Source organism: Musca vetustissima, unplaced genomic scaffold, assembly GCF_032173495.1.
Source record: "Musca vetustissima isolate MV318-11 ecotype Yass unplaced genomic scaffold, APGP_CSIRO_Mvet_v1 utg7945, whole genome shotgun sequence".
NCBI classification, from domain to species: domain Eukaryota; kingdom Metazoa; phylum Arthropoda; class Insecta; order Diptera; family Muscidae; genus Musca; species Musca vetustissima.
The window spans coordinates 14,402-86,490 of NW_026874939.1; the positions used below are offsets into that span (position 1 = coordinate 14,402).

The window sequence follows — 72,089 nt, forward strand, 5'->3', positions numbered from 1 at the left end:
GCTACACAATTAACTTATACGAGTCCGAGTCCCTTGATTTCAATCATCCACTCTCACTAGGTGAGATGGAGATTTTTTAAAAAATAAAAAAAATGAGGTAGGTTGTCCACAGTAACTGTATATTACAATACGGTAGAATCATGATGCAATAATAAGGTGATGTATCACAACAAAAACCTTTGTTTTTGTCTCGACCATCTGTCAAATTTTTCCATATAATATTTCACAACATTGACAACATTGCACATCGAATTCAAGTAGAAATTACACACTTTGACAGTTAATCTAGACATCAGCTGCGCTAAATGGACTACCGGTAGAATCTATATACTATCCGAAGAGTTAACCACATGCTAAATGAACTAGTGTGTAAAGGAGATTAATAGGTTGCAGTATTGTGACATTCTGGGGGGATCTGTGAAATGCATGTGAGTGGAGCCACCACCAACTCAGCCAAATAATTTTTGAGCCTCCAAGGGTTGGTTCTTCGGTCATAATGCTGGAAAGATTACATGCTCATATACAGCTCAAACTGTAAACAGCATCCTTTTTAAAGGTGAGTGCCCAAAAGGTTTATAGAACTGGTCAAATGTAGGGGTTCATATTATTCATAGAAAAATTAACGGTAGTCTTCTTTACAAAATTGCTGAAGTTTTTCTAAAAATACCTACCAACTAATGGATGCCTTTATTATTATTACAAGTCTAATATGGTGACCATATAAAATGTATATTCTTCTTGTCGTACTATCCTCTATTTTTTAAAGATCAGCCTTAGGAACTATTTTCTTGATCCAGTTTGAAAAAGTATTCATTGAAGACAAGCTGGTGTAGATTAACTAAAGAGGAGATAAAAATAACAAGGAACAAATGCTCATTCTGAAATAAATATGTATTAGTAACAACTTAAGCCTATATCAGCTATTCAGCTGGACTAGTTAATTTCCCTTTTGGCGTGTTTCCGTACTGTAACAGAGCTATGTGTGGATCAGTTCCATCGCATTTCATTGTTTCATCGCATTTGTGAAACATCTTTTTAATGGTCCGTTTGGTCTTTCGGCAAAACCATTAGCCCTGGGAAGATAAGGACTTGAAGTTATATTTTGTATACCCCAATCCCTATAAAAATTTGAGAAATCTCGAGAGTGAAATGGTGGTCCATTGTCCGAAATCATAATTTGTGGTATACCATGCCGGGCAAATATGGCTTTTAATTTATTTATAATAATAGCGCTAGAACATCCATTAGCTAATAAGGCTATTTCAATATATTTGGAATAATAATCTACTACAAGAAGATAATGTTTTCTTTTATATTCAAATACGTCAAACTTGGCGATTAAATCTTCGTATTTGATTTCATCCAAATTTATGTCAAAGGAGTTAACGCATCAGGCTCCATGTGGTGCACCAATAGTGCCACTTTTCTTTTGTCATCTTTTTCTTCCAAACTTGTTGCTCTCAGATATATTTTAAACAGAGCCTTCCAATGTTTCCATTCGTCAGCCATATTAATGGCTTTGAAATCTATTTTACTTATAGTTGATGATTCCATTTCGTGTCTTTTTTTACTACCACTTTTACTTTCGCGGTTTATTATATTTCATGAAGTATACAGTAATCACAGCGAATATGATACATTGTGGTAAATAATATTAACTGGGTAATTCTAACTTATAACTATTGTACAACATTAACAATAGCATTTTACCTTTATTATTGATTATCAGCAAGAATTAAAGCTATTTGAAATCAATCTTATATGCCCTTCGAACTGAAAAGAACATTCAATTTTAGAATATCTGTAAGGACAAATCGTACCTTTATGAAACATTTAATTCCTAGAATTATAAGTTAAACCAGATTCCAATTAATTTTGACCTTTTTAAAATAATTTAACAGAAATCCTAAAGGATATTTAATATCATTAATTATTGCAAGGCATCACAAACAAAATCTGAAGACAGACAATGAAACGAATGCTACATATTACAGTATTAAGGAAAATCAGTTAAGCATTTACTATAATTTAATTGAAAACAAAAATTGAAAGCTATAAACAAAAAACAAAATCCAGAAAATTAATAACAGCCCAATGATTTTGTTATTTTTAACAATATAAAATGATTTTATAATATTAAAAATTGTCTATGATAACTCCAAAACTAAAACACCACACAGAATTGTTAAGTTTATAACACAAAATATATGTATGTACATTTTCTGTTTGCAATTTAATTAAGATTTAATATAATTTTAATTATAAATTAATTTTCCAATTGAATTTATTTAATTAATACTTATAAAATGCGAATGTAATAACAAAATTATATATAAATTAATTAAAAGGAAAATATTACATAATTTAATAATATAACTAAGTTTAAATATAAAGCTGAAATGTAATAAAAAAATACATTACAATTAATTATGATTTATAATAACAAATCAACAGAAAATAAATATTATTTCTTTTAAGGTTGGTATATGATCTGATAAACACAACAACCTATGTTAAATTATAAATTCGCAAAAGTTTTGGATTGAAATGGTTGAGAAAGGTGTACGCTGAACGTTCTTGTCATCATCAAAATGTCTTGTCAATGATGTACGCCTTTGCCATACCAAAACATCCATAATATAATAAAGATATAAAAGTTAAAAACTAAATATGTATGAGTAAAATTTTAGTTAAATGTTATCAAATACAAAATGTAAAAAACAAAACAAGAAAGAAAAATTATCTTTTGAAATAAAATAAAAGATGAAATTAATGTAAATGTTAGCAACAATTTAATAAAGATGATGAAAAACAATCAAATAATATATGAAATGAAAATACATGAGAAAAGTGAGTTTTATTCCAAGAGGTTTGCATTATGTAACATATAAAATCGATCAGACCCAGTTGGTACACCATAAATTTACATTAAATCGATTAGACCCATCATGTACGCGTTTATATGAAATATAAATATATGATTATTCTATGGACAATTCTAAGCAATTTTGGTGAAGAAACCATAGGTCTATCTCGATTTTCGAGTCTCCCACTTTTCAAAAAGTGATTTTAAATGACCGATATTATGTTTGTAGATCACCCAAATCTAAATTGTACAAAATATAGTATCATTTTCACTCCAACAGTAATCTTAATTCTAAATTTCAGGACTCCAACACTATCGGTCGGTTCCAAATTGTATCGAATTTAGTACACATTAATATAAATTTTCATAACTACCTACCACGAAAATTCCAACAGACATCGTATTTCTCAATCCCACATCCAAATTGCACGAAATTTAGTGTCATTTATCACGAATTTCCAAAACTTCCTACATAACATAATCCTATATTTCAACAGTAATGCTAATTTCAAATTTCAGGATTCCAGATCCATCGGTTTACCTATATCCAACTTGTATCAGATATAGTACCATTAAGAACAAATTTCCAAAACTACATCCATACCCCAATCCGACACTCCAACAGTAATTTTAATTATATATTGAGAATTCCATCTCTACCATATCACCTAAATACAAAATTGTATCAAATGTAGTACTGTTTAGTACCACTTCATTATGTCGACCATTGTACCAAATTTAATACATTTTAGAACTTTTCGTATACTTATAGTTAGAATTTCAAAAAAAAAAAAAAAAAAAAACATTTGGTATATCTATCCATCTGTGACCCTCATTCCAAATTTAATAATTTTAGCTATACCGGTTCCTCAAATTAAAATAGTACCATAGTTATTTATTGTACTTTTTGTGCCGTCCTAGTACGAATTTTAAATAACCCAGCCTTATCTGACACCTTTGAATTTCACCTCCAAGATTCTAGCTGACAAGAACTAAAATTTTACTATCTACACTCCAACAGCTTCAATTTGCCTCAGTAAACTTTAAAAATCATTGAGAAATACCAAGGTACCAGCGGAAGATGGGAACAAGTCAAGTTTAGGAGCTCCACTTGGATCGGATTTTTAACTTAAGTAGTTCTTGTTGAGATGATATATATTTTATGTGGGAAAAATGCATATTCCCGAGATATTGGCCTTAAAAATTTGGACATATTTTATAACAGCCGTTTTGCCGTTGCCACCAATTCAATTAAACCCCAATTAAAATTAAATTAAAAACCAATTAAAACTATTTAAACATGTCTGCGCCTCTTGGGCTGAGGAACTTCTTCATCTTCTTCGCTAAAATCCTCGGGACAACTTACTTCCAACTCTATTGGGGTCTCAGTCAAACCACCTTTAATTCCTCCGGTTCGCTGTTGACTAGTTGACTTAGTTGGATCTTACAGCTGAACAGCAAATCCAAGCAATTCAAGGCAAGAGTTTTTCTGATTCGCTCGGCACCATCTCAACCAACCAGCCGGCAGTTGGTATACTCACCCCCGTTTCCTTCATTATATCCGATAACGGACCTCTTCGGTCAACCTACAAGAAGGAAACACGATGATGTAGTAGATGGACAAGTGCAATTTTCAGAAGAGCGCTCCTTTTTGAAACAGGGATGCAAAAGTTGGTACAATTGTACTAATTTTAGCACTATTTGGAAGTCAAAAATACAATAGCACCCCAATGACGTATTTAGCACTATTTCTAAATTGTATCAAATTATTCTCCCTTAAAAGTATTATAAGTGCTTAAACATACAATATGGAATGAATCGCCATCCCCGCTGTCGTTACGAATGGATGAATTTGCCATAGTTTAAACGCAGTGTCTTATGCCGCTTCAAAATGCAGTATTCCCGATCAGATTGATAAATTCAGTGAAGATATTAATATTAATTATTTTTTTTTTGTAACTGTTCTATGAGAGACATGATTTTTCAATGTTTCAGGAATAATTCGGTACAGATATTCATGTTGTTTTTAAATACTCAACAACTCGATGGCTTTCACGTCAAGAAGTTGTTGAAGCAATTTTGGCGCAGTGGGAATCACTTTAATATTATTTTACACCAAATGATTTCGAAGCTGATTCCCAAAAGTTAAGATTCTAATCTATTATTTCAGAATTTTCAAACCCTTTTTATACCCTCCACGATAGTGTGGATATTATAATATAATATTATTATTATTTTGTCATTCAATTTGTAACTCATCAAAATTTTAAATAAGTATTGATCAGGGTAAAATTCTAAGACGATCTAGTCATGTCCGTCCGCCCGTCTGTAGTAATCACGCTATCTTCTGAGGGAATTGAGATAGATCGTCAAAATTTTGCAGGCAGGTCAAGTTCGAAGATGGGCTATATCGGTCCACGTTTAGGCATAGCCCCCATATAAGGGTGCAGTCCAATTTTCGATATTTTGTGGCTCTTGAGCGCGCTATTCAACCGAATTCGCCAAATGTCGCGACTAAAAATTATAAATATCGCTCCACTTTTTCGGGTAGCCCCCATATAAAGGCATCCCCAATTTTGGTATTTTGGGGTTTTTGAGCGCGTTTTTTAACCGAATTCGCTTAAATTTGGTACATTGGGTTCTTTATGGAAAGCGCGTTTTTAAACCGAATTCGCTGAAATTTGGTTTTTTGTAGTCGCATATGGTAACAAACCTCCCTCCCAAAAACTAATAATATTCGTCCCCTATTAGGGGTAGTCCTCATATAACCCTTTTTTATATTAAAATAGTTATCTGATTTGTTCCGCGTTTTGGGTCGGGTTCTAAGACTTTGTTGTAAATTGAAATTTGTATTTCATGTATGTCGGCAGGATTCAGGCATCTTCTCCATATAATGATAATTCCTGAAGGGAAGAATTGAGATACATAACTAAAATATTGAGTTCCAAATTTATATATATATCGGCCATTAATTAGGCATAGCCCTTAAATATTTGTATAACCCCAAATATTCGCTAATTCCTACACTATGTAATCTAAATTAAAAAGTATATAAAAAGTACAATCGGACTGAAAAAAGTACACTTTTTATTGAAAGCCAGTACAATTTGAATAATTTCATTTCGCATCCCTGTTTTGAAAGGAACGCTTGAAATTGGACTTGATATTCCGCCATCGAGAAAACGCTTCTCACTTCTACAAAAAATAATTTTATTTTTTTATTTCAAAATACCAGCCGGAGGTATCAGTCCCCCCTCCTGTTATTTAAAATTTTACCAATTCGAACATTTTTTCCACCATTTTGCACATTTAACGACACTTTTTGTCATACTCTTATAAGGAAAAATGCAAATCACCCTTATAGCCTAGACAGACGACAGCCTTAATTTGCATTAACAGCCTTAATTCAAATTAACTTGTACATTATCCTCATTTTTATGTGTTGTTAATGCACAAAATCAAACTTAATTTATAGCCTAGACAGACGACAGCCTTAATTTGCATTAACAGCCTTAATTCAAATTAACTTGAACATTATCCTCAATTTTATGTGTTGTAAATCCACAAAATGAAACTGAATCTATACTGAATTAAGCAATTTCAGTATGGCAATGCTGTAGAAAATAAATTGATTGTTGTCAAATTTGTTTACGTTTACGAAATTAAAAATAAAGGCAAAATTCAACATTACTTCAAATTTGGAGCTGTTTTATCCTCATTATAGCTGTTAGTTTTCCTTCCTGCCATGTATCAATTTCAAAAAGATGTAATCCTAAAAAATATTGTAAAGAAATGTCAATATTTTCTTCCTACACACAGACAAACAATAGTTTTGAAACAAAAAAACTGGTTCATAAATGCAGAAACTCTCGTCTGTCAGGGGTAAATTTTAATTCAAATTAAGAACTTTTTAATGCATATTAAGGCTGTCGTCTGTCTATGGTATTATACACATCAAATCGATAAACAGCCCAACGAGGACTACTTACGTTAAAAATTCGATCCGAGTGAAGCCCCTAAACTTGACTGAAGCCGGAAGAGGTTGCAGCTTATTAATAAAATAACCTGAACAACATGGAGATTTCGATTTTTAATTTCTGTTCTAAAGTCTACTTTATTTAAAAATATACGAATTTCTTTACCTACAATAAATTAGTCTTATCGATATAGTATGTAGTAATTACATCTCCGCCATACACCGAACACTTAGTATCTGTATTTCGTTGAATAATCTTTGGGAGATACAACCAGACCACGACCTTTTCTTGCTCCTCGATACACTGTCTCCACAATATCAATCATTTCTTGTTTATCTTCCAGTGGCCAATTGATTTTGTTATTATTACCCGTTCCCAAATCGATCATAATGTGTTTGTTGCGGAAGAAGAACATCACCGTGCATGGGTCGTACAATTCATACATTTTGTTGAAATCAGGAACCTCCGTAATATCGACCAAATAAATCACAGCGAAATTTTTCACTTTCTCCGCAATGCTATAGAGCACTTCATCCATTTTCATGCATGCAGGATCCCAATCATGGCCAAAACGAATTACCTGCATATAGAAGGGAAGAGTTTCGGTGAGTGGTTGGTATTGTGGCGGCAAAGAAAGATCGAGATAAATCTGGAACAATGGTATGCTACTTACCACAACTCTGTCTTCCTCCGAAAGTATGGCCTGGTCCACCTGCCAGCCATTGTGTAAATGTGGTAACATATAAGACATGGTGCAGCTTCGATTATTTTACCTTTTCCAAAAAATAATAAATGTGGACAGAATATACAGCAGCTCTATTGATGTTTTTTTTTATAGAAATGACGTCTATACAAAGCCCTCTAGAGAAACACAACGCCGTAACGAAGGGGAACTAGTGAAAATCACCGACGAACAGCAGGAATCAAAACAAAGGCGGTAACAGTTTGAATTTTGTATTTTATATATGAAATACAATAGGATGATTTAAATTTTCCTTAGAACAGGATCTCCTCCGTGAAAGGACGAATATTTTGCCGTTTTGTACTTATCCAACTGCTACGATGCAATAAATGTTTATAAACGTTTACTTCGTTTATAAACGTTTACTTATATTACTGCAACATAGAAAAACGTTCCACCTGTTACGAATGGAATGGGATAAGACAAAATTCCCGATAAAGAAGAAGTCAAAAAAGAAGACGGAAAGTTACGAATGAATGAGGTGGGATGGAGACTAAAAAGGAGTTGGTTTGTTTACGAATGAGGTGGGATGATAGGGATTTAAAAGTCGACTTCGATTTACTTACATATCGAAAAAAATCGAATATGGTCGCATACCGACAATGCTGCCAAGTTGTTGTAAATTAACTCTGCTAGATGTCGCTTAAACTGTTCTCATATTTGTATACTCTGTTCCCGAAACTGTTGAAAATATTTCAGATATTTTCCTCTAACATTTTAAGATTTGTGTATTTTCTGTAAGCGAGTTACACCAAATTTATGACATACATTTTCGATATTATCTTGAGTATTTCTACAACGAACGCGTATAGATGTATATAATTAATTGTATTAATTTTAGTAGCGATGAAATATTTCAGAAAGGATAGAAGTAGGACGGGGCCGCAACGCATTTAACTGTTTACTTACTTACGCGGGAATGTCATACGAGGTAACCAATTGACACTTCCGCGCTCACAATCGGAGTATTTGAGTATATTAGGTTGGGGAAAGAGGAATGCATCGAAAATGTCTATAAAATCGGAGAAATGATCGAAGTTGATCTGGGCTATGATACGACTTCTAATATGAGTTAGACCTTAAAACTGTTTAAACTTTTACTTTGCACAAAGCTGTATTCAAAAAGAAGCTCGATGTTTGGGTGCCACATAAATTAACTGAAAATCAGTAAGGAAAGTAGTAAAGTCGGACGGGCCGACTATATGAAATTTGATCCATAAACATGTCATTCCTCAACCTATACTAAATTTTTCATTTGGTCAGATATAGAGTTGCTTCTTACAATGGAACAAAAAATATGTAAATAAATTTAAAGAAAACATCAGTCGGACACCCGTTGATTATTTGGATAAATATCTGATAAATATGAGAAGTTTGGTGCACCATTTACTTAAAATCTGAAGAAAAAATATATAAAAGCTATATCGCAATCTAAACAGATTTCATCGAAACTTATCACAGGTTAGGTTATACTAATTTCAGTATGTTTTGTGCATATCGGCCACATTTTGAGTTCTTCGTGCATCATTTACATAAAATGGGGAGCTCTATCCAAATTTGAACCGATTTCAACAAAATTAACTTCAGTACCAAGTCTTCTCTTTCCGTCAACTTTTAAATCGCGAAATACAAAGCAGAACAGGATACAAATTCCAAATATCTTAAAAAAAGTGTATTGATTAAAATTATTTTTTGTTTATTTATTCTTCAAAAAATAAATTTGGCAGTCAATGAAGACTTTGAATTCGCCTCCTTGCTAACCATTGGTCTGTTCCCGTACTGCAAGAATCTACTAGATTTTACTATTTTCTTCGATATCATAAAGGACAATTCGTTATCGTAGTAAAAAGTAGTAGATTCTTGCAGTACGGGAACAGACCACATATGAATAAACCTTGTTCAGTACGTTGTGCATAATTTTGTGTCAATCGGCCTAACGTTGGGTCTTTGGTGTACCTTTTACTTAAAATCGGACGAAGCTATATATGGGAGCTATATCTAACTCGGAGTAGATTCCTACAAAACTTGTCAAACGTTAGGTAATATTAATTTCAGTACGTTGTGCAAAATTTTGTAGCAAACGTTGGGTCTTTTGTACATCTTTTACTTAAAATCGGACGAAACTATATATAGAAGCTATATCTATTTTGTTTCAATTTTGTGTAAAATCGGACGAAAATAGAATCTATACCTAAATATAAACCGATTTTAAAGAGCCTTGCCAGAGTAATTTATATTTACTACAGTTCATTGTACAAAACTGTGTGGCAATCGGACAAACTTTGGGTCTTTTGTGCACAATTTACATAAAATCGGAAGAAAATATACATAGGAGCTATATCTAAATCTGAACCGAAACTTAGCACACATCATTCTAGACTTAATTCAGTATGCTATGACGGACCATCGGACGAAAATATACATATATGAGAGCTATATCTAAATCTGAACTGATTTTCATGAAACTTAACACACATCATTATAGTCTGAATTCAGAACGCTGTGTCAAATTTCGTGGAAATCGAAAGATATATAGGGACTTTGGTGCATTTACATTATATCTAAATCTGAACCGATTTTTCCCAATTTCGTTTTTGGGCCAAATAAGTGACATATGCCAAATTTCATCCAATTCGGATCATAAATGCGACCTGCACGATCGTGGTTAAAGAGCCGTGAAGCACCTCAAACGGTGGCCAAGCCAGGACTAATGTTTGGGTTCTGGAAGGAAGGTTCTGCTATGCATTTGGTGGGAATGTAAGGGGATTATTTATTAAGAGTTGCTTCCGCCATACAGTCCGGACTTTGTACCAAGCAATTATCATATTTTTCTTGCTGTTCGGAGAGAATGTTTACATATTTTTTTCTTGTTATTTGAATAAAAAACTGATTTTGTCGCAAGTGACTTATTCTCGCTTACTATAAGTTTAAAAGGTAGTCGATTATTTCCGCTTGCATTACTATAGGGTCAAATTAGTAACTAGTACGTTTTATAACTAGTGCTGACACTAGTTACATACCATCAATTAGAATGTCCATTGCTACCTGTGGTACAGGTACAGGTTGTGAAGGAAGGTCTCCCAAAACTGTCAAAATTTTTGTTTACGTTTTCACACGATTTAGTCAAAATTGAAAGCATTTTGACAGCTCGAGTGAAATCATCTGGTTATATCGGACGACCTTACTATTGGGCCATGGTATCGTTTCCACGACAGAGGGGTCTACGATCCGAAATGACCCGAGTTATACTCGGCCTACGTCTATCACTTCAGCCCATCGTGTAAAAGCAATAGGGTAGCAGCCCTTTTGCAAGCAACAACAACAACAACAAAAACATGGTATTATGCATGTGTGCATATGTTTGTAACAGGCAAAAGGAAACGAGATAGACCCATGGTTTCTTTTTAGAATATGCATAGGATCACTTTCAGAGTCCGTCTGTCTATGTTAAATTGTTGTCCGTCCGTCTGTCTATTTTAAATTGATGTTAAATGTTAAATTGGGTGCTGACATTTTGCATAGGATTTTGTCTTTTGTCTGCAAGCAGGTCAAGCTCGAAAATGAGCTAAATCGGTCCACGTTTAGGGATAGCCCCCATATAAGGGACCACCCCCCATTTTTCTGTATGTTGGGGTTCTTAGGCGCGTTTTCAACTGAACTCGCTGAAATTCCGCCAATTAGGTTTTTATTGAGGGTTTTGAGCATGTTTTTCGACAGAATTCGCTGTAATTTCGTATTTTGTTGTTTGGTAACAAATTTACTTTCCAAAAATTATTTATATAATTATATATGGGGAGTAGTCGCCATTTATATAATATTTATCCCGCGTTTTGTGGTTGTATCCGTATAGCCACATTCCATCATAGTATGGGGGATATTCTAAACTCGAAATTGTAGGTTTATACACTACAAAGTATTGAACTCTAAGAAGATTTAGTCGATTTAGCCATCTGTAGTAATCATTCTACCTTCATAGGATATCGAAATAAAAATCCAGAACGTCAGGTTGGATAATAGCATATATAGCCCCACATTTAGGCCCATACCATATATAAAAATACCTACCGATTTAATAATTAGGGTGAAAGAAGGTATTGTGATACAAAATGAAAATGTCCTACATATAACGTTGCCCTGTAAATTTTAGTATTTTATACACATTCTTCACCCCAAAAATGCGATATGAATATCGGTTCATGTTTTGGGATTTTGAGATTTAATGAAAAATCATCATTAAAATTTGCTGAAATTTGTATTTGGTGTACATTATGCTTTACAAAAATCGATTGGTAGAATTGTCGTAATATGTCCACATTTTGATATGTTCCCTATATTTTCATTGCACGTAACTATCAGTATACCTATGGTGGAGGGTATCCAATGTTCGGCCCGACCGAACTTAACTCCCTTTTCACTTGTTTTGTTTTATTTTGGTGACATCATATAGCCACAGATTAATTGGGAGTAAAAATCAGTTACAAGATTGATGTATAACTCCCGGAAAATTAAAAAAAAAAAACATATTTTGTGAAATGTTTGCCGAAATCATCATATAAAAATTAAAAACCAAATCAAATAATTATTGTTGACTCAGTTTGTTTTTATCAATTTACAATTCATTCATAACTAATATCGTTAGAAAATTTTATTTCACTTTGCGGTCAATCAAGATCCATAACGATAAGGCTAATTAGGCCGACAATTAGTCTAGATTTTCAGAAAAGCGAAAGCGAGAATAAAAAACAAAGTCCAATGTTCATAACTGGTATACTGACCAAATTAATTATGTTTATTGAATATTTATCGTAGATAGTAAGCACGTGTATAATCGTTTTTGTGAAAGCAAATATGGTGATAGCGCGATATTCTTCATCAGGAGAAAATTCAAAGGCTATTTACGTTATTTCCTTCCGTTGTATTTATGCTAACTCCGGAACTTGAGATAAAAGCTAAATTTATAACCTAAAATATCGCATTTTTAGAACCCGGTTCAAAGATTTAGTAATCCGAAACTGCCTCTAGCAAATACATTTAATTAACGTGTTTGACACCTGGGTGAGTTTGTAAGTCTCCTGTCGGATTATCATACTAACCTATTACAGTCAGTCAATTCAGTAGGTAATGAGATAGTTTGATCACCCACCTCAAATTTCGAGTCTGAACACGAGGGTAAGACAAACATTACCGCTTTACAAGAGGAGTGATGTGGCCGATTATATGGCAAAGAAATTGAGTAAGGATATCGCTAAGTTCACAACCAGAAGAAACAATTATCTGGACACAGAGGCGAAAATGGCCAAATTGAATTGCGAACAGAAAACGAATGTTCAGAAGGATTATTCTGGCCTTTACGAAAAATGAGACTCATAATGAGGTGATGGATGCGGTCAACAATAAATATCGTTTCCATAAAAGAGACTAGTAAGCTCAAGCAGGTGAGGAAAATATACAAAAGGAAACGGATTTCGATAGAGTTTGGGCAGCAAGTTCATGACAAAACGCATGATCTGCAGAACAAACCCTTCCTAGTGAAGAAGTAGAAAGTTTTCCACATTTACCTAGCATTGGTTTACCTTCCGTTCGTAGCTGCAGCGATTGGTAAGGAAAACATAAGAATCAGTTGACGAAGTACTAATTGGTAGCGATACTAACTCACATCATATTGCGTGGGGCCGTACTAAACTAACAAAAGGGACCAGACCCTTCTAGACTATTTGAATACTAACGACCTAATAACCCTTAACAACTTTTTTTTTAAGAAAAAAATATATAACAATATTTTCTGTGAACGTAAATGATGGGTGCAAAATTGAAGAGCCTCAAAAGAGGATAAAGAGCTTCCAAAATAAGTCCAAGGCTAATTGGATAAAAATTGGGACACTGGTCAAAGAGAGGTTAGGGCAGTTAAACGATTAATGCCATTACACTGATGACAATGACAGGAATGTCAGCAAACATGCAGAAACAATGGTAAAGTCATTCGAGAAAAAAAGCTATCTTCGAAAGCCTGAATGACAGGGATATTCGGTACTACAGAAACAGCAACTTCACCTTGAGGCACATTCGACAAGAAAATGTTTACTCTAGCTGTCGACACTGAAACTCTTATTCAATCCTTAGACGCCTTTCGATTTGACCATGCAATCATAGACTGGGTCAGCTATATGCGGCTTACAGGATATAACCATCATGGACAAAGTAGGACGAAAACACTGCAGTAGAGTTGGGTAGTTCCGGAACGAACTAGTTCATTGGAACTATTCCGGGAATGGAACGATCGGAACTAGTTCCAGCTCTTTAATTAATATAGTTCCTTTTTCTAATCCCGCTCTTTTTTGATCTCGTTCTTTTTATACCCTTCACCACACTGTGGTACATGGTATTATGTCTTTGTGCATATGTTTGTAACAGGCAAAAGGAAACGAGATAGACCCATGGTTCCTTTTGAGAATATGCATAGAATCACTTTTTAAGTCGATTTATGCATGTCCGTCCGTCCGTCTGTCTGTCCATGTTAAATTGTGAGCAAAGTACAGGTCGTATTTATGATCCGAATTGGATGAAATTTGGCACAGCTCATTTGTTTGGCCCAAGGGCGAACCCTATTGAAAAATCGGTCCCGATTTAGATATAGCTCCCATATATATATTTAACCGATTTAATGTAAACGGTCCCTATATATCTTCCGATTTGAACGAAATTTGGTACAGACTAATCATTTAGGTCTAGAATGATGTCTGCCAAGTTTCGTGAAAATCGGTCCAGATTTAGATATAGCTCCCATATATAGTTTCGTCCGATTTCATGTAAATGGTGCACCAAAATTCCTATATATCTTTCGATTTGCACGAAATTTGGCACAGCGTACTGAATTGAGCCTAGAATGATGTGTGCTAAGTTTCGAGAAAATCGGTCCAGATTTAGATATAGCTCCCATATATAGCTTCGTCCGATTTTATGTAAATTGTGCAACAAAGTCCCTATATATCTTTCGATTTGCACGAAATTTGAAATAACGTACTGAATTGAGCATAGAGTGATGTCTGCCAAATTTCGTGAAAATCGGTCCAGATTTAGATATAGCTCCCATAAATAGTTTCGTCCGATTTAATGTAAATGGTGCACCAAAGTCCCTATATATCTTTCGATTTGCACGAAATTTGACATAACGTACTGAAATGAGCCTAGAGTGATGTCTGCCAAGTTTCGTGAAAATCGATTCAGATCTAGATATATATATTTTCGTCCGATTTAATCTAAATAATGTACCAAGTTTTTATGTTGCATAGCGCTTTGAATTTAATCCAGAATGATGTGTGCCAAGTTTAGTGAAAATCGGTTGAGATTTAGATATAGCTCCCTTATATTATAGATTGATTTTCAGTAATTGACGCACCAAGGAACCAATATATGGCAGATAGGAACAAAACGTATTGAAATCAGTATAACCTAAACTGTGACAAGTTTCGTTGAAATCGGTTCATATTTGGTTATAGCATCCATATATAAGTAAATTGTGCATCAAATTCCTCATATTTGTTAGATTGACATCAAATTTTGCACATCGTACAAAATTGAGCATAGAATAACATAGTTGGGTTTTCTAGAAGTACAGACCTAGCCCAACGGATGACCTATTGATATTTGTTTGAAGTCGATTTACATACCTTTGTTTCATTGTAACAAACGAATGACATGTTTATGGATAGATCTAGGTCCTTTCACATTTAGATAAATATCACATATTGTATTTCATACAATTTCATGATAATAGTCCTGTTTAATATACCCATAGTGGTGAAGGGTATCATATCGGCCCCGTCCGACTTTACTACTTTCCTTACTGGTTTATATTAAAATAGTTATATGATTTGTTCCGTGTTTGGGTTTGGTTCTGAGACTTTGTTGTAATCATTTCATCTGCGGAAGATACGAAAAAAACTAGAACATATGGTTCGATAATTAACCTTATATATGGAGTAAAGGAACTATATGGAGCAAAGCAACTATATGGGGCAGAGGAACCATATATGGAAAAACGAGAAAAGTAGAAAAACTATATGGAGCAAAAGAACTATATGGAGAAAAGGAACTATAAAGACGAAAAAAGAACGAGAGAGAGAGAGATGCAAAGGAACTATGTAGGAGTCGGAACTATATGGAGCAAAAGAACTATTTGGAGCAAAGGAACTATATGGAGTAAAGGAACTATATGGAGCAAAGGAACTACACTAAGGAACTATTTCCTTTTTAAAAAAGAAAGGAGAAAGATCGATCCGATAAGTGAACTAGATTGCCCAACTCTACACTGCAGGTAGGGATTCTGCAGACGACGTTGTAATAATTCTAAGGGGAAGAAATCCTAACTCCCTATGTAGCGGCGTTAAACATCGCTTTTAATATGGCGAGGCATAGCGGCCTTAACGTGAATCCCGAAAAGACGTACGGGAACAGATCAATAAATAGAACCGTTTGAGGAAACCTATTTTTCAAAACAAAGGGATATCCAATCTAATAATTTTAAATGTCTGGGAGACATGCTAGACAGAATATTTTCAATGGTAATACCATATACCGCAGAAGAGCCAAAGGCTCAAAAGATGATACACAAGATCTGCAAAAGCGTCATTATACCATTATATATACCGCCATTATACCAACAAACGTGTCTAAAGTCTTTTGGACAGCAATGGACAAAAAATGTAACAAATTGGAAAATATCAATTTGTTTCCTGATGTTGTTCAAAAATAACAGTTATTTTCAAATTTACGAATGTGTGTTACGAATGTTAGATTTTTATACCCTTTACCACACTGTGGTACAGGGCATTATGTCTTTGTACATGTATTTGTAACAGGCAAAAGGAAACGAGATAGACACATGGTTCCTTTTGAGAATATACATAGAATCATTTTCTGAGTCGATTTACGTCCGATCGACGTCCGTCCGTCTGTCCGTCCATGTATTTTTGTGAACAAAGTACAGGTCGCATTTACGATCCGATTTGGATGAAATTTGGCATAGGTCACTTATGTGGCTCAAGGACGAACCGTATTGAAATTGGGAAAAATCGGTTCAGATTTAGATATAGCTCCCATATATATTTTTGTCCGATTTAAGGTAAATGGTGCACCAAAGTCCATATATATCTCTCGATTTGCACGAAATTTGGCACAGCGTAATGAATTAGGTCTAAAATGATGTGTGTTAAGTTTCCTGCAAATCGGTTCAGATTTAGATATAGCTTCTATATCTGACCAAATGAGCAATTTAGTATCGGTTGCAGAATAACATGTTTAGGGATCCAATTTCATTTTACTGGTCCTTTAAAAATGCGACGTCTGTTAGGATTTATCTGTTGAATATACCCAAAGTGTTGAAGGGTATCATATAGTCGGCCCCGTCCGACATTACTACTTTCCTTACTAGTTTCTAGTATATTGGTGCCATATTGATACGATTGTGGAAATAAGAGGAAAATAGAAACAGGAACTCTTAGCTTTATATGTGAGGGGGTTTACATCTTTTATTTTTGCATATCTATTTCCTAGACATATCGTCTAACACCTTTTATGAACTTTCATCCTATCCTATATTTCGCCAATAAAAGAAAATAATTAGGTTATAACCAAAAACCAGACAGGTTTATCAGTTAATGACTATTATATAGTACCAATATATAGCATCTTTATAGTGTCCAGTTGATTTTTTTATATTGTTATCACAAACTAGATCCATTTTAATGATGACGACTAAGATCAAAGGCAAAGCGACTCATGACGTTTATGATGGACTTTTGTTTTTTTTTTTCTATTATATTTTCAAAATAAAAAACGAACTTACTGGTTGTTTACCTCAAAACTAGACAACATTTATCAGCTAATAATGTATACACACGCCCACAAATGTTGAGTGTTATCAGAAACAAATTTGAAGGGGATTTTTATTAGATTGGCATAATTTGCGGGATAGAAAACGTATCACAGTGGGAAAAGTACCGATCTAGCGCGCAGAAAATAAAAAAAAGAACTTGAAGGAAACTTTAAATCATGAATGCAGTTTTAAAGTAGAGTGTTGAGTTTACTTAAGTCTGTATAAAATAATCCGAATTAATAAGTTAGAACGGAATAACGGTACATTTAAAATAGAAATTTTTTCCAATGTTAAAAGTTGTATTTTTTAGTTTTAAATTTGCGATGGTCGTGTGCATTCTGTGAATTTATTATTATAAAATTTTGTCCACTTTTGATATATAGTATTGGTATTTAATTAAATGGTATAGTTATATAACCCATAAGTTATTTTAATTTAGGTGTTTCGGGCTAAATATATGTAAGGTCCGTTTTTGAAATTCCTACAATTAAAATAGGGGTTTAGTATGGAGTGCAGTCGAGTTCAGCGTTGATTTTTGTTTTATTTTTCTTGTGTGTCTGTCTAGAACATCATACTAAATTTTTTCCTGCGACTTCCTGCGACTCTCGGATTTATGGCAATTTTTTGAAAAAATGCCAATTTGGTGTAGGAAGCTTTTTTAAGGTTTTGTTCAAATAAAATTAAAAATTTGTGAATTTTTTTGATATAATTCATCAAATATGACTTGGAATAGATCACAGCATAGCAGATAAGAAAAAAAAACAAGTTCAAAATGTCCATCCTAAGGTTCCAGAGTACTGGGTGTGAGTATGAAAATGAGGGTATTTAAGTAAGCTGCTCCAAACGTTGATTTTAAACTCATGCACTGAATATACATTTATTCCAAATGTCTTTCTAAATAAAAATTGAAATTACAACGAAATCGGTTGTAAGAGTCTTCTAAAATACCGCAGGTAAAGGGTCTACTTTATGAACCCTGAAAAATATCATTGGTGTAACATTCATATATACACGGTTTTACCTAAATTTATGGTTTTCGCTATAAGCACATAACACCAATAGTAATGAATGATTACAACAAAATTTCGTCACTAACACCAAACATCAACTTATACGAATACGGCCTGTCTACCTTACATGCAAGGATTCGATGTTTAGAATGTATATTGCACATTTCATACCGACTGGTTTTGAAAAAGTGGAAAATTAATAGCTCCGATCATTAATGATTTGAAGGAAGAAATACACATTATTGTTGACACACCTAAGTCAGTATCCGGAACAACAAACGATGGCAATACTGCTAGGCGTTTTTACCCAACGATGAAAAATTAATTAAAAATTTTAGTATCATCCTTTCAACCATGGCCTGTGGATATGCTATTAACGCAGAGTCTTTTAAAAAACTTACTGAGGAAACATTTATTCTTTTCGTGGAATTATATTCTTGGTTCTATATGCCTTCAAGCATACACATAATATTAGTGCATGGAGGTGATATAATTAAATGTGCAGCTTTGCCCATAGGAATGTTGTCTGAAGAAGCCATGGAATCCAGAAATAAGGACTTTCGGAACTACAGGGAACTGTACACCAGAAAAATTAGTCGTGAGGAAACAATGAGGGATCTTTTCAATAGGTTGCTATTTTCTTCTGATCCAAAAATATCAAGTTTGTCTCGTAGTACATCTCTTAACCATCGATATAGTGAGCCACTATCTGAAGAAGTCCTTAAACTACTGGAGGATCCAATGCTACCAACTAATTCAGATCAAAGCTCGGATTCTGAATGTGATTAGTATTTAATAAGTAACGTGTACATTTTGTAAAATATATATAGTTTAATGTTTTAGATATGTAATATTAATAACAATAGTGTTTGCCCTTAACCCACTTTTTACCCTCCAAATGTTTCGGAATTTTTAAAAGAAGCTCCCATTTTAGGAGTACTATTAGTTATAACGAAAAATGTTGCTTAATATAAAATGTTTCAAATGCTTCAAAATAGTAATTTTCAACTAAAAATTTAAGTTAAAAAAAATTAATCGACGCTTAATGGGTTAATAAAAAAATGCCAAATTTTTTTTTATAAAATAATTAAAATAATCCATCTAAATCTATTCTTATCCAAAATATCGATAAACATACAGTAAAACATCTACTTTTATTTTCTGCGCGCTAGATCTGCATTTTTCCCACTGTGCGTATGAATAATAGAATTCTGCAGATTGGGTGTCTTGAACAGATGTTCTATATATCGGAGACTTTCTATCGATAAAAGAAATTTTAAAGGACTTTATAGAAGCACGACTCTAATGGGAAAAGATGACCTTTTACATGTATTTAATAATATAAAACATGTATTTTATATTTAATATATGTACAATACACAGATTTAAGGGCCCCCTCATTCTCAATTTGAAATTTCAGCGATTTTCGAACGGTTGGCGTTGGAGGGAGTTTGGGAGGGAATTTTGTTGCCATATACGACTACAAAAAACCAAATTACAGAGAATTCGGTTGGGGGCTATCCCTAAAAGTGGACCGATATAGCCCATCTTCGATCTTGACCTGCCTGCAGGCAAAATACAACTCTATACAAAATTTTGGCGATCTATCTCAAATCGTTTAGAGGCTAGAGTGATAATAACAGACAGACGCTGATCAAGAATATATGTATATACTTTATAGGGCCAGAAATGATTATTTAGATTATTTACAAAGGGGAAGTTTTTGAGCCTTTAAAGTTTGAGAAGCACTTCTACGTAGCTTGATGCTGAAACAATAAGTCGACTATTTCTTCAAGAGTTGTTGAAAATGAAATTTTATATGGATATTCTTGAATTAGTGTAACAAAACAAAATTAAATTTTATACAATTATTGAACAAAAAATTTTGACGAGTAGTCCCATTTTCTTGTCAAATTGATTTGTGATCGTACTCAGTACGCTGATAATGAAAAATTCAACTAATGCAAATTGCAGGGAAATATCAGAAATAAAGCAGCACAATTTCCAGTATTTCAATAATTTGGCGTTCCGCATTTTAGGATGATGATAAACGTTGGGAATTATTATTGACCTCAGGATTTTCTTTTCTATTTTTCATATTTGTTTTTCGGCTTGAGGTCATTGCAATTTAAAAACATTTGTGATTTTATTTTTAATTTATTTTTATTGTTCCAATATTTCGATTCATTGAATTGACTTGCTCAACCATCTATTTTTTTGTGTTTTTTTAATACCCTATACAACTACGTTGTCAGCGTCTTATAGATTTGTGCAGTCCCAAGAGTTTGTAATGCCGCGAAATTTTGGTCTTAGATCCACCTTTAAATATACCGAAATATTGGTCCTAGACCCACCTTTAAATATACCGATCGTCATATCTGGACTAACTGTGTCGATCTAGACATGTGTGTCCGTCCGTCTGTCCATTATAATTTGTAAACACGATACAGGTCACAGCTATGGACCAATCTTCATGAAATTTTGCATGTAGGATGGGATCTGCCCAATGAAGACCTCTATTGTTTTTAGTAAAGATCGGTTAAGATTTAGTGGATGAAATGGACCAAATACTTAATTTTTCTCGGGTTTTCTAGCCGCAATTATGGTCCAAACACCGCGAATTTACATGGAGAAGGGAATCGGTCCAAAGAATAAACATACCTGTTTTGATAAAGATCGGTCAATATTTAGCGGGTCAAATGGATCATGACTTTGAATTTGTATTCTATGGCGTATATATTTACTCCTGAAGGACATAGACCCGAGAAGTTGATAGTATATCCAAAAAGAGTGATTTACCTTTAAGTTTATATCAATTATTATACACTTACATATTAAAAGGCGCTTACGTATTCAGATATTATTTTGTAACCCACTACCACCCTAGAGGGCGGAAATATAGCGCTGATCGCTTTGAAATGTTCCATGAGATACCAGTTATGGTCAAGGACAATGCCTATAATTTTCTGATCATCAGTTAATAATTTTGCGATGAAGTGGACCGAAAACTTATTTTTTTCGAGTCAATCTATACCTCAATTATAAGCCGAACGTTACAACACAATTAGGGTTTGGTTTTGGGAACTCCCGTCCCGGGTATTCCCGGGATTTCCCGATTTTTTGACATCGATATTCCCGGGATTTCCCGATAGTAATTGCCGGGAAAACGGGAAATTGTATTTTGGAATAAATATTAATACGAAATTAAAAATGTCAATGCTTAAGGCATAAACAGAATGGATCCGTTGATCCATCCGTCGTATTATTTGTTATCGATAATACAACCAGTGAGCGGAGCAGTATAGTCGGACGGGGCCGACCATATGATACCCTACACAACTACCACGAAAAGCACACTTTCGGCGGTTCTATATTCTGAGCCTTGGCAATATTTCGCGATATTTGCAACCTTTTTTACAGATTATAGATCAACAACTCCTATTTCTAAGTCTTGCATATTTTCCAAAATGTTTTTTTCTTAAAGAGAATTTTTACGCCATACAATAAAAAATTGGTCACTTTAGGTTTTGGTTGATTTGACCCTCGGAAAATTGACCGATCATCATCTAAACAGCCGATCTAAGTATTTGGTCAGATCCCCTTCACCTTGTAAAATATATGATGTTCTTTATATAATAATTGCCTCTAAAGCGACTAGAAAATCTGACAAAATTAAAGTTTTCGATTCATTGCAACCCCTGAATGAAATCTCAATTTCACCGAAAACTTTAGGCGTCGTCCTTGACCATAATCGGAACTTCATGTACAATTTCAAAGCGATCAACGCGACATTTCCGTCCTCTAATGAAGTAATAGTAATAATATGCACATAGTCACCTTTACTTAATTACGTATAACTCCCGCATCGGAGTACATACAGCCATATAATTGGTATCAATTTGAAGGTCAACAACTCATCTTGGACATACAATCAACATCTCGAATATATGTCTTTCAGGAGGAAGTATATACGTCCCAGAATAAAAATTTTGTAATTTTTCACACAGAAGTCAGGGTCCATTTGACCCGTTAAATATTGACCGATCTTTATCAAAACAGGCATGCTTATTCTTAGGCCCGATCCCCTTCTCGATGTAAAATTTCACGATGTTCGGACCATAACTGCGGTCTCTGGAGCGGCCAGAAAAACCGACAAAAATTTAGTATTTGGTCCATTTCATCCCCTAAATACTAACCGATCTTTATCAAAAACAATAGGGGTCTTCATTGGCCAGAACCCATCCTACATGCAAAATTTCGTGAAGATTGGTCCATAACTGTGGCCTGTATAGTGTTTACAAATTATAATGGACAGACGGACACACATGTCTAGATCGACTCAGCTAGTCGAGATATGACGATCGGTATACTTAAATGTGGGTCTAGGACCAATATTTCGCGGATTTACAAACTTTTGGGGCTGCACAAAGCTATAATACCCTGACAACATAGTTGTGTAGGGTATAAAAACTACAAGGGGAGATTTTAATAATAATGATGCTAATGTTAAAACCGATTTATATAACGACAGGTTCGAAATTCGGAAAATGATTGAAGAAAAACTGCTGGAATTTTGTTTTGAAACCCACGTTGTTGCAACTGTGTCAGATAGGGCGAACGTCATTCATTCTGAATGTCCTATTGAAGGGTTATTTTGCTGGAATCATGCCATACATTTAAATAATTGTTGATGAAACATTGTAAGATCAACAAGCTTCCATCGACTATTCAATTCCAAAGATATTACAAAAATAAATAAGTGTCCGACGTGACCTAAAATTTATATCTAACCCACAGTTTTTAAGAGACATATGTAGTTTGGGGAATACGGTTGTGTCAAAAAAAGACTCAAAGGTGTATACAGAAGATATTTAGATTTTCAATGAAGTGGAATCTGGTCATCTAGTACTGATGAAAGGTATATATGTTTTGAAATTAAGGGGACCCCCCATTCTCGGGGTCAACATTTTTTTGATTTAATTCGATTCTACACTAATTCAAGAATGTCTCTACAAAATTTCAAGTGAAAATCTCAAGAAGTCTTGAAGATATAGCCGATTTATTGTGTCAGCATCAAGTGACGGCTAAAGGGCTTCTCAAACTTTAAACGCGTTTTTCTCTTTTGCGAATGGCGGGCACGATAACTAAAAAACTAATAACACGTTTCTCTGTGAGTGTATAGCTATCGTATGAACTAGGATAAAGCCAATCGGTGAAGACCCTCCTTATTTTTTAACTTGGTTTTTGGTCAAAATTCGGCGATTTTTCAAAAATTTTTTTTCAAAGTTCCGCCATTTTGTTAATTTTAGAGCGAAGTCAATAATCCTAGTTCATACGAGAGCCAGACATGTAATCTTTCTAACACCGTTGGAATTTTCGGATTCCGATGATCCAGTGCGGAGTTATCATGCCCGCCATCAAAAATAAGGACTTTTCTTTAATTACAAAAAACAACAACAAAGCAATAACAATTTTTTTTTGTAAATTATTTTTCTTCTTTTTTAAATCTTAAAATATATATGTGCAAAGTTACAAACCTTAACAAGTATTGGTATTGATTTACCAGCTCATTGAAAATCTTAAAAAATTAAAATCGAGAATGGGTGGGGTTCCCTTAAATTAAAATGGTTGCAAAGTCAACCCCTATAAGATCAAAACCTTGTCACAGTAGTTTTTTTTTAAGAAATAAGCATTACTTAAAGTGAGTAAAAGTTCATAAAATGTAAAAGTTCATAAAATATTTTCAGTGTTCAAAAATAATATTCTTTATTCAAATGTTTGATCCACCCTATTGATTTCTTTACTCTTTCTTGCAGAATTGTAATCAGCGTTCTCAAAATCCTTATATGTGATATTTGTTTTATAAATGCAAAAATTGAATAGGTGACCTATAGTTGTATGTTCTATTGTTCTTTAATATATACCAATCAAAAATTCACCTATAGACACCTTATACTGATCATTTAGAAAAAAATGGAGGAGGTCTACCTCCTCTGTATATAGAAGATATTCTGCCTGACGTTCTTCAACGGGTATTTCAATTCAATTTAATTAATTCCAATCAAGAAAAACATGAATGATCATTTTAACATAATGCAAAATAAATAAAACTTCCTTATACAGGTCAGTAATAATCAACAATTATTACCCTGATAAAGGAAGACCTATTCAAAACAGTTTCTTATCCCATTTGGCAAATGTAGTCAGATACACTTAAACTTTTATTATCGGTTCTCATTGTTTATGAAAACGAAATGACCACCTATAAAATTATGATATCAAGATAAGAAAACTTTCTCCAAAGAAATTTACAGGTTGCTCAATTTTGATATAAAAAGCCGAATAGTTATTCTAATCAAGTCAGATTCATAGTTCATTGGCACTGGAACACATCATGAAATTACTCGCAGGTTTGGCAATTACCGCAGCAGTCCTTGGAGTGACAGCTGCCTTCAAGCCACCAGCAGCTCGCTATGACGGATTCAAAGTATATAAAGTCTTCGTCAAGGATGAACAACAGCTGTCGGAATACAAGAAATTGGCCAATAACATTCCAGTGAGTTTAGTCACGCCGCATTTATTACGCGGTAGATAATGTACTAATTGCCTTTAATATTCATAGGTTCGCTTTTTGAATGACATCGGTGGACCTGGTCGCAGCTATGCTCTTACCATTGATCCTGCCAATAACAAGGCATTGGAAAGCCACTTGAAATATCATGAATTTAATTATGAACTCACCATTGATGATTTGCAAGAGTAAGTGTCAATATACCCACATTTTTGGAAGATATAATTTGAGTTCGACTTGGGAAACTGTGGGGTACGAGGGCCTGTAGCCAACACTACTTTACTTCATTGTAAAATTTTTTTTCTAATTTTAATTTAATTTCTCCTTGGCAGAGTTCTGGAACAAAGTATGCCCGTCAACATGGAATCGAAAAATTCGACAATGACCTGGACTGCATATCATCCATTGGCTGATATTTATGATTGGTTGGATTCATTGGTCATGGATAATATGTTGACCATAACCCCATACATTATTGGCAAAACCTATGAAGGACGTCCCATTAAGGCTGTAAGAATTTCTACCAAAACTGGAAACAAGGCAATTTTCATTGAATCCAACATCCATGCCATTGAATGGATTTCCTCGGCCACCACAACATGTTTCATTAATAATTTGCTCAAGGCTGAATCAGCTGAGATGAAGGAGTTGTTGATGAATTACGATTGGATTTATGTACCCGTTTTGAACCCCGATGGTCTCGAATATACTCACAATGTTGAACGTTTGTGGCGTAAGAATCGTAAACCCACTGGTTTCTCTAACTCCTCGGGTATTTGCTACGGTACCGATATGAATCGTAACTTTGGTTTTATGTGGGGAGGTGAGTTAATATTTTTGTGCAAAATTCGAATGTGTTATTGATTTTCGATTTTTAGGTGCCGGTCACAACTTTGATGTCCCTTGTGATCACTGGTATGGTGGTGCTGCCCCTGATACCGAACCTGAGGTCTTGGCTTTGCAACATTTTGTCAACTCCTTCCCTGAGGGTTACATTCGCATGTATTTGGCTTTCCATGCCTTTGGCAATTTCGTCTTGTTGCCCTATGGCCATTCCAACACTGAATTCCCACCCAACTATGATCAAATGATGCGTATTGCCAATGCCTTTGCTGATGCTGCCCAAGTGAAATATGGAACTGAATTCTTGAGTGGTGCTAGTGGTCTTTTGAATTGTAAGTAATTTGGGGTTTTGATATTCTTAAAAATATAAATTACATTTTATGTGTCTGTATTTTAGATCCCGTATCCGGCTCGGCCAAGGATTGGGCCTATGGTGTCAAGAAAATCCCCTTCACTGCCACCATTGAATTGCGTGATGATGGTTCCAAATATGGTTTCTTCTTGCCTGCCTCTCAAATCTTGGAAGTATGCGCTGAAGTCACTGATGGTTTGGTGGAGATGGTTCGTAAAGCCCGCGAGGAGGGTCTTTTCAATTAAATGTAGCTTATCTTATTATAAGCGAATTACACAGAGGCTAATAAATTAAGTAATTTAAACTATAATAAGAAGAATTTTATTTATTTTACAACGTTGAGGCTGTTGAGTTTTTTACACATGGGGCTGAATATAATAAGGAACTTAGAAAAAAAAAACTAAAATGGGTTAATGCGAATGTCATGTTAGCAATGAGACTTTATATAGCCCAAGTATTTAAGACTTTCCAAAATTACACATAATTTGCTTGAAAGCATTAGTATAAAAATTGTGTAACGTTTTTTGAGGACTGTGTTAAAGTGGACTAATATTTAAACAGTAAGAACTATTTGAATGTGTTACAAATGAAATATAGGAATACATATATGCTCCATATTTTTGCTACGGTTCTAACTCCCACAATTATAATTTGAATGTTTTATGAAATATTATCCCAAGGATCAGATTTCGGGTTTTATATTGCTTTTTTTGGTCACATTATATGTATAGAAGGAAAAACTACTAAATCTATAATATATATAAAAAATATACCTCTGATGAGACGCTTAGCTACTCATTCAAATAATTCTGAGTGAGTTATAGTTTCTCCCTGACCTTTCAGTTGAATAATTACGACAAATACAAACTCAGAAGCGATAAATATAACTCTATATCGACTTCAAACCAAAATATATTTTTCACTACTGATTAGTATTAAACGGTTTACCTTCCACGTTACCTCAGCGGAAGAAGTCGTAAGTTGTTAAATCACAATTGTGAACACCTCTTTGAAATATAATACGTTCCTGAAACTATTCCAGTAAAACTATTCCACGCATGCTACGTGGCACTTAGCCTCGTCATGTTAGAAGTAAACGTTGTCCTGATCACAATCGATTAATCGTCTTTCAATAGTGCCGTAGCTATGGATCCAACCTCAATTGTAAACAAGTGAAAAGGCGTTAAGTTCGACCGGGCCGAACTTAGGATACCCTCCACCATAGATATACTGACAGGTACTAGAAATGAAAATATGGGGAACATACCAAAAAGTGGACCTATACCGACATTTCTAAAAACGGATTATGTAAACGATAATACAAATTTCTAATGAGGGTGTATACACATTAACACGGTGAAAATGTGCCTCATGGAAATATTGGTTCTAGACCCCATGTTTCATTGGACCAAATCCGTTTCAGAAAATTTAGATTTCATCCAAACTTTGCCCATCTTACTATTTCTTCCAAACTTAGTTCAAATTAGAAGATGGAGAATATCCATTCCTTCTGGAACCTCCACACAGGGGCTAGGTCTAAATGCGGCTATAGTTTAATATCGAACCTTACGTTCTAATTGTTTATCTCACTATCCTCCGAATGGGTGAAATGATTACAACAAAGTCTTAGAACCAAACTCAAAACGCGTAACAAATCAGATAACTATTTTAATATAAAAAAGGGAGTTATATGGGGACTACCCTAAAAAGGGGGCGAATATTAATAATTTTTGGTAGGGAGATTTGTTACCATATACGACTACAAAGTACCAAATTGCAGCAAATTCGGTTGAAAAACGCGCTCAAGTACAAAATGAAAAAATTCGCTGTTGCAAACATAAATTTACTGTGAAAAAATTCATTTCGGGGGGGGGGGGCCCGGGCCCCCAGGGCCGCCCCCCTGCGTACGTCCCTGCTCCATACTATGGTGGAGGGTATAAAAATAAGGTCCAAAGATGCCACCGGATCATAAACCAACATTTCCAACACCTATACTTTTCTATAAAGGTTACAAGACTCATTATCGGGACAGCTTTGAGCTCGTCCATAAAGACTCCCTTCAGCTCACTCATAAATACTTCTTTCAGCTCGTCCATAAAGACTCCCTTCAATTCGCTATTAAGCTCGTCTATAAATACTGCCTTCTTCTAGTCTATAGGGACTCCCTTCAGCTCGTCTACATATATGGCCATCCTTCATTTCGTCTATAAAGACTCCCTGCTTCAGCTCGTCTATAAAGACTCCCTGCTTCAGCTAGTCTATAAAGACTCCCTGCTTCAGCTCGTCTATAAAGACTCCCTGCTTCAGCTCGTCTATAAAGACTCCCTGCTTCAGCTCGTCTATAAAGACTCCCTGCTTCAGCTCGTCTATAAAGACTCCCTGCTTCAGCTCGTCTATAAAGACTCCCTGCTTCAGCTCGTCTATAAAGACTCCCTGCTTCAGCTCGTCTATAAAGACTCCCTGCTTCAGCTCGTCTATAAAGACTCCCTGCTTCAGCTCGTCTATACAGACTCTCTGCTTCAGCTCGTCTATACAGACTCCCTGCTTCAGCTTGTCTATAAAGACTCCTTTTAGCTCGTCTGTAAAAACTCTCTACAGTATTTCTCCATTAAAACGTTGTGACGTTTTTTTACTGAAAATGTATTTAACAACACTGTTTTCTGATTGTGGGCGTGTTTTAGCAATAATTAACTGATAATATTGTCTGGCTCGGCTAACAGCCTTAAATGTTCGTTTATTATTGACACAAACACCACGCAAAGTAAACAAATAAGACGGAAAGTTCGATAACGACGTCATATGTCGCTATGCATTTGATCTTCGTCGTTATTGAAGTAGGTCTAATTAACAATGACGATACCAAAGTCAAGTGGACATTGTAAGGAAGCTATGTGACTGTATAATGGCGATTATGTGGGTAATAAAATTTAGATGATCTTGGTAACAGCCTTCACTTATATTAAAATATGTAAAGATGAAAGTCCACTGTACTTTGTTTTGATATTATTAGAGGTTTTAGTTAATCGACTGAGCACTTTGTGTTGACAACGAATTTTTGTATTTTATATTCACGATAAAGGTCTCTCAGAATGTAGGCGTGAAAAGTAATGGTTACGATCTCAAAGGTGTTTTACACTTAGTAAAACAAAATAATCCCGTACATGCAGCGAGGTATTATATATGGTGAGGTGATTTCAGCGACACTTTCACCTTGGGGTGGACTAAGTAGACCGCTGAACGAATTTAAGTATTACTCCTACATGTGAATTCATCGATATAATTCTTATGATCCCTATTTGGGTGTAGGTTTGGGATATGTTGGAACTTTTGGAAATTCGTACTAATGTGTACTAAAATTGGGTACAATTTTGGGTGAACCGAAATAGAGCAGGAATCCGTGAAATTTCTGGTGTAGGATGTAAAATTCCAAAGGAAGCGCTAGGATCCTGAAATCGCGAAATATGATTTCTATTGGTTGTATGATATAGGTAGTTTTAGAAATTGGAACTTATGTGTACTAAATTGTAGTAAATTAGTTAAAGTTTATATTTTGGGTGAACCCATAGAGCTGGAATCTTGAAATTTGGAGTTAGGATAGGACTGTTGCGGTGTAGGGTTGGGGCATGTAGGAAGTTTTGGAAATTTGGGTTAGGGTGATAGGTCGATAGGCCTAGAATCCTGATATTGGGAAATAAAATTTCTATTGGTTAAGGAATTTATTTTTCATATTATTTAAAATTGATAGATGAGTTCCAAATTATAAAGGGTTGCCATCATCAAATTCTCAAGTGAGACTACCTTCTGTAATTATGCTATGGAGACTACCTTGTATAATTATGCCATGTAAGTAGTAATCGCAATTTGTATTTATTTGTACTAAATGGCACTAAATTTAAATTAATACTACTGTTGAGATAATTTTGGAGATACATAGGGGAGACTGGGGCACCTTCGGCAATGGCGTTTTCGATATGAAGCTCTCATTGTACCTCACTAGCTTTGATCGAGAGGTATCGAATATCAAAATAAATAACTGTCGCAAAGTTTGAAACCTCTAGCTAATAAATTTATTTAGATGTACGGTGTTTTGCATTTTTACAGATTTTGTAATATTTCTATTCCATTTCGTAAGTATTTACATATGTAAGACAAAACGACGAAAATGCGATAGAAAAAAAAGATATTTCTGATGGTGTGTGTGACCTTGACACGTCAACGACCGCCGCTAGAAAATAAAACCTTAAAAGTCAAACATTGAGTCGCATGTTAAAACAAAATGGAACTTTTAGATCATCTGAATTTGAAGCAGACTGATAGCGGTGATCCATCAAATGCCGAAGCTACCCCGGGTAGGGGCACATTTGACAAATTTGACTATTTTACAAAACTTTAAAAATTATTAACTAATACTAATTTATTACATGTTTTTGGTACTAGTTTTTATAACTAAGTATTATAGGACAATAATCAGTCATATAGTTTTTATACCCTTCACCACACTGTGGTACAGGCAAAAGGAAACGAGATAGACACATGGTTCCTTTTGAGAATATGCATAGAATCACTTTTGAGTCGATTTGCGCATGTCCGTCTGTCCGTCCATGTATTTTTGTGGACAAAGTACAGGTCGCATTTATAATCCGATTTGAATGAAATTTAGCATAGGTCACTTATTTGGCCCAAGGACGAACCCTATTGAAATTGGGAAAAATCGGTTCAGATTTAGATATATCTCCCATATACATTTTCGTCCGATTTAAGGTAAATTGTGTACCAAAGTCCTTATATATCTTTCGATATGACCGAAATTTGGCAAAGCGTACTAAATTATGTGTAGAATGATGTGTGCAAAGTTTCGTGAAAATCGGTTCAGATTTAGATATAGCTTCGCCCGATTTTAGGTAAATAGTCCACTAAAGTCCCTGGCAGTGTTGCCAATTTAGCACTTTTAGTGCTAGATTTAGCACTTTTCAAACTCGTCTAGCACCAAAAAAATTGATCTGGCACCTAGCATATTTTTTATTTTTTCCGGAATTTTTTTTTTAATGTAGGTATGTTTGGTTTCATCCCAAATGTCTAAATGTTTCACGATGTGAATTGGATTTTCCAATGTTAGAAAAGTGTCAGTAAATCTGAACAAGTAAAAAAGCCCGACCGTTCAAACATTCTATACACTGCACATTGTGGTGTGCATTAAAATTTTCTTAAAAATGGTCGAGTACTTCATATGGTGTCTGTGGTATTGTCTGTTTTAAAATTGCAGCCACTTCGATGGAAAAAGGTTGTAAAACCTCAAAAGTACACAAATAGGACTAAATATTATATGTGACGTATGTCGAAACATAACCTACGTTGGAAATTGTCTGCATAAATAGGTCCTACCCTAAAATAACCTAGAGAATGCTGCTAAAACCTTCAAAATACCGAAAATTAGGCGGTACTTTTATATGCAAACATTGACCAAGTTTGATAATTATCTGCATATATGCCAGCCTCCAAAACCTTAAAGTGGGCTATTCCAAAACATAGACCCATATGTTATTGCTTTCATTGTTATCCAAATTTTAAATGCCTTATCAGTAGGGAAGATTTGTCTCAATGGCCCCCGGGTAATGTGGATTTTTAATATTTTTAAAACATTTTTTGATTTCAATACCAAAAGTAGAGGTTAGAAACTTTGATGCGGGTTTGTTGTGTGCAATGGCCTCCGGACTTGTTTGTAAAGGACGTATATCCGTAGCCTTATGGCTAATGATAATGAAGCCTCCAAACCCCCACTTTGGTGTGAAAATGTGGTCATAACCTTCAAAATTGTCATAAGGTAGCTACCGGCATTAATCCATTAAAATCAAAAGTATCAAATCATTAAAATCAAAAGTATCAATATCGAAAAATGTGGGGTACGGCTCTTTGGGAGCTACACCGAGCAAAACCTAAACTAATAACCAGAAAGGAACGTAGTAAAGTCGGACTGGGCCGACTATATGATAGCCTTCACAACTTAGGGTATATTCTACATATTTATCCCTATCAAAATTGATACACGCTATTCGGTTAAAAATTTAATTTCAATCAGACACCCGTTCGAAATACGTATGGAATCTATGGCTGCATCTGCACTAATTTTAACAAAACCGAATAACGTCATTCAAGTCTCGATTTGATACGTTGTGCAAAATTTCGTGCTAATCGAACAAACATTAGCAGTTTGGTGCACCATTTATGTAAAATCGGACGAAAATATATATGGGAGCTATATCTAAACCTGAAGGGATCTTCTCGAAACTTAGCATACATCATTCTACACTCAATTCAGCACGCTATGCTAATCGAAAAATATATTAGGACTTTGGTGCACCATTTACATTAAATCGGACGAAATATATAAATCTGAACCGATTTTGAAGAAACTGAGCACACATTTTTTTTTCGATTTACACGAAACATAGCACACACCATTCTGGACTCAATTCATCATTCTAGTCTTAATCCAGTACACTGTGCCAAACTTCGTGCAAATCGATAGATATTTAGGGACTTTGGTGCACCATTTACCTTAAATCGGACGAAAATATATATGGGAGCCATATCTAAATCTGAGCCGATTTTCACGAGACATAGCACACATCATTCTAGGCTTAATTCAGTACGCTGTACCAAATTTCGTGCAAATCGAAATCGAAACATATTATATTTGTAACAGCAAAAGGAAACGAGATAAACCCATAGTTCCTTTAGAGAATATGCATAGAATCAATACAAACATGTGTATCCATTTTTAACCGGTTTTTTTGATTTTTCTCATTTCCGAAAGCTTATTTAATTTTCTTCCCCGTAATATAATAAAACTTATACAGCTTGATATCATAATTTCATCGTACAGACGAAGAAAAATAAATTTCTTCTTTTTTCACATTTCAACCACTGCAACTCAGCCAATCCTCAACCGATTTACCAAATATATATCTTCTTTGAAAGGAAAAATTCTACTGTTCGATAGAAAAAAAATAATAATATAAATCCGTTAGAAATAAAACAAGTGAATAAGCGTTAAGTTCGGCCGGGCCGAACTTTGGATACCCTCCACCATAGATATACTGACAGGTACTAGAAATGAAAATATAGGGAACATACCAAAAAGTGGACCTATACCGATATTTCTATGTAAACTATAATACAAATTTCAGAAATTTTTAATGGATAATTATACCATCAGTCTTATGGCTAATGAGGGTGTATACAATTTACACCGTGAAAATGTGCCTCATCGAAATATTGGTTCTAGACCCCATGTTTCTTTGGACCAAATCCGTTTCAGAAAATTTACATTTCATCCAAACTTTGCCAATCTTATTATTTCTTCCAAACTTAGTTCAAATTCGAAGATGGGGTATATCGGTCCACTCCTTCTGGTACCTCCCACACAGGGGCTAGGTTTAAATACGGGTTATAGTTCATATATAGTTCATTATCGAACCTTACGTTCTAGTTTTTTATCTCGATATCCTCCACAGGTGATATAGTTACAACAGAGTCTTAGAACCAAATCCAAAACGCGGAACAAATTGCATAACTATTTTAATATAAACCAGTAAGGTAAGTAGTAAAGTCGGACTGGGCCGACTATATGATACCCTTCACCACTTTGGGTATATTTTACATATGTATCCGAAAAGACGTCGCTGTACTGTTTAAAATTTAATCTCAATCAGACACCCATTGAATATTTGGCGTACAATTAACATAAATAAGTCGAAATTATATATGGAAGCTAAGTTATATCTATATCTGAACCGATTTCAAGCAAACCTGCCAGAGATCCATGCCGTAGTCAATCAAACTATGGTATGGATCTTTACTGTACAATTTGCTTAAAACGTCATTCTAGACTTAATTTAGTACGCTATGCCAATATTCTTGCTAATCAAAAGATTTGCAGGAACTTTGGTGCACCATTTACCTAAAATCGGGCAAAACTATATATGGAAGCTATATCTAAATATGAACCGATTTTCACGAAAATTAGCACACGTCATTCTAGATCTAATTCAGTAGGCAATACCAAATTTCGTGCAAATCGAAAGATATATATGGACTTTGATACACCATTTACCTTAAAACGGACGAACCTACATATGGGCGCTATATCAAAATCTGAACCGATTTTCACGAAAATTAGCACACATCATTCTAGGCCTAATTCAGTAGGCTATACCAAATTTCGTGCAAATCGAAAGGTATATATGGACTTTGTTACACCATTTACCTAAAATCGGGCGATACTATATATATGAGCTATATCTAAATCTGAACCGATTTTCACGAAACTTGTCACAAGTCATTCTAGGCTTAATTCAATACGCTATGCCAAAATTCGTGCAAATCAAATCATTTTCAGGGACTTTGGTGCACCATTTACCTAAAATCGGCCGAAACTATATATGGTAGCTATATCTAAATCTGAACCGATTTTCATGAAATTTTACACACATCATTCTATACTAATTCCAGTACGCAATGCCAAATTTCGTGCAAATCGAAGGACATATAGGGACTTTGGTACACCATTTACATTAAATCGGGCGAAACTATATATGGGAGCTATAACTAAATCTGAACCGATTTTCTCCAATTTCAATAGCGTTCGTCCTTGGGCCAAATAAGTGAACTGTGCCAAATTTCATCCAAATCGGATCATAAATGCGACCTGTACTTTGTTAACAAAAGTACATGGACAGACGGACGGACGGACATGCGTAAATCGACTCAGAAAGTGACTCTATGCATATCCTCAAAAGGAACCATGGGTCTATCTCAATTTCTTTTGCCTGTTACAAACATATGCACAAAGACATAATACCCTGTACCCCCAAAAAGGGGGTGTATATTAAAATTTTTTTGTAGAAAAATTTGAAAAACGGTTGAAAAACGTGCTCAAGAATCTCAAAATAGCGAAAATTTGGTGGTACCCTTATATGGGGGCTACCAGAAAAATTGGACCTATATTTATACATTTTGGTGGAGATATTTGGCACCCAATAGGAACGAAATGTACCAAATTTCAGCGAAATCGGTTGAAAAACGCGCTCAAGAACCCCAAAATACCGACATTTGGGGGATACCCTTATATGGGGGCTATCCGAAAAAATGGACCTATATTCATAATTTTTTGTGGAGAGATTTGGTACCTATTAAGAACTCAAAATACTAAATTACAGCTAATTCGGCGCAAAAATACGTTAAAAACCCCGAAAATACTGAAAATTAGGAGGTACCGTTATATGGGGGCTACCAGAAAAAGTGGACCTATATTTATAATTTTTTGTGGAGACATTGAGTACCCAATAAGAACCCAATGTACTAAATTTTAGCGAATTCGGTTGAAAAACGCGCTCAAGAACCACAAAATACCGAAAATATGGGGGGTACCCTTATATGGGAGCTATGCCTAAACGTAGACCGATAAAGCCCATCTTCGAACTTGACCTGCCTACAGACAAAATACGACTCTATGCAAAATTTTGGCGATCTATCTCAATTCGTTTAGACGCTAGAGTGACAGACGGACAGACGGCTAGGTCGTCATAGAATTTTACGCTGATCAAGAATATATAAACTTTATAGGGTCGGAAATGATTATTTCGATGCGTTACAAACGGAAAAACACAATTAATATACCCTCCATACTATGGTGGAGGGTATAAACAGGGGTTATATGTGGACTACCCCAAAAAGGGGGTGCATATTAAAATTTTTTTGTAGAGAAATTTGTTACCATATTCGACTACAAAATACCAAATTTCAGCGAATTCGGTTGAAAAACGTGCTCAAGAACCTTAAAATATCGAAAATTGGGGGTACCCTTATATGGGGGCTACTAGAAAAATTGGACCTATATTTATAAATTTTGGTGGAGATATTTGGCACCCAATAGGAACCAAATGTACCAAATTTCAGCGAAATCGGTTGAAAAACGCGCTCAAGAACCCTAACATACCGACATTTGGGGGGTACCCTTTTATGGGGGCTATCCGAAAAAATGGACCTATATTCATAATATTTTACAGCTAATTCGGCGCAAAAATACGTTAAAAACACCCAAAATACTGAAAATTAGGAGGTACCGTTATATGGGGGCTACCAGAAAAAGTGGACCTTTATTTATAATTTTTTGTGGAGACATTGAGTACCCAATAAGAACCCAATGTACCAAATTTTAGCGAATTCGGTTGAAAAACGCGCTCAAGAACCCCAAAATACCGAAAATATGGGGGGGTACCCTTATATGGGAGCTATGCCTTAACGTTGACCGATAAGGCCCATCTTCGAAATTGACCTGCCTGCAGACAAAAGACGACTCTATGCAAAATTTTGGCGATCTATCTCAATTCGTTTAGAAGCTAGAGTGATTACAACAGACAGACAGACGGACATGGCTAGATCGTCATAGAATTTTACGCTGATCAAGAATATATATACTTTATAGGGTCGGAAATGATTATTTCGATGCGTTACAAACGGAAAAACAAAATTAATATACCCTCCATACTATGGTGGAGGGTATAAAAAGTTATCCGCGCTTCAAATTGATAATCTATGAGACCACGTTTTTTTTCTATATTTACCGTTATAAAACTAATTTTGGAAGTGACCCAGGAAAACCAATGGTATTTTCGTGTTCCAGGGACTCCAACTAAACAGAATTGGTACATTAAAACCCCTGAACAATTTTCGTGTCGCACAGTGCTATAATCAAATTTCCTTCTACACATTTTTAGCACTTTTATCTGGCACTTTTTTACATTTTTTAGCACTCTCTAGCATTTTTTTTAAACAAAATCTAGCGTTTTTTATCAACAAAGTTTTGGCAACACTGGTCCCTGGAAATCTTTTGATTTGCACGAATTTTGGCATAGCGTTCTGAATTAAGTCTAGAATGATGTGTGAAAAGTTTTGAGAAAATCGGTCCAGATTTAGATAAAGCTCCCATATATAGCTTCGCCCGATTTTAGGTAAATAGTCCACTAAAGTCCCTGGAAATCTATTGACTTGCGCGAAATTCTGCACAGCGTAATGAATAAGGTCTAGAATGATGCCTGCCAAGTTTCGTGAAAATCGGTTCAGTTTTAGATATAGCTACCATATATATCTTCGTCCGATTTAAGGTAAATTGTGTACAAAAGTTCCTATATATGTTTCGATTTGCACGAAATTTGGCACAGCGTACTAAATTAAGTCTAGAATAATGTGTACAAAGTTTCGTGAAAATCGGTTCAGATTTAGATATAGCTCCCATATATAGTTTCATCCGATTTTATGTACTTGGTGCACCAAAGTCCCTATATGTATTTCGATTTGCACGAATTTTGGAATAGGATACTGAATTAAGTCTGGAATGATGTTGCTTAGCTTCGCGAAAATATCCACTGCTAGGCCGATTGACACAACGTACTGATGTAATATAAATTAGTCCCTGGCAAGTTTCCCTGAAATCGGTTCAGATATAGATATATAACAAACACGCGACGTCTGTAGAATATACCCAAAGCGGTGAAGGGTATCATATAGTCGGTCCTGTCCGACTTTACTACTTTCCTTACTGGTTATATCTGTTGAATAAGTACTGAGATATAGAGCAATAAAAATGTGCAGAATGGTCTCCCCTACTATAGGACAACAAAGGTACTAAATCGGATTATAATTAATATGAACTTTTGGGAAAGCCAATCTGGCTTTGCGATTAGCTCGTCCATGTTTTGTTCTTGAGGTTGTATCCCACGAAAACGGCATTTATTATTATCTTTGTAATTTCGTAATTAAAAACAGTAGGTTTCCTCTTTATCCTGAACCGAACCTACATACAAAATTACTATTGACTCATAATTGTGGTCTGTACTTTGTTTAGAAATTTTAATGGTTAGACGGACGGACACACATGGCTATATCGATTCAACTACACGAGACTCGATCATCGGTATTTATTTACCGGTAAAGCAAGGTAGAAATTCTGACACTAAACCCAGACAGGTTTATTAGTTAATGACTGTTGTATAGTACCCAATGGACACAATAACGAGTCCAGTTGTTATTGGTATTGTCATCATCACAAATTACACCCCTATTATGATGACGAAGATCAAAGGCGAAGCGACGCATGACGTTTACGGTGGACATTTGTTTTTCTACTACTTTCTAAATGAAAACAAAACAATACACTAGGTTGTTTGCTCTAAACCTAGACAAATTTATCAACAAATGAATGATACACACGCCCACGACTAGAGAGTGTTGCCAAATAATGCTATTATGAAAAAACGAAAAACAAAATATTTAAGAAGGAATTTTCACCACTCTTACGGCAACCATTAAATATAACAAATATGTTGTTAGGGTATTATAGCTTTGTGCAGCCCCAAAAGTTTGTAACGCCGCGAAATATTGGTCCTAGACCCACCTTTATGTATACCGATCGTCATATCTCGACTAGCTGAGTCGATCTAGACATGTGTGTCCGTCCGTCTGTCCATTATAATTTGTAAACACGATACAGGCCACAGTTATGGACCATTCTTCACGAAATTTTGCATGTAGGATGGGTTCTGGCCAATGAAGACCCCTATTGTTTTTGATAAAGATCGGTTAATATTTAGGGGATGAAATGGACCAAATACTAAATTTTTGTCGGTTTTTCTGGTCGCTCCAGAGGCCGCAGTTATGGTCTGAACATCGTGAAATTTTACATGGAAGAGGGGATCGGGGCTAAGAATAAGCATACTTGTTTTGATAAAGATCGGTCAATATTTAGCGGGTCAAATGGACCCTGACTTTTGTGTGAAAAATTACAAAATTTTTATTCTGGGACGTATATACTTGCTCCTGAAGGACATATACTCGAGATGTTGATAGTATGTCCAAGATGAGAGTTCAAATTGATACCAATTATATGGCTGTATGTACTCCGATGCGGGAGTTATACGTAATTATGTAAAGGTGACTATGTGCATATTATTACTTTTATTCCATTAGAGGACGGAAATGTCGCGCTGATCGCTTTGAAATTGTACATGAAGTTCCGACTATGGTCAAGGACGACGCTTATAGTTTTCGGTGAAGTTGAAATTTCATTCAGGGATGCAATGAACCCAAAACTTTAATTTTGTCAGATTTTATAGTCGCTTTAGAGGCAATTATTATATACAGAACATCATATATTTTACAAGCTGACCAAATACTTAGAGCGGCTGTTTAGATGATGATCGGTCAATTTTCCGAGGGTCAAATCAACCAAAACCTAAAGTGACCAATTTTGTATTGTATGGCGTAAAAATTCTCTTCAAGAAAAAACATTTTGGAAAATATGCAAGACTTAGAAATAGGAGTTGTTGATCTATAAACTGTAAAAAGGGTGCAATTATCACGAAATATTGCCCAGGCTCAGAAGATAGAACCGCCGAAAGTGTGCTTTTCGTGGTAGTTGTGTAGGGTATCATATGGTCGGCCCCGTCCGACTATACTGCTCCGCTCACTGGTTTTATATATAAATTACAGGTTTTCTACAGGTGGAAGACCTTCTACATGTATTCCACAAAGAAAAGTGATTTAACATGTGTACTATGTATAGAACATCTTTTGCAGATCTTGAAAGGATAGAATACTTTTTCAGGAAGTGAAGTTTTCACAAGGAGCAAATTTCCTATTGGTCGAAGTCTTTTCTGAGGTGTTCATGTCAATTTCAAATAAAAAAAAGTGAAAAATGAATAATCATTTCCACAAAATGCCAAATAACTTACTAATACAGGTCAAGAACAATAAGTAATTATTACCCTGATAATAGAAAATATACACAAAACAGATTCCATTTCCATTTGGCAAATGTAGTCAGATACACAGAAACTTTCATTATCGGTTCTCATTGTTTATGAAAATGAAATGACCACCTATAAAATTATGATATCGAGATAAGAAAACTTTCTCCTATGAAATCTAGAGGTGGCTTAATTTTGATATAAGAAGGCCAATAGCTATTCTAATCAAGTCAGATTCATAGTTCATTGGCATTGGGAAACATCATGAAATTACTCGCAGTTTTGTCAATCACCGTAGCAGTCCTTGGGGTGACAGCTGCCTTTAAACCACCAGCGGCTCGCTATGACGGATTCAAAGTCTATAAAGTCTTTGTCAAGGATGAACAACAGCTGTCGGAATACAAGAAATTGGCCAATAACATTCCAGTGAGTTTAGCCACGCTCCATTTATTTGGCGGTAGATAATGTACTAATTTCCTTTAATATTTATAGGTTCGCTTTTTGAATGACATCGGTGGTCCTGGTCGCAGCTATGCTCTTACCATTGATCCTGCCAATAACAAGGCTTTGGAAAGCCACTTGAAATATCATGAATTTAATTATGAACTCACCATTGATGATTTGCAAGAGTAAGTGTCAATATACCCACATTTTTGGAAGATATAAATTATATGAGGGCTTTCAACCTGTCGCAAACACTACTTTACTTCATTGTAAAAAAAAATATTTTTTTTATAATTTTGTTTTTATTTCTCCTTGACAGAGTTCTGGAACAAAGTATGCCCGTCGATATGGAATCGAAAAATTCGACAATGACCTGGACTGCCTACCATCCTTTGGCTGATATTTATGATTGGTTGGATTCATTGGTCATGGATAATATGTTGACCATAACCCCATACATTATTGGCAAAACCTATGAAGGACGTCCCATTAAGGCTGTCAGAATTTCCACCAAACCCGGAAACAAGGCTATTTTCATTGAATCCAACATCCATGCCATTGAATGGATTTCCTCGGCCACCACAACATGTTTCATTAATAATTTGCTCAAGGCTGAATCAGCTGAGATGAAAGAATTGTTGATGAATTACGATTGGATTTATGTACCCGTTTTGAACCCCGATGGTTTGGAATATACTCACAATGTTGAACGTTTGTGGCGTAAGAATCGTAAACCCACTGGTTTCTCGAACTCTTCGGGTATTTGTTATGGTACCGATATGAATCGTAACTTTGGTTTTATGTGGGGAGGTGAGTTAATATTTTTGTGCAAAATTCGAATGTGTTATTGATTTTCGATTTTTAGGTGCCGGCCACAACTTTGATGTCCCCTGTGATCACTGGTATGGTGGTGCTGCCCCCGATACCGAACCTGAGGTCTTGGCCTTGCAACACTTTGTCAACTCCTTCCCTGAGGGCTACATTCGCATGTATTTGGCTTTCCATGCCTTTGGCAACTTCGTCCTGTTGCCCTATGGCCATTCCAACACTGAATTCCCACCCAACTATGATCAAATGATGCGTATTGCCAATGCCTTTGCTGATGCTGCCAAAGTGAAATATGGAACTGAATTCTTGAGTGGTGCTAGTGGTCTTTTGAATTGTAAGTAATTTGGGATTTAGATATTCTTGGAAATATAAATTACATTTTATTTGTCTGTATTTTTAGATCCCGTTTCCGGCTCGGCCAAGGATTGGGCCTATGGTGTCAAGAAAATCCCCTTCACTGCCACCATTGAATTGCGTGATGATGGCTCCAAATATGGTTTCTTCTTGCCTGGCTCTCAAATCTTGGAAGTATGCACTGAAGTCACTGATGGTTTGGTGGAAATGGTTCGTAAAGCCCGCGAAGAGGGTCTTTTCAATTAAATGTAGCTTATCTTATTATAAGCGAATTACAAAGAGGCTAATAAATTAAGTAATTAATTTAAACTATAATAAGAATAGTTTTATTTATTAAATCTCGTTGAGGATGTTGAGAATTTTATACAAGGGGCGGAATAAAAATTGGAACTAAACAAATTGTAAAATGGGTTAGCACGAATGTTATGTTTGAAATGTGACTTTATATGAAAATGTAGTAAAAATCATCAGTATAAGAATTGGGCATCGTTGTTTGAGGACTGGGTGAAAAATGTGGATCAGTATGTAAACAGTAAGAAATATTTTAATGTGTTACAAATTAAATATAGAAATGCATATATCCTCTATATATTTGTTATGGTTCTAACTCCCACAAAGGGAGTCTGTCTAATCGGACTCTTCTTAAAAAAATATATTCGTATTACTAATAATTAATAATCTGTACAGTTTATTATTATCTGAAATTCGTTATAGAGTCTGATTAATTAATTAGACATGGGATATCAAGTGATAAGCCAAATTATAATTTAGTTGTTAATTTTGAAGTTTTGTAACTATGGCTTTATAAAATGTTATACCAATGAACCAAGTACGGCATCGGGTTTTACTTTGGTCACATTATATGTATAGAAGGAAATTTTACAAAATCTCAAAATCATTAAGTGAATTATTATAAACAATGGTGAGCATCTGTTAACTACTTTAAAGAAGGTTTTTCGGCAGCTTTGGACATCTATGATTATAAAAAATATACCTCTGATGAAACGCTTTGCTACTCAATCAAATAATTCTGAGTGTGTTGTAGTATCTGCCTGACTTTTTCAGTTGAATAATTACGACAAATACAAAGTCAGAGGCAATAAAACATGCATTTATATCGACTTCGGACCAAAATATATTTTTCTCTATTGATACGTATTAAACGTAATACCTCCAATATGATCTCAAGGGAAGAAGGCGCAAGGTGTTAAATCACAATTGTAAACACCTCTTTGAAAGACAACGTTGTCGTGATCAATATCGATTAATCGTCTTTCGATATTGTCGCAGCTATGGATCCAACCTCAATTTGTTTTTATATTTTTCTATAAAGGACTCATTTTCTGGCCTGCATTGAGCTCGCTTCTACAGACTCCCTTCAGCTCATCTGTAAAGACTTCCGTCAGATCGTCTATAAAGATTCTATAAAGATTCCATCACAATCCTTCTCCGAATTTCAAAACTGATATTATTCGTTTTATTTATGGCGGTACCAAGGCATATAAAGTTTTTAACTACCTCGAAGCTGTAGTTCTCAAGTTCTACAGTTGGTCCGAGTCTACTGGACGTCTTTCGCGTTGATACCATCAGCTTGGTCTTCTCGCCGTTTACTGCCAGACCCACTTTGGCAGACTCCTTTTCAATTTGTTCAAAGGTGGCTGTTACCGCTCGCAATATTCGACCCATTATATCAATGTCATCGGCGTAGGCGAGTAACTTGTGTTCTTTGGTGTACAGAGTGCCATTTCTGTTCACCTTTGCGTCTCGTATGACATTTTCCAGTAGGATGTTAAAAAGATCACACGACAAACTGTCACCTTGTCTGAATCCTCGTTCGGTATTGAAGAGCTCCGATAGGTTCTTTCCTACTTTAACGGCTGACCTTGTGCCACTTAAAGTTATCCTGCATAGCCTTTTCTCCCGATAATTCTCCATCACGTTACGTGTTGCTACTGTCTGCAGGGTTGTCCTATACGCTGCGTTTTTCACATCAGTAGCATTACGACACTCCTGATCGTACCATGGGTTTCTTGGTGATGGTTTTTGGTACCCAATTGTTCTTTTTGCTGCAGTTTCTAGGGAGTGGGCAATTCTTTGCCATTGTGCTTCTATACTATTATCGGGACAAGAAGCGCTTTCTTCAAGCAGATGGGTAAGTTGAGCGGAGTAGGCCTCGGCTACCTGTTGTGTTTGCAGCTTTTCGACGTCGAGTTTCCGTGTTGTATTAGATCGCACCTTTGCTGCAACATTAAGACGGGTGCGTACCTTTGCTTCCACAAGGTAATGGTCCGAATCGATATTCGCTCCTCGGATCGATCGGACGGCTAAAACACTGGATGAATGCCTTCCGTCTATCACATCATGATCAATTTGATTTCTCGTTACTTGATCAAGAGAAATCCAGGTGGCATTGTGTATATCGAGATGCTTGAATCTGGTTCTGCTAACTACCATGTTTTTTGCTGCCGCGAAGTCAATTAACCTTATGCCGTTGTCGGATGTTTCTTCATGAAGGCTGAATTTTCCGACGGTGGGGCCAAAGATATTTTCCCTTCCGATTTTTGCATTAAAATCTCCTAGCAGAATTTTAATGTCATGGCCAGGGTAACGGTCATATGCTGTTTCTAGGCGCTCGTAAAATATGTCTTTGGTCTGTTCATCTTTTTCTTCGGTCGGAGCATGGGCGCAAATTAGACTGATGTAAAAGAACTTCGCTTTTATACGGATTATAGCAATTCGCTCATCTACTGGAGTGAATCTGGAGACAAGGTCTTTTATTCTCCTGTTAACCATAAATCCGCAGCCAAATTCAGGTCTCGTTTCATGGCAGCTATAATACAGGGCGTAATCGTCTGATTTACTTACGCCTGTCCCTTTCCATCGCATTTCCTGTAAGGCAATAATATCGGCTTTGTACTTCTTGAGTATATCCGCCAAAGCGAACACTGCCCCTGTTCTGTACAACTTGCGCACATTCCAAGTGCAGATTCGCAGATCGTGGTCCTTTATACGTTTGCGGGAGTCGTCAACATTAGGGGGGTTGGTTTTCTTTTTCTTTGCTTTTTCATAGTAGGTTGGGTTTTCCGAGAGTGGGCAACTAACCCGACGCCTCAACCCATTTTTTTTATAGTTCTTATGGGTGAACTCGCGGCACATGTTAGCTCACTATTTCATCGGGTGAGGAGAATAGCTCCCCAGGTGGCACCGCGGGGAGGTCAGTGTCCACAATTAAGATGAAAGAGGGACCAAGATAAGCCTGGGCTTCGCCATGTTAAAGCCAATCAGAGCCGTTGCTTGGTATCTATCATCCCCTACGCCACTCCCTACAGCTCGTCTATAAATACTGCCTACTCGTCTATAAAATTCCCTTCAGCTCATATATATGGTCATCTTTCAGGTCAGGAAAGACTCCCTTCAGCTCGTCTTTAAAGTCTCCATTCAGCTCGTTTATGAAACTCCCTTCATCTTGTCTACAAAGACTCCCTTCTGCTCGTCTATGAAGACTCCCTTCATCTCGTCTATAAATCAACTATAAGTTTTTTTACCCACCTCCACCCATTTAAATTAAAATATATAATTCGTTATTAATTACAAAATTTATTAACCTCTTTTAGCTTAACACAAAAAATGTTGAAGTATAATTGAAAAAACCTGCTTCGCGGGCCTTACGAATCATTTCCACCAAACCATCAGCCTATGCTCGTCTATGAAGACTCAGCTCGTCTATAAATTAACTATAGACGAGCTGAAAGGTTTCTACCTGTACAACATATTTTGAAGATCTAAAGTTTTTTACCCACTTCCACCGATTAAAAATTAAATATATACTTCGTTATAAATTACAAAATTTATTCGCCTCTTTTTGCTTAACACAAATTATGTTAAAGTTTAATTGAAAAGACCTTCTTCGCGGGCCTTTCGAACCATTTCCACTAAACCATCAGTGACTTCAGCGCATACTTCCAAGATTTGAGAGGCAGGCAAGAAGAAACCATATTTGGAGCCATCATCACGCAATTCAATGGTTGCAGTGAAGGGTATTTTCTTGACACCATAGGCCCAATCCTTGGCCGAGCCGGATACGGGATCTAAAATACAAACGCATATGATGTAATATATATTTATAGGAACATAAACACTCCAAATTACTTACAATTCAAAAGACCACTAGCGCCACTCAAGAATTCAGTTCCATATTTCACTTGGGCAGCATCAGCAAAGGCATTGGCAATACGCATCATTTGATCATAGTTGGGAGGGAATTCAGTGTTGGAATGGCCATAGGGCAACAGGACGAAGTTGCCAAAGGCATGGAAAGCCAAATACATGCGAATATAACCCTCAGGGAAGGAGTTGGAGTATCGGCGGCAGCACCACCATACCAGTGATCACAGGGAACATCAAAGTTGTGACCAGCACCTAAAAATTCAAATTAATTTCACATCAATAATACATTCGAACTTTGCAAAAAGGATGTTCCCACCTCCCCACATAAAACCAAAGTTACGATTCATATCGGTACCGTAGCAAATACCCGAGGAGTTAGAGAAACCAGTGGGTTTACGATTCTTACGCCACAAACGGTCAACATTGTGAGTATACTCGAGACCATCGGTGTTCAAAACGGGTACATAAATCCAATCGTAATTCATTAACAACTCTTTCATCTCAGCTGATTCAGCCTTGAGCAAATTATTAATGAAACATGTGGTGGTGGCCGAGGAAATCCATTCAATGGCATGGATGTTGGATTCGATGAAAATGGCTTTGTTTCCAGGTTTGGTGGAAATTCTAACAGCCTTAATGGGACGTCCTTCATAGGTTTTGCCAATAATGTATGGGGTTATGGTCAACATATTATCAATGACCAATGAATCTAACCAATTATAAATATCAGCCAATGGATGATATGCAGTCCAGGTCATTGTGGAATTTTTTGATTCCATATTGACGGGCATACTTTGTTCCAGAACTCTGCCAAGGAGAAATTAAATTAAAATTAGAAAAAAAAAATGTTTTTTTTACAATGAAGTAAAGTAGTGTTTGCGACAGGTTGAAAGCCCTCATATAAATTATATCTTCCAAAAATGTGGGTATATTGACACTTACTCTTGCAAATCATCAATGGTGAGTTCATAATTAAATTCATGATATTTTAAGTGGCTTTCCAATGCCTTGTTATTGGCAGGATCAATGGTAAGAGCATAGCTGCGACCGGGACCACCGATGTCATTCAAAAAGCGAACCTATAAATATTAAAGGAAATTATTACATTATCTACCGCGTAATAAATGGGGCGTGTCTAAACTCACTGGAATGTTATTGGCCAATTTCTTATATTCCGACAACTGTTGCTCATCCTTGACGAAGACTTTATAAACTTTGAATCCGTCATAGCGAGCTGCTGGGGGCTTGAAGGCAGCTGTTACTCCAAGGACTGCTGCGGTAATTGCCAAAACTGCGAGTAATTTCATGATGTGTTCCAATGTCAATGAACTATGAATCTGACTTGATTATAATAGCAATTCGGTTTTTTATATCAAAATTTAGCAATCTCTAGATTTCATAGGAGAAAGGTTTCTTATCTCGATATCATAATTTTATAGGTGGTCATTTCATGTTCACAAACAATGAGAACCAATAATAAACGTTTCTGTGTATCTGACTACATTTGCCAAATGGAAATGGAATCTGTTTTGTGTATATTTTCTTTATCAGGGTAATAATTATTGATTATTTTTGATCTGTATATGTAAGTTATTTGGCATTATTTGAAAATGAGTATTCATTTGTCATTTTTTTTAATTTGAAATTGACACCTCAGAAAAGACTTCGACCAATAGGAAATTTGCTCCTAGTGAAAAGTTCGCTTCCCTGAAAAGTATTCTATCCTTTCAAGATCTGCAAAAGATTTTCTATACATAGTACACATGTTAAATCCTTTTTCTTTTTCGAATACATGTAGAAGGTCTTCCACCTATAGAAAACCTGTAATCTATCTATTAAAAAAATTGTAAACTGTGTTTTATCTATTGAAGGCCTTGAAGGGGTATTTTATGTAATTTTTTAAATCTTCAACATAACTTTCTAGAAGTTTTTTTTATCCATAGAAGGCCTAAGAAAAAGTAAAATACCTGTAAAGGAGTCTTTATCTGTGTAAAATAGTAAAATATAGTTTTCTTGCAGATATTTTATCAAATAGAATCCGTTTTTATAGCATATCGATAGACGTTCTCTGATGTTAGGATATCCGTAGAAGATACTCAATCCGCAGTTGTACTCCATTCATACGTTTTCAATTCAAATTATTTGTTATATTTTATGGTTTCGTAAGAGTAGTGCAAATTCCTTCTTAAATTTTTTTGTCTTTTTTTCATAATAGCATTATTTGGCAACACTCTATATCCGTGGGCGTGTGTATCATTTATTTGCTGATAAATTTGTCTAGGTTTAGAGCAAACAACCTAGTGGATTGTTTTGTTTTCATTTAGAAAGTAGTAGAAAAATAAATGTCCACCGTAAACGTCGCTTCGACTTTGATCTTCGCCATCATAATAGGGGTGTAATTTGTGATGATGACAATACCAATAACAACTGGACTCGTTATAGTGTCCACTGGGTGCTATACAACAGTCATTAACTAATAAACCTTTCTGGGTTTAGTGTCAGAATTTCTACCTTGCGTTACTGGTAAATAAATACAGATGATCAAGGCTCGTGTAGCTGAATCGATATAGCCATGTGTGTCCGTCCGTCTATCCATTAAAATTTCTAAACAAAGTACAGACCACAATTATGTGTCAATCGTAATTTTGTATGTAGGTTCGGTTCAGGCTACTGCTTTTAATTACGAAATTACAAAGGTGATAATAAATTCCGTATAATTTTTTTCAAAAATAAACTTATCGTATTGGTTTTTTTTTATTTAAGATCATATAAAGGCACAGAGTTTAAGAAAAAGTAATTTTTATTTTAACCCTCGGACAGTTTCGCCTGTCTTTCAGCAAAAGCAAAAACATTAATTACAAAGAAAGAGAGTACGTTTAAATGTCAAATATATTCGACAAAAATACTGAAAAGGTTAATTATAACCCGATTTAGTAGATTCAGCAGAGCTAATATACCTACACACCAATGTCAACCATATTAGTACCACGTACTACCATTGTTGTCCTATAGTAGGGTAGACAATTCTGCACTTTTTTAGTGCTCTATATCTCAGTACTTATTCAACAGATATAAAAACTATATGACTGATTATTGTCCTCTGATACTTAGTACTAAAACATGTAATAAATTAGTTATAGTTGCTAATTTTTACAGTTTTGTAAAAAAGTCAAATTCGCCGAATGTGCCCTACCCGGGGTAGCTTCGGCATTTGATGGTGAGCATTCGGAACCGTAATCATAGCCTGATAATTATCATCGCTATCAGTCTGGTTGAAATTCAGATCCTCTAAAAGTTCTATTTTGTTTTAATATGCGACTCAATGTTTGACTTTTAAGGCTATATTTTCTAGCGGCGGAAGTTAACGTTTCTAGGCCACACGCACCATCAGAAGTAGTTTTTTTCTATTTGCATCTTTGTCAATACAAAAAAGTTTGGTCTTTTATGTAATTTCGAACCATATTAAAGGATTATCTTTTAAGACAAACTCAAAAACATTTTGAGGAAATAATATAGCACTCTCTGTGTATGGCCGAATATGTCCCACTTTAAAAAGCCGAATTTACCCTTAAGGTACTTTCTAAAGTTTTTTTTCATATTTTTCTATCAATCTTCTAAAAAGATTAAATGTTTAATCATTTTTATTAGAATATACATTGAAATTAACGACATTTTCATAATACTGCTTTAAAATATGAAAAGTTTTATACACGAAATACTTACGAAATGAAATGGAAATATTTCAAAAACATATGTAAAAATGTTTATTAGCTAGAAGATTCAAACTTTGCGACAGTTATTTATTTTCATATTCGATACCTACCGATCAAAGATAGTGATGTACAATGAGAGCTTCATATCGAAAGCGCCATTGCCGATAGGCCTATAAGCCCCCATGCCGAAGGTGCCCTACGTATTTCCAAAAACAATCTCAACACTACACACCATTTCTGGCCGCAAAAGAAATCTAGCTCTATATTATATTTGGTTCCATTTATTTTTATTTTTGTAATTTTATAGTACTTAATTTCAAAACTAATTCCACATTTCTTGCAAATTTTACCAAATATAGTACACATTAATATAAATTTCCATGTCTACCTACCTCAACAATCCATTAGAAATAATATTTCCAAATTTCAATATTCCAGTTCCCCCAAATCCAAATTTAGTACACATAAATTTCCAATCTTTGAGTCTCTTGTGCACAATTCACATTAAATCGGACGAAAATATAGATTGGAGCTATATCTAAATCTGAACTGATTTTCGCGAAACGTGGCACAAGTCATTCTTGACCTAATTCAGCACTTTATGCCAAATTTAGTGCAAATCGAAAGATATATAGGGACTTTGACGCCACATTTACCTTAAATCGGACGAAAATATATATGGGAGCTATATCTAAATCTGAACCGATTTTCACGAAACTTAGCACACATCATTCTAGACTTAATTCAGTACGCTGTGCCAAATTCCATGCAAATCGAAAGGTATATAGGGACTTTGGTGCACCATTTACATAAAATCGGACAAAACAATATATGGGAGCTACATCTAAATCTGAATCGATTTTCACGATACTTAGCACACATCATTCTGGACCTGATTCAGTACTCTGTGCCAAATTTCGTGCAAATCGAAAGATATAGATTGACTTTGGTACCCCATTTACCTTAAATCGGACGAAAATATATATGGGAGCTATATCTAAATCTGAACCGATTTTTCCCAATTTCAATAGGGCTCGTCCTTGGCCAAATAAGTGACTTGTGCCAAATTTCATCCAAATCGGATTATAAATGCGACCTGTACTTTGTTTACAATTTAACATCTACAGACGGACGGACATGCATAAATCGACTCAGAATGTGATTCTATTCATATTCTCAAAAGGAACCATGTGTCTATCTCGTTTCCTTTTGCCTGTTACAAACATATGCACAAAGACATAATACCCTGTACCACAGTGTGGTGAAGGGTATAAAAACGTCACAACGTTTTAATGGAGATATAATGAGAGGGAGTCTTTATAGACGAGCTGAAGCAGGGAGTCTTTATAGACGAGCTGAAGCAGGGAGTCTTTATAGACGAGCTGAAGCAGGGAGTCTATAAAGACGAGCTGAAGCAGGGAGTCTTTATAGACGAGCTGAAGCAGGGAGTCTTTATAGACGAGCTGAAGCAGGGAGTCTTTATAGACGAGCTGAAGCAGGGAGTCTTTATAGACGAGCTAAAGGGAGTCTTTATAGGCATTCTTAACAGAGTTTTTATACCCGAAATTAAGAGGTTTTTATACGCGAGCTGAAGGGAGTTTTTATTTGAACTGGAGGAGTCAATATAGACGAATTTTGGGGAGTTTTTATAGTTCAGCTGAAGGGATTCTATATGTGCTAGTTTGAGGGCATTTTTATAGGCGAGCTTAACGGATAAGTTAGTGTTTGCTGAGGTGAGTTTTGATACGCGATCAGAAGAGAGTTTTTAATTGAACTATTTAGAGTCTTTATAGGCTAATTGAAGGGAGTCTTTAAAGAAGGGAGCTGTAACTGTGAGTCATTGTAGACAATCTGAAAATAGGATTAGCATTTATTGAAAAATTGAAGGATGGGGAAGTCTTTATAAACGAACAAAAGGGAATCTGTAATGTTGAAGAGTCAATACGCCTTAGTCGATTATTCTGGGTTCAAGTTTTTTTGTTTGTTTCATACAATTTGATACAATCACCAAGCCTAAATCAAGTCCGAAGATGGGGCCATTGATCCACTCAATCTGATACCTCCTCCACAAATGGTCAAAATTTTAAAATACTTACAAATCCCATATTAGACGAATGGAAACTTGTTTACTTTTTTGTCCTAAATCGCCTCAGACTTGGCAATTGTAATTATTATTATTCAAAAGTCAGAGAGATACTACAGTTCACTCATCATTATGTGACCTGTTTCGAATAGCTATGTGACTCATTAATTGTATATTGTTTCCGATTTCTATATTTGTGTTGTCCTATTACATTTCCTTCCAACTTCCAATAATCGTGAACATATAGTCGAACCCTCCAAATTTCTACATATCAGCCATACCTCACGGTCTAAGTAATTATTAAGAAAGTATGATGAATTTATGATAATAAAATAATGTCTAGATAAGAAATAATAAGTCATACCGAAATTCCCAATTTCTGAGACTTAAAGTTCCAGCGAAAATTGTGAATGATTTACTCACTTCGACATTTTATTGGCAGAACATTAAAATAGTATGTTTCGTATAAAAATGAAAATATATTACTCTCATAGCGCTCGAACAAAATCCGCCTAATTAAATATACGTATAAATTAAAATTTTTGAAATTTGAAAATAATTTAGCAACAAAGCTTTATTGCAAAATTGTCATTGACCCATCTTAATTTTTTTAGGACTACTACTAAAATAAATAAAATACATTCTCTTATACTTAAATTAAATAACTACTTAACGTTATTAGCCTCTTTGTAATTTGCTTATAATAAGTTATGCTACATTTAATTGAAAAGACCCTCCTCGCGGGCCTTTCGAACCATCTCCACCAAACCATCAGTGACTTCAGAGCATACTTCCAAGATTTGAGAGGCAGGCAAGAAGAAACCATATTTGGAGCCATCATCACGCAATTCGATGGTGGCAGTGAAGGGGATTTTCTTAACACCATAAGCCCAATCCTTGGCCGAGCCGGAAACGGGATCTAATATACAAACACATAAGATGTAATTTATATTTATAGGAATATCAAAACCCCATATTACTTACAATTCAAAAGACCACTAGCACCACTCAAGAATTCAGTTCCATATTTCACTTGGGCAGCATCAGCAAAGGCATTGGCAATACGCATCATTTGATCATAGTTGGGTGGGAATTCAGTGTTGGAATGACCATAGGGCAACAAGACGAAGTTGCCAAAGGCATGGAAAGCCAAATACATGCGAATGTAACCCTCAGGGAAGGAGTTGACAAAATGTTGCAAAGCCAAGACCTCAGGTTCGGTATCGGGGGCAGCACCACCATACCAATGATCACAGGGTACATCAAAGTTGTGACCAGCACCTAAAAATCGAAAATTATTGTACATCAATAATACATTCGAATTTTCCACAAAAATATTAACTCACCTCCCCACATAAAACCAAAGTTACGATTCATATCGGTACCATAGCAAATACCCGAAGAGTTGGAGAATCCAGTGGGTTTACGATTCTTACGCCACAAACGTTCAACATTGTGTGTATACTCGAGACCATCGGGGTTCAAAACGGGTACATAAATCTAATCATAATTCATCAACAACTCCTTCATCTCAGCTGATTCAGCCTTGAGCAAATTATTAATGAAACATGTTGTGGTGGCCGAGGAAATCCATTCAATGGCATGAATGTTGGATTCAATGAAAATGGCTTTGTTTCCAGGTTTGGTGGAGATTCTGACAGCCTTAATGGGACGTCCTTCATAGGTTTTGCCAATAATGTATGGGGTTATGGTCAACATATTATCCATGACCAATGAATCCAACCAATCATAAATATCAGCCAAAGGATGGTAGGCAGTCCAGGTCATTGTCGAATTTTTCGATTCCATATCGACGGTCATACTTTGTTCCAGAACTCTGCCAAGGAGAAAGAAAATTAAAATTACATTTTATTAAAAATATTAACAAAGCAAAGATATGTTTGAGTACTGGCTAAAGAACTCCAATTCCTCAAGCTCAACTTCCTCAAGTAAGTGGATCACAAATTATATCTTCCAAAATTGAGGTTTATCGATACTTACTCTTGCAAATCATCAATTGTGAGTTCATAATTAAATTCATGATATTTTAAGTGGCTTTCCAGTGCCTTGTTATTGGCATTATCAATGGTAAGAGTATAGCTGCGACCAGGACCGCCGATGTCATTCAAAAACCGAACCTATAAATATTAAAGACAATTATTAAATGATGACTTTTTCTAACCGCGTAATAAAGGGGTGTGTCTTAACTCACAGGAATGTTGTTGGCCAATTTCTTGTATTCCGACAGCTGTTGTTTATCCTTCACAAAGACTTTGTAGACTTTGAAACCGTCATAGCGTGCTGCTGGTGGTTTGAAGGCAGCTGTCACTCCAAGGACTGCTGCGATAATTGTCAATACTGCGATTAATTTCATGGTGTTTTTCAATGCTAAAGAACTATGAATCTGACTTGATTAGAATAGCCATTCGTCTTTTTATATCAAAATTTGAAACCAAATAAACCCCCACTAGATTTCATTGTAAAAAGGTTTCTTATCTGGGTGATTTCATTTTTATAAACAGTGCGAAACGTGATAATAAATGTTACGGATATCTGACTAAATTTTGCCAAATGAAAGTGAAATCAGTTTTGAATATGGTTTTCGGCGTTATCAGGTTAATAATTTGTTTACAATTCTTGACCTGTATAAAGAGAAAGAAATTTTGGTATTATCTAAAAGAACTTTGATCAATGGAAGATTCGGTGCAGATATTCTTAAAAAAAAATAATTCTATGTAAATGACGCACCAAAGAATAATTTATGTGGCGCATTACCCTAATTTGAATTTATAAAAATATGTTTTTTTTCAAACCATAAAATTTATTTTTAATTACATACAATTTCTATCATTTTGTTGTTGCTGTAAATTCCTACTCATCTTCAATTCCCATAAAAATACCAAAAATGCCATAAACAACCCAACGAACCAGATTAAAAAGACAAAATAAAAATATTCCAAAGTTAGAGAACGATTTAATTCTTCATCGTGAAAGAATTTACTACGACCAGCCACATAAGAATCCCAATGACTGTCGGACAAGAATTTCCGAAATATGCCACTTTCTGTAATGCGGCCAAGATAATCATCGACTTGTTCGTCCACCTTTGAACCATGCTGAAGCAGTACTGCCATATGTGTGGACAATATAGCTTCGGGTAACATCTTCGAGCGGGGTCTTTTCATGTAAATCTGTTGTGACAGCATAAAACGGGCTAAATCATCACGAATCAAATAAATTGAGCTCGTATTCAAGTCCATACGTTCCACAGATAGTTCGGTATTATTCTTACGGGTGTAGATTCGTTCAAAAAATAGTGGCGGTAGATTTTTCACTGCCTTGAATTGTGGAACCTGGGCGGTGTGAAGAAGAATACGTAAATTGGTTTTGGCAATATCTTGCATATTTTGGATTTCAGGTTCGTAGATTCGGGCCGTATACATACTGGATAGACTGCAACCATACGAATTGGTTAAATAGAATCCGGTGAAGAGGAAGAGCAAATTGAGGAGGAAATTAAAGAAGGCACGTTTTCCCACAATATCGATGCCAAGGAAGAGCACAACTTTCAGGGTCTGTAGCAAGGTTATGGCGAAATATTTTCGCCTGGCAATACAATGATGCGTGGAACCACGGGCAAACAGCAGTAGAAATAAGAGAATCAGCATAAACACAGTAAGAAGTATGCCCAACCAGGCGCTTATCTCAAATGTTGATACGAACCACAGAGACCAATCCACTTCCCTGGAACGTGGCACAACCATTACGTAATTGGTAAAGAAAAACGGATAACTATTTGTCATATTTTCGGAGGGCAAATGTTGATTCGGTACAAAATCGTAATCCCTCAAAGACGTCCTATGCACTTTCATGGTCCATATATCCCAGAGCGAATGACGCATGGTGCCATTGTGGTGTTTTATGAAAGTCTCAATAACTCTAAAATAATAACCAGCTCGAACCAATTGTCCCCAACGATTGCGATAGATGAAACAGCGTGGTGGATAATCTTCATCGGCAACATGAAATTGCCACTGATGGAAATTCCGCAGACGAGATTTATCGTTTAATTCTTTGTAGTGCTGCAGGGCATAGATGTTGGGTTGCTTCTTAAACGGGTGGTAGGTGTAGATGCGGCCATGGCACCGTACTAAAAGATTGACAAATCCTCTTCTTTCCGATTCGGCAAATAATTGTGTCAGCTCACAATTTGGTGAATCATAATTTACAATTATTTTCGTGTAATGTCTTTTCCACAGCAGTTTGGTTAACATTCGGATTGTCAAATTAAGATTCGATTCATTCATCCAGACAATTGTTAATATTCTCGTAGTGAATTTATCATGCAAAGGTTGAACGGGATATTCAGCGGGAATTGGATCTCTCTCCACATTTCTTATTAGTAATTTTGGTATTGTATTATTATTATTAAGTATATGAAGAAATTCATTGTACTCCTTGCTGGTTGTGGGATTTAAATTGAGGAGTAGATTTAATTCATTTTTATATTCCGTATTGAAATCTTCAACAATTGTGGATAAATTAAAGTGTTGTCCTGAAAGCACTGCAGCTCTATGGAATATTACTACGACGAATAATATTAAAATTTTCATATTGAAATCGATGTAAAGCGTTTAGTTGTTTTGTACACTTCCGGTTCCAATTTGATACTACAATGCAGGATGTTTGTTTTAATTGCTTTTTTACTTTTAAAATATAACATGTAAAAAATATTCAGTCAAGGTAAAAGTCAATGTGACTTAAGTCAATAATAAACAAATAACTTTTACATTCCATTAGTTAAGCGACCAAGGTGTTATGTTTGATTGTCGAACGTTTTATATTGCTTGCAACAATGTTTACATCTAAAAACGGGCTAGAAGATCTGCATTTGCAATAATCAGCTGGTAGGTTTTTTAATCACTGATAAAACGCTATATCTAAAGTATAGTTTTAAAAATTTAGATATAGCCATCACAAAACTTAAAATGGATTCGAAGTCTTATATGGGGAATATTAAACCTATATGGAAAAAACCAGTAAGCGGAGTAGTATAGTCGGACGGGCCGACCATACGATACCCTACACAACTACCACGGAACTCTAACTTTCTGCAGATTTTTATTCCAAGTCTGTGTAATATTTCTAATATTTGCACCCTCTTGCCTGATTAGAGGTCAACAGCACCTCTTCCTTACACTGACATATTTTCCGAATATTACTAATATTAAGAAAACCCATCAGATTCCCTCCACCGTGGGTTGTGTTGCGATGTTCGGCTTATAATTGTGACCTATATATCGACAAAAAAAAAAATTAAGTTTTCGGCCAACTTCATCCCAAAATTATTATCTGATCGTGATCGAAAATTATAGGCGTTGTCCTTGACCATAACTGGAACCTCATGGAAAATTTCAAAGCGATCAGCGCTATATTTCCGTCCTCTAGTGTGGTAATGGGTTACTAAATAATATCTGAATACATAAGCTCCTGAAAATATTTACCTGTAACTCCCACATTCGAGTACATACGACTATATAATTGGTACCAATTTAAAGGCCGACTACTCCTCTTGCATATACTATAAACTTTTCGGGTCTATGTCCTTCAGGAGTAATTATATACGCTATAAAATGCAAATTTTGTCATTCTTCACACAAAAGTCAGGGTCCATTTGACTCGCTAAATATTGAACGATTTTTATCAAAACATGTATACTTATTCTTTGGCCCGATCCCCTTCTCCATGCAAAAATACGCGGTGTTTAGGCCATAATTGCGGCCTCTGGAGCGACCAGAAAAACCAACGGAGATAAAGTTTTTGGTCCATTTCATCCCCTAAATATTAACCGATCTTTTCCATAAACAATACGGCCTTCATTGCCCAGAACAGATCCTACATGAAAAGTTTCATGATGATTGGTCCATTACTGTGGCCTGTATCGTGTTTACAAATTATAATGGACAGACGGACGGACGGACGGGCACACATGTCTAGATCGACTCAGCTAGTCGAGATATGACGATCGGTATACTTATAGGTGGGTCTAGGATCAATATTTCGCGGCGTTACAAACATTTGGGGCTGCACAAAGCTATAGGAAATGGTTGAACATTTTTTATCGCATTTTACTAATTGGTTAATTGAACAAAATAGGCTAGTAATAGGCTAGTACTAGTTGATAAGTAAAATCTAAGATGTAAACATGTTCCCATTAACCTGGAATGTGCGGCCGAGGCTAGGCATACGCAGTCGAGCGCAAAAAGTCATTTTTTTGATATTTTCGATGTTTGCCTCTGACTAAAAAGGCTATTTATAGATTTTTTCATTTTGAGTAAAAAGTCAACTTTTTGATCTTGTCAAACCAGTTCCTAATCGATTTTCGATTTTTATCGATTAATGTTACATCGACTAAAAATTTTATTTATTATACCCTACACAACTATGTTGTCAGGGTATTAAAGCTTTGTGCAGCCCCAAGATTTTGTAACTGAGTCGATCTAGACATGTGTTCGTCCGTCTGTCCATTATAATTTGTAAACACGATATTGGCCGCAGTTATGGACCACTTACTTACTTAGCTGTCTTGTTACAGAACGGTTGTCCCATAAGCTGAGCTTCAACAAGATTTCCAAGCGAGTCGGTCTTGTGGGCAAATCCACCAATTTGGAAGACCACGTTAAAATATGTTGTTTTCTACTTGGTCTTTCCATCTAATTCGTGGCCTTCCCCTTCTACGGGAACCATCAGCAGGCTCGTTTTTATATGCCTTTTGAGCTGGGGCATTCTCATTCATCCGCACAACATGGCCTAGCCACCGTAGTCGCTGCAGCTCAATACGACTGACTATGTCAATGTCCGCGCATAAATGGTAAAGCTCGTGGTTCATTCGACACCGATATTCACCGTCGACGCAGATCGGCCCGTAGATCGTTCGGATAATTTTTCTTACAAACGCCCAAGAGCAGCCTCATCTGCTTGCGCAAGTACCCATGGTTCTGATCCATATAATAGCACGGGTAGTATCAGCGTCTTGTAGTGTGTGAGTTTGGTCTGGCGGGAGGTGGCCTTGTTTCTAAACTCCTTACTTAGACGATAGTAGCATCTGTTGGCCATCACAATCCTTCTCCAAATTTCAAAACTCGTCGTTTTTGGTAAAGATCAGTTAATATTTAGGGAATGAAATGGACCAAAAACTTTACTTGTGTCTGATTTACTGGTCGCTCATGTAGCCGCAATTGTGGCCCAAACATCGCGCATTTTTGCAGCGCCAAAAAATAAGCCTGCCTGTTTTGGTAAAGGTCGGTCAATATTTAGTGGGTCAAATGGACCCTGACTTTTGTGTGGAAAAGGTCAATGTTTTTATTCTAAAGCGTATATATTTACCCCTGAGGAACATAGACCTGAGATGTTCATAGTATATCCAAGAGGAGTGGTTGGCCTTTAAATTCATACCAATTATATTGTCGTATGTACTCGGATGTGGGAGATACACATAAATATTTACATGTGCTTAAGTGAATATGTATTTTTTAGTAACCCATTACCACACTAGAGGGCGAAAATATAGCGCTGATCGCTTTGAAATTTTCCATGAGTATCCAGGTATGGTCAAGGACAACGCCTATAATTTTCGGTGATGATCAGATAACAATATTGGGATGAAATGGACCGAAAACTTAATTGTTTTGTGTTTTTGAAAGCTGAACATCACAACACAACCCACGGTGAAGGGAATCTGGACAAGTAATTAGAAGCGCTGTACTGAATATTAGTAATATTTGTTAAACTCTAGTCGGTCAAGAGGGTGAAAATATCGCGAAATATTGCCCTAGCTCAGAATATAGAACCACACAAAGTTAGATTTTCGTGGAAATTGTGTAGGCTATCATATGATCGGCCCCGTCCGACTATACTGCTCCGCTCACTGGTTATATGCATTTTTGTCAACACATAAAATAAAATTCTGGAATGAGTATTTGATGGGCACTTTGGGATTTCTTCAAACTATTACACAAGCCGGGTTCGTGATCAGAGCAGCCAACCTACCAAGAAGTTCCCGAGACTACATAATGAAATCACCAACAGAGAAAATAGTGGCGGTGAGTGTACAATTGGTGAAGAATGTGAATTTAATCTAACGAAATCAGAGCCGCCGTGGGTTTACGATTATAAGCGATTAATCGTGTAAAATTACCGAATCGTCGTAATTTTACCAAAACGAAATAAAGAGCCATCGTGGGCCTTTAATTGAGGAAATTTGATTTTCACCAAAACGAAATAAAAATCCGTCGTGGGTCTTTATCCAAAGAAAAGTAATTTTAACCAAACCGAAATAAAAAGCCATCGGGGGCCTTCATTCAAAAGTGATTTCAACTGAATCGAAATAAAAATCTGTCGTGGGGCTTCATTCAAAGAAAAGTAATTTTAACCAAACCGAAAGAAAGATTCATCGTGGACCTTTATTTAAGGAAGAGCGATTTAAACCGAGCCAAAATAAAGTGCGTTCGTGGGTCTTCATAGAAAAGTGTTTTAACAGTGAAAAACCGTCGAGGTCTATATAGAAAATAGTGTGAGTGAACGTAAATTTAAGGATTAGTAGGGGACCAAAGCCTGATCCGGATCGCCACAACCAGCAGTTTCTTTATCCTACGTCTCCAGTTAATAGCAGTACCACCAGGCGTACCGGAGCAGTAGCAGAACACAGCCGGGTGCTACAATATAAATATCTGGAATTTGTATATCAGTTTAAGTTTCTTAATAAAGCAAAGTAGTCTGCATTTGAAAACTAAAAGCTTCATCTTTCACTCTCGGTCATTTCAATTCAAATTTTCTACTCCTGAGAGCATAGCTAAGCAACAAGAGGAAACTCGTCGTTACATTTTTTTCCAAGAACGAGCTATATTTAAATCTGACCAGATTCAGGGTGCTATGCTAAAATTCGTGTCAATCGGATACAAACGGTGGAAACACCATTTTTCATTCGATTGGACGGTAACATTGAGAAGCAATATCTAACCAGTGAGCGGAGCAGTATAGTCGGACGGGGCCGACCGTATGATACCCTACACAACTTCCACGAAAATCTAACATTCTGTGGTTATATATTCTGAGCATGGAAAATATTTACCCTCTTGACCGACTAGAGGTCAATAAATATTACTAATATTCAGTAAATCCCTTCTAATTACTTGTCCACATTTCCTTCACCGTGGGTTGCATTGTGATGTTCGGCGTATAATTGTGACCTAAATATCGACTCTAAAAACACAAAAAATTAAGTTTTCGGTCCACTTCATCCAAAAATTATTATTTGATCATCACCGAAAATTATAGGCGTTGTCCTTGACAATACAAAAAGTTAGATATTGGATTCAATTTACTTTACCATATTTACAAAGAACTCTTTAAAAAAATTAATTTTTACAAATGAGTTAGGTTGTTTTGTGCCTCAACACATTAAGGATTGTTCGTGGTATGGTAATAATTAACCATTTCATTAATAGAGTAATTACTTACTCATAAAAAACAACAATTAACACTTAGTGAAATTTAATGAAAAAACGTGCATACCATAATGTTCTATAGAACATATTTTATGCTGTAACATAATTTCTCATAGCACCTGTTAGGTTTCGTCTATTGATGACTAACAGTGTTTCCCAAAATCAAGTTCAAAGTCTGGGGTGGGAAATTCCTTATGAGGATAAATGTTCTTGGTGAGCATATTCACGAAGAAAATGTCCTTGTGAGTCTTTTTTATCCTTATTTTCATTCATCCCCATACGGAATTTTCAATCCCCCAAAATTGTGTTGCCCAGTGTAATTACTCAACAGATGTTTTAAATTCCCATCGGGCAGCAATTCTACAATAAGTGTATGAAAAGTCCTAAGTGATCATAAAATTAATCGATTTGTACTTACCCGTCCATTTGTGTAAATAATTTTGTGAAACAAAGTGCAGGTCGCATTTATTATCCAACTGAAATGAAATTTGGTAGGGTTTTTTAATTGATAGTTTATACATAGTATGTAACTTACATATATACATTTTACGATATCAAGGAAATGATGCAGTTTTTATACCCTTCACCACACTGTGGTACAGGGTATTATGTCTTTGTGCATATGTTTATAACAGGCAAAAGGAATCGAGATAGACACATGGTTACTTTTAAGAAGAATACGCATAGAATCACTTTCTAAATAGATTTATGCATGTCCGTCCGTCTGTGTGTCCATGTAAAATTGTAAACAAAGTACAGGTCGCATTTATGATCCGAATGGGATGAAATTTGGCACAGCTCGTATATTTGGCCCAAGGACGAACCCTATTGAAATTGGGAAAAATTGGTTCATATTTAGATATAGCTCCCATATATATTTTCGTCCGATTTAGGGTAAATGGGGCTCCAAAGTCCCTATATATGTTTCGATTTGCACGAAATTTGGCATATCGTACTGTCTTGAGTGTAGACTGATGTGTGTAAAATTTCTTGAAAATTGGTTCAGATTTAGATACAGCTCCCTTATATATGTTCGACCCATTTAATTTAAATGGTGTGCCAGTCCCTATATATCTTTCGATTTGCACAAAATTTGACATAGCGTACTGAATTGAGACTAGAATGATGTGTGTACATATTTCGATTTCTACGAAAATTTGCACATCGTACTGCCTTGAGTTTAGAAAGCTCCCATACATATTTTCGACCGATTTATTTTAAATGGTGTACCAATGTCCCTATATATCTTCAGATGTGCACGAAATTTGGCATAGCGTACTTGATTGACTCTAGAATGATGTGTGTAAAATTTCTTGAAAATCAGTTCAGATTTAGATATATCTCCCATATATAGTTTTGCCCGATTTTAGGCAAATTGTGCACCAAAGTCCCTGAAAATCATTCGATTTGCACTAATTTTGGAAAAGCGTACTGAATTAAGTCTATTATGGCGTGTGCTAAGTTTCGTGGAAATCGATTTAGATTTAGATATATCTCCCAAATATCGTTTCGCCCGATTTTAGGTAAATGGTATACCACAGTCCCTATATATTTTTCGATTTGCACGAAATATGTCATAGCATACTGGATTGAGTCTAGAATGATGTGTGTAAAATTTCTTGAAAATCGGTTGAGATTTAGATATAGCTCTCATATATATGTTCACCCGATTTTAAGTAGGAATCAAAATATGGGCATTAGGAACAAAACTTGCCGAAATTAGTATAATCTAACCTGTGGCAACCTGTCGTTGAAATCGGTTCATATTTGGATATAGCTTTCATATCTATATTTATCCGATTTTAAATAAATGGTGCACAAAACTCCTCATGTTTGTAATATTGACATGAAATTTTGCACAACGTACAAAATTGAGCATTTTGGTATTTCTGATATTTGTTTTAAGGGAACCCCCCCCATTCTCGATTTTAATTTTTCAAGATTTTCAATGGGCTGGCAAATCAATACCAATGCTTGTTAAGGTTTGTAACTTTGCACATATATATTTGAAGATTTAAAAGTGAAGAAAAATAATTTACAAAAAAATTTTGTTATTGCTTTGTTGTTGTTTTTTGCAATTAAAGAAAAGTCCTTATTTTTGATGGCTGGCATGATAACTCCTTACTGAAACATCGGAATTCGAAAATTCCAACTGTGTTAGAAAGAGTACATGTCTGGCTCTCGTATGAACTAGGATTATTGACTTCGCTCTAAAATTAACAAAATGGTGGACCTTTGAAAATATATTTTTGGAAAATCGCCGATTTTTTACCAAAAACCAAGTTAAAAAATAAGGAAGATCTTCACCGATTGGCTTTATCCTAGTTCATACGATAGCTATACACTCACAGAGAAACGTGTAAAAATTTGAAATCGATTGGGTATTCGTTTTTGAGTTATCGTGCCCGCCATACACAAAAAAAATTTTAGAGAAAAACGCGTTTTAAGTTTGAGAAGCCCTTCAGCCGTCTTCAAGAGTTCTTGAGATTTTCACTTGAAATTTTGTAGGAACATTCATTAATTAGTGTAGATTCGAATTATATCAACAAAATTTTTGACCCCGAGAATGGGGGGTCCCCTTAATGGCCCTTCTGTTGGGATCGTTTAATATACCCATAGCGGTGAAGGGTATCTTATAGTCGGCACCGTCCGACTTTACTACTTTCCTTACTGGTTCAAATATAAATTATAGGGGAGAGGGGGGCACGTTGTGATGTTCGGCTTATAATTGTGGTCTACAGAGCGACTTGAAAACACATACACAAAAATTAAGTTTTCGATACATTTCATCTTCTAATCGATTTTTTCTGCAAATTATAAGCGTCATCCTTGACCATAAACGGAATTTCATGCAAAAATTCTTAGACATCAGCGCGACATTTCATCCCTCTGGTGTGGCAAAAATTTAAGTATAATTATCACATCCGAGTACATACATCAATTTCATACCAATTTAAGGGTCAAACACTCCTCTTGGATATACTATCATCTTCTGAGGTCTATGTCCTTTAGGAATAAATATATACGCCATAGAATACGAATTTTGTAATTTCAAAACAGTAATGCTTATGCTTATTCTATGATCAGACCCCGTTCTCTGTGCAAATTTTCCTGATATTCAGGTCATATTTGTGACCTCTAGAGCGACCAGAAAACCAGACAGAAATAAAGTTTTGTTCCATTTTATCTCACTCATATTAAGCGATCATTACCAAAAATAATAGGGTCTTCTTTGGTCCGAACCAAACCTACATGCAAAATTTCGTAACGATTGGTCCATAACTGTGGCCTTTATCGTATTTACGGAAGGACACACATGTCTATATCCTCTCAGCAAGTCGAGATATGATCGGTATACTAAAAAATATAGTGGGTCTAGGACCCTTACAACATAATTGTGTAGAATCGAAGCCAAAAGTTAAAAATTCCGCTTTTTACTCGAATTTAATGGGCATGTTCAAAGGTGCCCCACCCGTAGCATTTTAGGGAAATGTGTAATAACTTTTTTTTGTAATAAATATATAGGAAAGAAATTACATTAGTTATGTTTGAAATGATTATTGGAATGCACAAATTTTGTTTAACGAAAGAAAACTTTCACAGAATTCTTCCTGCGCCCTTACAACCAAAAGAATAAAAGTTTTCAATTACACTGTGAAACATGTTCACCCATGAACAATTTGTCGACAACTGAAAATGCTAGCCAAAGTGGTTTACGCAGATAAAGAACAAGATTGTCGGAAAAATTTTAAACCAAGATTTTATGAGCGCTGTTCAAATGTGCCCCCGTTCAAAAGGTGCCCCATCTCCCCTATATTTATGATAGAACTATGAAATGTTCAGTATACTTTGTTACTACTGCATTGAGACATTTTGTTTCACGGTTTGGCAGTGTTCCTATATAATATGGGAGCCACTATTATATTGGCCCCGATCGGCTTTAAGTATTTAGAAGATCACCTCTACATATTCATAGTTCGGAATAGGCATTCTTTTGGGATTTACAGAAATTGATGATCAAATTCCAGCTTCTGGAATTTGTTTATGATATGAAGTGAAAGTGTGTGTATCGCACTTCTATTCTCTTAGAAACCCAGACATTTTTATCAGCTAATAATCTATATACAGTAGCGTCATTAGACACAAAATTTTGCTACTTCATCATTTAACTAGACTCTTTTAATGATGACGGTGTTCAAAGGCAAAATGCCGCTCCATCTTGGACTTTTGTCCACCAATTTTCTCTGCAATAAACAAAACGATATAAAAACCAGACCTATTTATCAGTTAATTGTTGTTACGTACGCATACGCCCACTACTGACTAGTGTTATCACATAATTGTTTTACTAAAAAGCGTTAAAAAATAAATGATCGAAATTACTGGTAATACTAAACAATATCGAAATAGGTGGACCCCTGTAAATAGAAAACAAATGTTGCCATTTTTACACAAAAAACTGGATCTATTTGACTAGCTAAATTTTGATCGGTTATCGTGAAAACGACAAATGGACTCTGCTCTGTGCAAAATTTCGTGAGGTTCGGATCATAATTTGGCCTATAGAGACGCCAGAAAACCATACAAAAATCAGTTAACGGATCAGTATAGTCAGACGGGCCAACCATATGATACCATACACAACTACTACCAAAACCTAAAATTCGGCCGATCTATATTCCGAGCCTGGGAAATATTTCGAGATATTTACAACCTGTTAATCGATTAGAGGTAAACAGCTCATTTTCCCACCTTCCTTTTTCCGAATCATGTTTATTATTTATTTTTAAACATAAAAGTCTTGATTTATTTGACCCGCTAAATATTGATCAATTATTATAAAAAACTGTTTTAATTAGTCGGCCAGATCGCCTTCTGCGTGTAAAATCTGCGATGCTCGTCATACAATAATGGCCTCAGTATAATTGTTATCAATTTAATGGGTAACCAATTCTTATGGATGTATTGCCAACTTCTGCGGTCCAACTCCGCCATAAAATGAAAATGTTGTAATTGTTCATACAAAAGTCTGGGTCCATTTGATCCGCTAATTATTGACTGATTATCATAAAACAGCCCTGCTTGTACCTTGGCCAAATCCCTGTGGTCTGTACTGTGTTTGCAAATTATAATGGAGAAAGGACCGATACACATGTCTACAAAAAAGGTGGGTAAAGGAAGAATATTTTGCGCCTTACAAACACTTGGTTATATTCTTTTCATATTTAGGGGAACACACGGTGTCCGCTCAAGGACGAATCATATTGAAATTCGGGAGGTATTTTGGGTAAATCCTCAGATTAGAGGGGTTACGAGAAAACGTTGACCTACACCGATAAATGTTTCCATGTATATATATTGTACACATTGAGAACTCTTTGTGCCAAAAATCAGTCAATTGCAAAATGTGGATAATAGATACAATTTACCTTAAATCGGTAGTCGTACCTCCCGATTACCTCCCATGGGGACTATATCAGAAAATGTACCCATACACCTCAGTTTTCATAAAAGCAGTTGTTTTGATATAAAAACCAGTGAGCGAAGCAGTATGGTCGGACGGGGCCGACCATACGATACCCTACACAACTACCACGGAAATTAAACTTTCTGCGGATGTTTATTCCGAGCCTGGGCAATATTTCGTGATATTTGCGATTAGAGGTAAACAGCACCTCTTCCTCACACTGACATATTTTCGAATATTACGAGTATTCAGTACAGCTATTGTCCAGATTCCTTTCACCGTGGGTTGTGTTGTGATGTTCGGCTTTCATTTGTGGTCTATAGATCGACTCGAAAATAACACAAAAAATTAAGTTTTTGGTCCACTTCATTCCAAAATTATTATTTGAACATCACTGAAAATTATAGGCGTTGTCCTTGACCATAACTGGAACCTCATGGAACATTTCAAAGCGATCAGTGCTATAGTTCCGCTCTCTAGAGTGATAATGGGTTACTAAATAATATATGAATACGGAGATACTTTTAAATATTTAGGTGTAACTCCCACATAAAGGTCAACCACTCCTCTTGGATATAATATAAACTTCTCGGGTCTATGTCCTTCAGGGGTAAATATATACGCTATAGAATACAAATTTGGTCATTTTTCACACAAAAGTGACCCGCTAAATATTGACAGATCTTTATCAGGTTTGCTTATTCTTTGGCCCGATCCCCTTCTCCATGCAAAATTTCACGATGTTCGGGCCATTATTGCGGCCTCTGGAGCGACCAGAAAAAACGACAAAAATTTAGTATTTGGTCCATTTCATCCCCTAAATATTAACCGATCCTTCCCAAAAACAATAGGGGCCTTCATTGGCCAGAACCCATCCTACATTCAAAATTTCCCATCCTACATGCAAGATTGGTCCATAACTGTGGCCTGTATCGTGTTTACAGACGGACGGACGGACACAGATCTCTAGATCGACTCAACTAGTCGAGATATGACGATCGGTATACTTAAAGGTGGGTCTAGGACCAATATTTCGCGGCGTTACAAACTTTTGGGGCTGCACTATGCTATAATACCCTGACAACATAGTTGTGTAGGGTATAAATATGTGAGATAAATTTTGGCAACCTACGTCAAGTCGTTCAGCAGTAAAAATAGTTATTTGAGTAAATACTGGAAATCGATAAGACTACCCAGAATACTACTGTATATTGAGTAGTGTAGTTTATCCTATAGTCGGCCTCGTCCGACTTTTGGCCTTTCCTTACTAGTTTTATATAAAATCAAGTAAAAGGGTCATTAAGTTCGACCAGAACTGGGAGAGCATATTATACTCTTCACCATGTAATGGTCATTCAAAATCGATCGGGACCTGTGAATAGGAAACAATGGCATTGTACATTGTCTGCCATGCCCTGAGAAAATGTATATCACAGGTTTTCAGGTTGTATAAACTTCAACACATCGAAAATTAAGCGATATATTGATGAATAAGTTTTTTTATTCGCCAGGAACCTGGAATGCCCAATTACTACCTTTTGACAGGAAAATGAGGCTAAAACATTCAAAATACAGAAAACGAGTCGGGATCATTATCTTGTAGAATATGTCAATACTTGGAAATGGAATGTTAAATGACAGTCAAATACGTTGTAATATACTGTCAAAAGCTTTAAAAAAAATTAAAAAAATGTAGCCTTCCTATAACGAGGCTATACCCAAACGTGGACCGATATATCAATTTCAAAAGACAGATATGAGAAATCGACAAAGATTTCTATTCTGATCAATAATATATACTTTAAGGGGCCTCTGACAAATATTCTGTAGTATTACAAACGGGCTGACAAATTTAATATAGACATAACCTCATATGGGAGGATATAAACAAAAACAAAACTGAAATTATTGAACATATACAGTGAACTCTCGATAATGTGAATAACAAATTTAGTGAACTCGTTATTGTCGGTATAGTTCATATTTTCGAATTTATTCACATTTTCGAATCGACCAGCTTATTTACCGCCAAGTCCCCGATTTTTTCAATACTTTAATGTCAGTTTGAGTGCTCACATTATCGAGAGTTCACTGTACATATTTCTTAGCGGAACGACTTCTTATCTAAATATCAATAATATAAATTTTTATTGAGCCACTTCACTTTCATAAACAATAAGAACCGATAATAAATGTTCGTATATCTGACTACATTTGCCGAATCGAATCGAAAATCTGTTTTGAATGGGTTTTCTATTATCAGAGTAATTACGGTTTATCACCGGTGTCCAGTTTTTAAGGAAGTATTGCCAATTCGTTAATAAATTTGTTTTTCTTGTATTGTTGGGGGTGATTTGAATAAACAAAATTCAAATGTTGATAAGATACTAAGCGGTCACAGACAATGATTCATTTGGCCAAAGCACTTTTAAGGTTTGAGAATTCCAAAAAATGTAAACAAAATACTTTCTGAAAACAAAAATCGATTAATCGTGCAATTGAAATAGATTAGGATTAATAAGAAATATTGACTCAAAATCAATTCCAACAAAATTTATAAATATCTGTATTGAAATTCGCAAAAATGCAGTCAGATAAGAAATCCGCCATAGTCATTTTATTATGATTTTATATGCCAAACATTTTGTTTTACTGTACAATCGCAAAAAAAGTATCCAATCAGACAGTTTGGCGAAATGAAGACCATAAAATAATTTTTTAGAGAGGAAATTGAGGCCGATATATAATTTGTTTTTAAATGAGTAACACGTGCCATTTCTCATGTTTTGTATTTAGTTTTTTTTTTGTGGGACGTTCATAACATGTTTATACCCTCCAGAAACGAGAAAGGCCCATGGTTACTTTTGAGAATATGCATCGAATCACTTTCTGAGTCGATGTATGCATGTCCGTTGGTGTTAAATTGTAAACAAAGTACAGGTCGCATTTATAATCCGATATAAAAAAAATATGTCATAGCATACTGGATTGAGTCTAGAATGATGTGTATAAAATTTCTTGAAAATCGGTTGAGATGTAGATATAGCTCTCATATATATGTTCACCCGATTTTAAGTAGGAACCAAAATATGGGCAGTAGAAACAAAACCTGCCGAAATTAGTATAATCTAACCTGTAACAAGATTCGTTGAAATCGGTTCATATTTTGATATATCTTTCATATCTATATTCATCCGATTTTAAGTAAATGGTGCACCAAACTCCTCATGTTTGTAATATTGACATGAAATTTTGCACAACGTACAAAATAGAACATTTTGGTATTTCTGATATTTGTTTTAAATTGATTTACATAATTTTGTCCCATTGACGAATGACATGTGTATGGATTGATCTAATTCAGTTCACATTTAGATAAAGGTCACATATTTTAGTTCATCCAATTTCATGTTAATGGCCCATCTGTTGGGATCGTTTAATATACCCATAGTGGTGAATGGTATCTTATAGTCGGCCCCGTCCGACTTTACTACTTTCCTTACTGGTTCAAGTATAAATTATAGGGGAGAGGGGGGCACATTGTGATGTTCGGCTTTTAATTGTGGTCTACAGAGCGACTTGAAAACACATACACAAAAATTAAGTTTTCGATACATTTCATCTTCTAAATATCAATCGATCTTTTCCGCAAATTATAAGCGTCATCCTTGACCATAAACGGAATTTTATGAAAAAATTCTTAGACATCAGCGCGACATTTCATCCCTCTGGTGTGGCAAAAATTTAAGTATAATTATCACATCCGAGTACATACATCAATTTAATATCAATTTAAAGGTCAAACACTCCTCTTGGATATACTATCATCTTCTGAGGTCTATAAATATGTACTTCATAGAATACGAATTTTGTAATTTTTAAAATTGGCAGATCTTCATCAAAACAGTAATACATATTCTATGGTCAGACCCCATTCTCTGTGCAAATTTTCGTGAAATTCAGGTCATATTTGTGACCTCTAGAGCGACCAGAAACCCCGACAGAAATAAAGTTTTGTTCCATTTTATCTCACACATATTAAGCGATCATTACCAAAAATAATAGGGTCTTCTTTGATCCGAACCAAATCTACATGCAAAATTTCGTAACGATTGGTCCATAACTGTGGCCTTTATCGTATTTACGGAAGGACACACATGTCTAGATGCACCCAGCAAGTCGAGGTATGATCGGTATACTAAAAAATATACGTTACAAACTCTTTTGGACACATACCCTTACAACATAGTTGTGTAGGGTATAAAAAGTATATTGAAATGTTCAGTATACTTTGTTACTGCTGTATTGAGACATTCTGTTCCACGGTTTGGTAGAGTTCCAATATAATATGGGGGCCACTTCTATTTTGGCCTCGATCGGCTTTAAGTATTTTGAAGACCCACCTTATGGTGAAGAATTCTTTTACATTACATTTCATAGCTCGGTACAACTTATGGTCCGGTGGAAAATAAGTCCTTTCCGGATCTTTTTATTCCTCGAAGAGATTATCACTATGGGACCGAGATCTTGTGTTTTATTGGGGGCATGTGAATGGTAACACCTCAGCGTCGACAATAAAAAAACAGTGAGGGGAGCAGTATAGTCGGACGGGGTCGACCATACGATACCCTACACAGCTTCCACGGAACTCGGATGTTTATTCCGAGTCTGGGCAATATTTCGTGATATTTGCCCCGACTTGCCCGATTAGAGGTCAACAGCACATCTTCCTTAATTTTCCCAATATTACAAATATTTCCTACAGCCCGTCTAATTATTGTCCAGATTCCCTTCACGGCGGGTTGAGTTGTGATGTTCGGCTAGGAAACACACAAAGAAATTAAGTTTTCGGTCAACTTCATCCCAAAAATTTATTCTGATCATCACCGAAAATTATAGGCGTTGTCCTTGATAATTGGAACTTCATGGACAATTTAAAAGCGATCAGCGCTATATTTCCGCCCTCTAATGTGGTAATGGGTTACTAAATAATATCTGAATACGTAAGCACCTGTAAACATTTAAGTGTAACTCCCACATCCGAATAGATACATCCATATATTTGGTATCAATTTAAAGGTCAACCACACCTCTTGGATATACTGTCAACTTATCGGGTCTATATCCGTCAGGAGTAAATATATAAGCCATAGAATTCAAATGTAAAATTTCGCGATGTTCGTACCATAATTGCGGCCTCTGCAGCGACCAGAAAAACCGACAAAAATTGAGTATTTGGTCCATTTCATCCCCTAAATATAGGGATCTTTATTGGCCAGAACCCATCCTACATGCAAATTATAGTGAAGTTGGTCCATAACTGAGGTCTGTATCGGGGTTTCAAATTATAATGGACAGACAGACGGACGGACACACATGTCTAGATCGACTCAGCTAGTCGAGATATGACGATCGGTATACTTAAAGGTGGGTCTAGGACCAATATTTCGCGGCGTTACAAACTCTTGGGGCTGCACAAAGCTATAA

The 72,089-nt window shown here is 35.6% G+C and overlaps 3 protein-coding genes and 1 pseudogene across 3 annotated transcripts; 2 read left to right on the plus strand and 2 right to left on the minus strand.

Annotated features, from left to right (window-relative positions):
• Positions 1–7,072: 7,072 nt before the first annotated feature.
• On the minus strand, positions 7,073–7,418 carry LOC133337453 (thioredoxin-like protein 4A). Its single transcript, XM_061545674.1, has one exon. It carries the CDS (start codon positions 7,385–7,387, stop codon positions 7,073–7,075), a length of 315 nt encoding a protein of 104 aa, XP_061401658.1. The 5' UTR covers positions 7,388–7,418.
• An 18,081-nt stretch (positions 7,419–25,499) lies between these two features.
• On the plus strand, positions 25,500–26,480 carry LOC133337445 (zinc carboxypeptidase-like; the record flags this gene model as incomplete). Its single annotated transcript, XM_061545668.1, has 3 exons — positions 25,500–25,863; positions 25,919–26,215; positions 26,281–26,480. Coding segments are annotated over 3 exons (861 nt in total), but the record flags the coding sequence as incomplete, so codon positions are not given.
• Positions 26,481–40,304: 13,824 nt separating this feature from the next.
• Positions 40,305–41,912, plus strand: LOC133337446 (zinc carboxypeptidase-like). The gene is made up of 5 exons (XM_061545669.1): positions 40,305–40,466; positions 40,533–40,669; positions 40,804–41,294; positions 41,350–41,646; positions 41,713–41,912. The coding sequence occupies exons 1-5, from the start codon at positions 40,305–40,307 to the stop codon at positions 41,910–41,912; spliced, it is 1,287 nt and encodes a 428-aa protein (XP_061401653.1).
• A 10,436-nt stretch (positions 41,913–52,348) lies between these two features.
• Positions 52,349–53,387, minus strand: LOC133337455 (zinc carboxypeptidase-like; annotated as a pseudogene).
• Positions 53,388–72,089: the final 18,702 nt, after the last annotated feature.

Bases quoted from the DNA above. Each gene is read 5' to 3' on its own strand.
- LOC133337446 (XM_061545669.1), top strand. From the start codon at position 40,305: ATGAAATTACTCGCAGTTTTGTCAATCACCGTAGCAGTCCTTGGGGTG. The intron at 40,467-40,532 runs GTGAGTTTAGCC...TAATATTTATAG, and splicing joins AATTGGCCAATAACATTCCA to GTTCGCTTTTTGAATGACAT. The intron at 41,295-41,349 runs GTGAGTTAATAT...TTCGATTTTTAG, and splicing joins CTTTGGTTTTATGTGGGGAG to GTGCCGGCCACAACTTTGAT.
- LOC133337453 (XM_061545674.1), bottom strand. From the start codon at position 7,387: ATGAAAATGGATGAAGTGCTCTATAGCATTGCGGAGAAAGTGAAAAAT.